This window comes from Schistocerca piceifrons, chromosome 7 (genome assembly GCF_021461385.2).
Source record: "Schistocerca piceifrons isolate TAMUIC-IGC-003096 chromosome 7, iqSchPice1.1, whole genome shotgun sequence".
Taxonomy (NCBI): Eukaryota; Metazoa; Arthropoda; class Insecta; order Orthoptera; family Acrididae; genus Schistocerca; species Schistocerca piceifrons.
In genome coordinates, this window is record NC_060144.1 from 418322531 (window position 1) to 418394619 (window position 72089).

The window sequence follows — 72089 nt, forward strand, 5'->3', positions numbered from 1 at the left end:
ACAATGGGGTGGTTATAAATTGCTGTCAACCTTTATAGCGGAGATGAGAGTGAGAGAATCTCCTTGGTTTGAAGCAGATAAGTTTCCTGAAAATAGGATACAGAATTGCAATAGGCAGAAAAGATTGGTTAGTTTCTATCAAGTCTGTTCTCATATATACTTATATGAGGTGTTGGACCATAAACCACTTAGTAAGATTCAGTCTATTTGTTCAGACTGGCTAATTGCCGGTACATACAAGAAAGAAACAAGTACAAAGCAATCACGTGTTCTTGGTTAGCACTGAAATCTCTCTAAGTAATTGAGACAAAGACTGACAACATCTGTTCAACACTATTCCAATGAAACTCTAAAAATCCTACTTGACCTGCAGTTCCTGAGTGTCCACCAGAGTCTATCACCATCTTCTCATAGTTGAAATCTTTATCAGCTGTATCGGCTGCTATGGGTCTACTCGGCCCCACTGGCGTCTCGCTGCGAAATCTCCAAACTGCCGGCACTGTCTCTGACTCTGCATCTGAATCTCTGCTTCTAGCTATTCCGCTGCCTGGCCTTTTATTTCGTTTCTCATGTACTTGGGTGCACAAGAGTTAATTTGTTTCACACGACCCTTTCATTTCTAAGTGATCGAATTGCGCAAGAATGCCTTCGGTTCCACACGACACTTCGTTTCTAGCTGCACACAACTTAATTTGGTTCCACACGAATCTTTTCTGCGCGTGGCTGACACTCTCTCTTGCTGTATTATCGCCGTGGTGTTTACGTCTTCCATTGCGCAAGTTTGATTCATGCTGCTTCCTCTGGCAGGAGGTAAAATACTAAGTCATTTGATCAACAAACCATACTTGGCCGCCTCCACCACTTGTCTTGTTCTTACTTCCTGGTGGACTATTTTTTAATGTCTGCTGGCAGTTTGCCTATGGAGCCTGGGCTCTTATTATGGTCACAAAAGCAAGAATAAAAATTAAAATTTTCTACGCTCACAACATGTTTCATCTTTTCGTGGTTTACTTTTCCATCTATACTCTACACCGTTTATTCCATTCGACCGATCCTGTAGTTCACTTTCACTGAGTGTGGAAGTGTCATCAACGAGTCTCTTCGGTATCATTTAACCTTAATATTAATCCCACACTTGACTTCTTAATTTATTTCTGTCATTGCTTCTTTGATGTATACCCGTATCGTCTGAACACTACGACAAAAAGACTGTGTCCCTGTCTTACGAACTTTTTAACACAGCACTTTGTTCTTATTACTCTCACGGTTCTTAGACATATTTATATTATCCATCTTTCTCAATAGCTTAATCCTGCTTTCCTCAAAATTTCGTATATCTTTTATCATCTGACACTGAACGCTTTTCCTACATATACAAACGGTATGAAAAGTCTTGATTTTCCTTAAGTCTTTGTTTCATTATTAATGCCAACGTTAGAACTGCTTATATGATACATTTACCTTTCTTACCTGAATTATATGTTGTATGGTCCCGTGCTGAGAGTGTAAGTTTGGTCCTAAACCGTCGGGATAACGTGTTAAACCGCACAGGCAACGGACAAGGAAAATGCGATACATTGATGGAAGACATTAGTGGAAGTAGCCATAAAGTAGAAATTTTGTATGACATGAGTTTGTCGACACCCTTCTTCTTGATTTTTTTCAGTCTCTAGATATCCACTACTGGACAAAGGCGCCTTCAAAATATTTCTATGTAAGTCATTGCTGGGCGGTCTGGATCCAGTTATTTCCCGCATTTCGTTGGATGTTGCTCCTCCATCCTGCCAGGGGACGTACGACACGTCTCATTGACTGCCCTGGACACCTCTCCATCAGTGTTCTGGACCATTTGAACTTGTTGATGGCCACGTGTCCTGCCAAAACGCCATCTCAGTCTCACTATTCACTCGAGAATGGCAAACTCCAGATCTTCTCTTTATGTTTTCGCTCTTCATCGTGCCTCTCAGACTCACTCCAGGCATTGCTCTCTCTGCTCTCTCTAACGTCCATTGAGTGACTCAGAGTCGATTGGCGCTGCTTGATGTGTCACCATTTCGAGCCCGTATGTTGTTACTGGCAGGATACATGTCTCTAAAATTTTCGTCTTTAAATTAATATGGATATTCGCTTTGCAGCGCTTTGTAGAAAATGTAACAAAGTTTTTTGGATACCATCCAGGTGAGACCAATTGATTGGGCTAGGTCTGCTGTCTAGTTATCCTTTTCAAACTAGTTTTATGTCACAGTAAATACATTCATCTACTACTTCCAGAGCCAAGTTTTCGGCAGAAAACGTAAAATCGACAGGTTTCGAGACTTTGGTCATTTGAAAGTCAATTTTGAGACCGAGAGTTTGAGAAGTGTCTTTGAGTAGTCGGAACATTGTTGATACTTCTGATGTGCCGCTGGAAAGATGATCATCAGGTTGAGTCGTTTTCCAACTACACTATGTGATCAAAAGTATCCAGACACCCTCAAAAACATACGTTTTTCAAATTAGGTGCATTGTGCTGCCCTGTACTGCCAGGTACTCCATATCAGGGACTTCAGTTGTCATTAGGCATGGTGAGAGAGCAGAATGGGGCGCTCTGCAGAACTCATGGACTTCCAACGTGGTCAGGTAATTTGGTGACACTTGTGTCGTACGTCTGTACGCGAGATTTTCACAGTCCTAAACATCCCTAGGTCTACTGTTTCCGATATGATACTGAAGTAGAAACGTAAAGGAACTCGTACAGCACAAGAGCGTACAGGCCGACCTCGTCTGTTGACTGACAGGGACCACCGACAGTTGAAGAGGTTCGTAATGTGTAATAGGCAGACATCTATCTAGATCATCACACAGGAATTCCAAACTGCATCAGGATCCATTGCAACTACTATGACAGTTAGGCGGGAGGTGAGATAACTTGGATTTCATGGCCGAGCGGCTGCTCATAAGCCACACATCACGGCGGTAAAGCCAGCCATGGTGGCCAAGCAGTTCTAGGCGCTACTGTCTGGAACAGCGCGACCGCTACGGTCGCAGGTTCGAATCCTGCCTCGGGTATGGATGTGTGTGATGTCCTTAGGTTAGTTAGGTTTAAGTAGTTCTCAGTTCTAGGGGACTGATGACCTGAGAAGTTAAGTCCCACAGTGCTCAGAGCCATTTGAACCAACGACGGTAAATGCCAAACGACGCCTCGCTTGGTGTAAGGAGCGTAATAACTGGACGATTGATCAGTGGAAAAACGTTGTGTGGAGTGATGAATCACGGTACACAATGTGGCGATCCGATGGCAGGGTGTGGCTATGGCGAATGCCCGGTGAACGACATCTGCCAGAGTGTGTAGTGCCAAAATTCAGAGGCGGCGTTGTTATGATATGGACGTGTTTTTCATGGAGGGGGCTTGCACCCCTTGTTGTTATGCGTGCACTATCACAGCACAGGGCTGCATTGATGTTTTAAGCACCTTCTTGTTTCTCACTGTTGAAGAGCAATTCGAGGATGGCGATTGCGTCTTTAGCCGGCCGATGTGACCGAGCGGTTCTAGGCGCTACAGTCCGGAAACGCGCGACCGCTACGGTCGCAGGTTCGAATCCTGCCTCGGGCATGGATGTGTGTGATGTCCTCAGGTTAGTTAGGTTTAAGTAGTTCTCTAAGTTCTAGGGGACTGATGACCTCAGAAGTTAAGTCCCATAGTGCTCAGAGCCATTTGAACCATTTGATGGCGTCTTTCAACACGATCGAGCACCTGTTCAAATATGCATGACTTGTAGCGGAGTGGTTAAATGACAATACGACAATAACATCCCTGTAATTGACTGGCCTGCACAGAGTCCTGACCTGAATCCTATTGAACACCTTTGGGATGTTTTGGAACGCCGACTTCGTGCTAGGCCTCACCGACCGACATCGATACCTCTCCTCAGTGCAGCACTTTGCGAAGAATGGGCTGCCATTCCTCAAGAAACCTTCCAGCAACTGATTGAAAGTATGCCTGCGAGAGTGGAAGCTGTCATTAAGTCTAAGGGTGGGCCAACACCACATTAAATTCTAAAATTATCGATGGAGGGCGCCACGAACGTGTAAGTCATATTCAGCCAGGTGTCCGGGTACTTTTTATCACATAGTGCACTCGCAAAGTAATGGACGGGGTAGTTTAGCGATGATACAGTTATTGAGAAGCATGCTGCGATGTCATTGGTTGACAGCATTACGAAAATGGGACGAAGAGGCGTTTTGTTGCGTGACAAGTCGTCGATAGCAGTGGTTTCGAACCCAAGTAATTTTGTAAAATGTGTTGAAATTTCGGAAAAACCTTGTAAAATTGAAAAATTGCTGGAAAATACGTAAAACTGAGGATAAGTACGACAAAAATGATTGTTTTAGATATCCGAGCTCTCCAGCTGCTCATCCGTAATCGACAGCGGTATTGTAGACCGAGTTTGTAGCGTTACTCAGTCGGATGTAACGAAATAACGAGGAGGGATAGATGGATACTAATTGTAGCTTGCTATCGGGTGTAATAATGTGATTTTTTTTCTGGCATGTGCACAGGTAGCCGGAAATCCGCTGTTCTCTATTGATACTTATGCATTTGAAATGTATGTAATAACCATAGGCATGACAATTTTTACTTCCACAGACACTAATTTTGAGTGCTCGGGCTACGGAAGACGTCTTGCTGCTGGAAGCAAAGGCAGCAACAGCGTGATCACATAGTGTAATTTGATACCCACGTTCGTATATGCCTAATTTATGTGTTAAAACTTTGCATCAGTAGACAAAAATGATCTTAGCTTGGAAGCTGTAATCTGCACATCGCACTTCCGTTAGATTATGTCTCCAGCAACGATTTGCTGACACTGCCTCCTTGTTCCAGTACATGAACAGAAAACCGTTGGGTTAAAAAGTCTAGGAATGTACAGTAATGGGTGCCTCTTCCGCCATCACGTCACGTATGCACCACGAACGCATAAAAGCGATCTTCTGGTGTGCTCTGAAATACAGCCGAAAAAGTACGTGAAAGTTGCGCGCCGCGTGTGAAGTCGCTAGCAAACGCGGCCGCGGTCTTGAAGACGGTCCCGCCGTCTGTCCTCAGCGAAACGGAATTGCCTTCGTTAGAAGCTCGCCGGCTCGCCTTCCTTACTTCCCTTTTGCTCTCCTTTCTATGTGTCGCAATGTCTTACGGGCTCGGCTCTTCTTGGCAGCACGACACTCAAGCGCAGAGCCGAGTGTTAAGCGAAACGAGCCTCGGATGCGGCACACATTTAGGCGCCTGTTTCCTCTTACATTATCTCGCCGCCGGAGTACCACTGCAGATGCACTCAGCTCTCAGCTCGACACATTTTCTTGTGTGAAACGTGCAAAAATTGCGAGTAATATTGAAAATTGTAGGCTGACAAACGGTGAAACGGAAAGTATGCGAACCATAAATCTGAAAGGTTACGTCTACAGGTGGGAGATTTAAAAGAAAAAATGAGTCTTTGATCAACAGAATAATTTATACATAGACCAAATTAACTTGCGCTTTTCGCAAATGAGCTCCACTGGATCTGTGTAGACTACACTAGCTCCAACAGCCTAGCATTCCCGTAAGGCGTATTTTCATCCAGAAAATACCTTCGGTGTTTTCTGTAGCTCTAACATTGTGCGTATTGGTTTGTCTCATGTAGCTACATCTGAACTCGATGAAACTTTTCTTTTCTACTTTTGTTCACTGAAGAGGAATATTACTTGGTGGTGAGTGAAGGATATACATTGAACCTCGAAAGAAACTGTTACAGGCATGCCTATTCAAATAGCCCGGGTTCCCGGGTTCGATTCCCGGCGGGGTCAGGGATTTTCTCTGACTCGTGATGGCTGGGTGTTGTGTGCTGTCCTTAGGTTAGTTAGGTTTAAGTCGTTCTAAGTTCTAGGGGACTTATGACCACAGCAGTTGAGTCCCATAGTGCTCAGAGCCATTTGAACCATTTGAACCTATTCAAATACAGAGATATGTAAAGACCCAGAATACGGCGCTGCAGTCGGTAACGCTTATATTAGACCACAAGTGTCTGGCGCAGTTGTTAGATCGGTTATTGTTGCTACAATCGCAGGTTATCAAGATTTATGTCAGTTTGAACGTGGTGTTATAGTCAGCGCACGAGCGATGGGACATAGTATCTCCGAGGTAACGATGAAGTGACGATTTTCCCGCACGACTATTTCACGAGTGTTCCGTGAATGTCAGGAATCCGGTAAAACATCAAATCTCCGACATCGCTGCTGCCGGGAAAAGATCCTGCAAGAACGGGAACAACGGCGACTGAACAGAATCGTTCAATGCGTCAGAAGTGCAACTCTTCCGCAACTTGCTGGAGATTTCAGTGCTGGCCCATCAACAAGTGTCAATGTGCGAATCATTCAACGAAACATCATGGACATTGGGATTCGGAGCCGAAGGCCCACTCATATACTCTTTATGACTGCACGATACAAAGCTTAACGCCTCGCGTGTGTCCCTCAACACTGACAATGGGGTCATACGCGCCCAAGTCAAAACTATAGAACACGAACACAGAAAGGAGTTAAACGACTATACGTCAGTCCCAACTGACAGTATAGAAGACAGATAAAAACAGGCACGTGGAAAAAGGGCTGAAAAAGACGCCATACAGAAAGAGAAGTCCAAAACTAAAAGTTAAATGGCCTTCGCCACATTGCTTCGACGGATAAAAAGTAAAACGCGGTCGACAGCCCACGCGTCATTCGGTAAAACGGCTAATAAATCAGACAGCAAACCCAAGCTGGAACGTAAATGGTTAAAAAAAGGGCATTCCATCATGAACTGGCGGACAGTTAAAATTTCGCCGGAATTTGTGCAAAGTGGTGGGGTAGTGCCACTTAGCAAATGACGATGTCTAAAAAGGCAGTGCCCAATACGCAGGCGAGTTAAAATAATCTCCTCCCGGCGGGAGGGCTGAGAGGAGTCGTCCAAGGTGTTGGGAGAGGCTTAATAAGCGGAAGTTTTTCCCGTGAAGGGAGTACCATTGGTGATACCAAAGGGACACCACCTCCTGACAGACGGCAGAGATCATCGGACGGGAATATAGGTGCTACCGGGCTGAGGTACGAGGACTGCAACCTTGGCGGCAGCATCAGCAGCCCCTTTTCCTGGCAGACCGAGATGTCCAGGAACCCACAAATCACAATACTGGCTCCACCGTGAGTGAGTAAGTGAATATTCCTGGACCCGGTGCACTAACGGATGGGCAGTGTAAAGCGCACAACGCACGTAGATTTCGAAGGGCCCTCAGTGAGTCTGAGCAGAGGACACAATTGAAACGGCTGTGTCGCTGGATGTACTCCGTGGCCTGATACAAGGTGAAGAACTCGGCTGTAAATACTGAGGAGTGTGCCAGAAGCCAATATCGAAAGCCACGGGTGCCAATGACGAAGGCACACCCGACCCACGGTCAGTCCGAGAGCCACCAGTGTAGACAAAGGTACTATTGCGAAGTTCCATGCGAGGGTCGTGAAACTAAAGGCGATAGTCCGAGGGTGGAGTAGTGTCCTTAGGAAGCGAATGAAGGCCAAGGTTAATGTGGGCCGCTTCACGAAGCCAAGGTGGTGAAGGGTTCACACCCAATGGGAAAGTTGCAGGTAGTTTGAAGTTAAGCCACTGTAGTAAGTGCGGACTCCAGGAGGTATCATTAGAAGAGGGACGAACCCCCTACTGACAATCAAAGGAAACATCAAAGAAGGAGGCATAGGAGGGGTGGCCACGCATGGCAGACAAATGGCATGCATACCTGCTGAGAAGAAAGTCACAGAGGTAGAACAGTGGTAGTTCAGCAGTTTCAGCATACAGACACTCAACTGGGCTAGTGTAACAGGCACCCGTGGCCAAATGGATGCCATGATGGTGGAGAGTGTTGAGATGGCGTAAGAGGGATGGGCGTACAGACGCATAAACAAAGCACCCGGTACAAACGGAGGAGGGCGGTTCAGTCGGCATCCCAGGAAGTACCATTCAGGACACAGGACATTGAGGGACCGCGTACAGCGGGCTGCCAGGTAAGATACATTGGCGGACGAAGAGAGTTTCCTATCGAGCATGAGCCCCAGGAATTTCGTAGTTTCAACAAATGGAAGGGCAACAGGCCCAAGATGTAGAGATGGTGGGAAAAACCATTTGCGCCGCCAGAAATTCATACAGACAGCTTTGTCAGTGGAAAAGCGAAAGTCATTGTCGAACCTCCAGGAGGCAACACAGCGCTGACGATGCCGCTCAGTAAGACAGGTCCTTGGAGAACTGCAATAGACGGCAAAATCATCGACAAAAAGGGAGCTGGAGACACCTTGCGGGAGACAGGCCATTATGGGGTTAGTGGCGATAGCAAAGAGGACGACGCTCAGGACGGATCCCTGAGGCACACCAGTTCCCTGGATAAAAGTGTTCGACAAGGCAGAACCCACACGCACCTTAAAAACTCGGTCTTGTAAAAATGCCTGAAGAGATCAGGGCAGGCGCTCACGGAAGACCCACGTGTAAAGAGTACACAGAATACTAGTTCTCCAGCAGGTGTTGTAGGCCTCCTCCAAATCGAAAGACACTGCCACAGTCGGAGATTTCTGCAGAAAACCATTCATGACATGGGTGGACAAAGTAATGAGATGTTTAATAGCAGAACGCCACACTCAAAATCCAGATTGTGCATTCGTTAGGAAATGACGAGACTCGAGCCACTACACCAGCTGGGCATGAATCATACGTTTCATTACCTTGCAAACGCAGTTGATAAGAGAGATGGGACGGTAGCTAGAAGGAAGGTTTTTGTCCTTACCGGGCTTAGGTTGTACGTGTTAAGCAGAAAGCACTTACGTGCAAGATAATGGTGCTGCAACATCTGAATGTGTATGGCGTCTGTCCCTGGGGCGGACGGTCGGGATGAACTGAGACAGTAAATGCGGCATTGTAGCATTCACGATTCAGAGAAGAGAAGGGTGTCGCCCGAGCCTCCTTCACTCGTTTACGATTAAGGAAGGCAGTGGGAAGAGCTCGAAACTTCCGCACAATGGCGGCCGAAGGTGATGGAGATAGCAATAAGGTTCACGATGACATCCTCACTTACCGCAGGCTTGAAACTGGGGAATGGATCTTGGTTCCAGAGAGCCATCGGAGATGGGCCCACACGACAGAGGAAGGTGTGGAACTGTTAAATGAACTAGTGAATGATATCCAGCTAGCTCTTTTGCTATCCCGAAGAACATGTCGACACTTTGCACGCGTCTTGTTATAATGAATGCAGTTTGCCACTGTAGGGTGGCGGTTGAAAACGCGGAGGGCACGTCTCCATGTGCGAATTGCGTCATGGCATTCCTCAGTCCACCAAGGGACTGGGACACGATGTGGTAAAGAAGAAGTGCGGGAGATGGAACGTTCTGCAGGAGTACAGACAATGTTTGTGAGATATTATACCTGGTCATCACAACTGGGGAAATCTTGTGCTTCGAAGGCGGCCAGGGAGGAGTAAAGCTGCCAGTCAGACTAAGGAAGATGCCATTTAGGCGTGCACACATATGGGGTAGGAGTCAGGAAACGGATACCACACAGGAAATGGTCGCTCGAGTAGGTATTAGAAAGAACGGACCACTCAAGACGAGGGTCAAGCTGGTCAGTGCACAAGAAGTCCGAATAGGAATAGGTGTGCAAGGAGTAGGAAAGGAAAGTGGGTGCTTCAGTGTTAAGGCAGAAGAGGTTAAGTTGGTTAAGATCAGCCAATAAGGTCTTTGGAGAACCCCAAAGGGTATGATGTTCATTGAAGTCACCGAATAGCAAAAATGGGGTAGGTAGCTACCCAATAAGTTGAAGGAAGTCTGCGCTGGTGACAGCGAATTATGGAGGGACATACATGGTACAGAGGAAAAAATCAGGTGGGGAAGGAAAATGCGAACTTCAACAGCTTGAAGATTGGTAGTCAGGGAGATGGGTTAACCATGAATGTCATCCTGTATGAGCAGCTTGACACCCTCACGGGATGGAATGTCAACCTCAGAGGGGAAGGTCAAAACGAGTTGGTAAAAAATGTGAAAGCTCAAAGTTTTCATGAGGGTGCAATTTAGTTTCCTGAAGGCAGAGTACAAGGGAGCGCTGCGACGCTAAAAGCAGCCATAAATCTTCTTTTTGTGACTGAAGGCTACGAACATTTGGGCATTGGAGGAGAGTCATGATGAGGAAGAGATGTACAGGTATGACCTCGGCGACTGCCGAGGGACAGCTGAGGAAGTAGCGCTACTACAGGGCACAGAAGCAGGAGGATCCCGCTCCATGGGGTCCACAGAAACATTAGCTTGCTTGTGCTGTCGGTCTGTGTAAGTATAGGTACTGGGCGGAGGAACGCAGGTTTTGCGACTAGCCGGTAACTTGTGAGCGATTGGGTAAGGCACCTTTTCCTTTACCCAGATCTCCTGAAGAGCTCACTCATCAAGATACACTGGACAATCCCGAAAGTGGGGAGAAGGAGGTGAACAAACCCCCTCGTGTCCATCCCTACCACATCTTACCGATTTGGCTGGGCGTCGACAAGAGTTTCTAGTGTTGTTGAAGCGATGATTCTCGTAGCGTGGAGTACGTGCAACCCTACCTGTCGACCCAGGGCTGGGAACTACAAAAATGGCTCTGAGCACTATGGGACTCAACAGCTGAGGTCATTAGTCCCCTAGAACTTAGAACTAGTTAAACCTAACTAACCTAAGGACATCACAAACATCCATGCCCGAGGCAGGATTCGAACCTGCGACCGTAGCGGTCTTGCGGTTCCAGACTGCAGCGCCTTCAACCGCACGGCCACTTCGGCCGGCTGGGAACTACACTTTACCCAGTCATCTGTTACGCCTTCCGAAGCACACAGGGAGGAAGAAGAAAAAAAGAGCATCCTCAAATGCCGAAGCGGAGGAACGAGGCAAGAAGGAAAACAAAGAAAGGAAAAGGGAGCGGAAAACATAGGTGAGACTGTTAGCACGGCCATCGACAGAATGCTGAACGTTATCAATAATACCACAGAGATGTTCCCAAGGGAGGGGAAAAAGACTAGATATGCAGCACGGAAGAGAAGAAATGCTGCAAAGGCAGAGGCCCCGTGGTAGCCAAGCACGGACCCGCCAAAGAGTTGCAAGCCCCTGGGAGGACATTGGACTGCTAACTAGAAACATGTTGCCTGTCGGACGAGTCTCGTTTCAAATTGTATTGAGTGGATGGACGTGTACGCGTATGGAGACGCCGTCATGAATCCATGGACTCTGCATGTCAGCAGGGGACTGTTGAAGCTGGTGGAGGCTCTGTAATGGTGTGGGGCGTGCGCAGGTGGAGTGATATGGAGTCCCTTATACGTCTAGATACCACTCTGACAGATGACACATACTCCTTTCTGATCGCCTGCACCCATTCATGTCCAATGTGCATTCCGACGAACTTGGGAAATTCCAGCAGGACAATGCAACACCACACACGTCCAGAATTTCTACAGAGTTTCTGAAGGAACACTCTTCTGAGTTTAAACACTTCCAATGGCCACCAAACTCTGCCGACATGTACATCATTGAGAGTATCTGGGATGCGTTGCAACATGCTGTTCAGAAGAGCTCTCCACCCCCTCGTACTCTTACGGATTTACGCCTGTCCTGCAGGATTCACGGTGTCAGTTCCCTCCAGCACTACTTCAGACATTAGTCAGTCCATGCCACGTCGTGTTGCGGCACTTTGGTGTGCTCGCGAGAGCCCTACACGATATCAAAACAGGTGCACCAGTTTCTTTGACTCAGTTTATATTGGCACAATGTAGGATATCAGTTTGTATTTTAGGCAGAAATGAACGGGGCTGTGAAAATAATTTTGCGTTTGTATTCTACGTAGGTACATACAGAATATAAGATGAATACATATGATATCTGTTGACAATCAGTTTCTAGTAAATGGAAGACTTAGCGTTATTATTGAGGAGGTGTGCATTTCTGAAGAGTAACTGAAAGGTGCAATGTTATTAGCTGCGTTTGTGTGGCCAAAATATTTTGGTTCCTTTGACGAAGATTTTTAAATTAATGATAATACGAGGGCCTACTGAAAAGTAATGCCTCCGAATGTTTAGGTGATTATGCTTAAATCTTTATAAATAAAACAAACTTTATTAACATTCTTCACCCTTAAACTTCATGCTGGCATTTTTATCAACAAAGTTACCCTGACGGCGGGCAAACTTTACCCAACAAGGGACCAGTTTGTTGGTGCCGTTACTTTAGAATGTTTGTTGACGGGGCCAAGGCTTCACCTCTCATTGCACCACTTCACCATTATCAAAGTGAAGTCCTCGAAGGTATTCTTTACGTTTTGGAAACAGATGAAAATTGGATGGGGCCAAATCGGGTCTGTATGGATGATAATCGAAGATATTGAACCCAAGGCGTCGGATTGTTGGACAAATCGCTGCGCTCGTGTGTAGTCTGGCAATGTCATGCTGAAGGAGAGGGTGCTCAATGGGTGGACGAACTCTTCGAACTCGAAACTCGCTGTTTCTCACGCACCGACTTACAGTTGTGTTACACACCGACTTTTTACACGCTACAATTCGAAGCCCTTTAACGGCATAATGCTGCAGATTTGTTGACATGAAAAATGCAAAATGTTAATAACATTTGTTTTATTTGAAAAGCTTTAAGATTTTTCACCAAAAAGTTCTGAAGCTTTGCTTTTCAGCACGCCCCTATAATACTTGGGGTAAGAGTTATGTGTCACAACCATAAAACGTCAAATAAGTACGTTATAGAATACTCCCGACGAGATTACAACACGCTCATGAGACGAAGTGTCTACGTCTACATCTAGATCTATACTCCGTAAACAACCTGACGCTGTGTGCGGAGGGTACTTCTCGTAAAGCTACATCTACATCTACATTTATACTCCGCAAGCCACCCAACGGTGTGTGGCGGAGGGCACTTTACGTGCCACTGTCATTACCTCCCTTTCCTGTTCCAGTCGCGTATGGTTCACGGGAAGAACGACTGTCCGAAAGCCTCCGTGCGCGCTCTAATCTCTCTAATTTTACATTCGTGATCTCCTCGGGAGGTATAAGTGGGGGGAAGCAATATATTCGATACCTCATCCAGAAACGCACCCTCTCGAAACCTGGCGAGCAAGCTACACCGCGATGCAGAGCGCCTCTCTTGCAGAGTCTGCCACTTGAGTTTGTTAAACATTTCCGTAACGCTATCACGGTTACCAAATAACCCTGTGACGAAACGCGCCGCTCTTCTTTGGATCTTCCCTATCTCCTCCGTCAGACCGATCTGGTACGGATCCCACACTGATGAGCAATACTCAAGTATAGGTCGAACGAGTGTTTTGTAAGCCACCTCCTTTGTTGATGGACTACATTTTCTAAGCACTCTCCCAATGAATCTCAACCTGGTACCCGCCTTACCAACAATTAATTTTATACGATCATTCCACTTCAAATCGTTCCGCACGCATACTCCCAGATATTTTACAGAAGTAACTGCTACCAGTGTTTGTTCCGCTATCATATAATCATACAATAAAGGATCCTTCTTTCTATGTATAATACATTACATTTGTCTATGTTAAGGGTCAGTTGCCACTCCCTGCACCAAGTGCCTATCCGCTGCAGATCTTCCTGCATTTCGCTACAATTTTCTAATGCTGCAACTTCTCTGTATACTACAGCATCATCCGCGAAAAGCCGCATGGACCCTTCCCTGTTCCTTTCGCAAATGGCACTCGGGAAGAATGTTGTTAGCATGTTCTTGTGTTATCTCTAATTTCTCGAATTTTCTCGTTGGAATCAGTTCGCGGGACGTTTGTGGGGAGAAGTAGTATGTTGTTCGACTGTCTCTGGAAACTGCTAGAATTTCAGCACTAAATCTCTCCGTGATGCACAACACTTCCTTGCAGAATACAACCCCGTGACGAAGCTCGCCACTCTTAGTTCAATCTGTTGTATCTATTGTGTTAGTGCAAGACTGATGAGAAATACTAGCATCGTTCGAATGGGTGTTTTGTAAGCCTCTTTCTTCGTGGATGAGTTATATTTCCTTAAGATTCTTCCTGTGAGCGTCAGCCTGGTATCGGATTTCCCCATTATTTCTTTTATATGGTGGTTCTGCTTAAGATCGCTCCAGGTGTCACTCGTAAGTATTTTACTGTAGTTAATTCCAGAAGATTGTCATCAACAATGTAATTGTAAATCTATGATTCTCTTCTTCTGTGCCTGCTCAATATGTTACACTTATTTACGTTCATGGTGAATACACCATACATCAATACTCCGCAAGTCTTCCTACAGTTCACTACAGTCTTTTGACATCACAATCTTCTTACAGACAACCGCATCATCTACAAACAGGCCCATGGGTCTTCCGACGTTATCCACTACATCATTTCTATATAGGGTGTCAGGGATATAAGTGCAGATATTTCTATATAACTGAACATAGTGTACTGAACAGTATCTAATTCATTTACAGACAAATACACACATCAAAAAAAGATTTGCATCACCTCGGTTCCGAGAGTTCCGGAACCTGTACAGAAAATTAGAACAGAGATCAACATAAACGTCATTTCCGCCCTTTTCATTGCTCATGAAAACCACACATGACATGTTCTACCACAATACAGGGAGATCTTCAGAGGTGGTGGTCCAGATTGCTGTACACACCGGTACCTCTCCTACTCAGTAGCACGTCCTCTTCCATTAATGCATGCCTGTATTGGTCGTGGCATACTGTAGACAAGTTCATCAAGCACTGTTGGGTCCAGATTGTCCTGCTCCTCAATGGCGATTCGGCGTAGATCCCTCAGAGTGGTTGGTGGGTCACATCGTCCATAAACAGCCCTTTTCAATATATTCCAGGCATGTTCGATAGGGTTTATGTCTGGAGAACATGCTGGCCACTCCTGTCGAGCGATGTCATTACCCTGAAGGAAGTCATTCACAAGATGTGCACGATGGCAGCGCGAACTGTCGTCCATGAAGACGAATGCCTCGCCAATATGATGCCGATATGGTTGCACTATCGATCGGAGGATGGCATTCACGTATCACACAGCCTTTACGGCGCTTTCCATGACCATCAGCGGCGTACGACGCCCCACATAATGCCGCCGTAAAACAGCAGGGAACCTCCACCTTGCTGCACTCGCTTGACAGTGTGTCTAAGACGGTCAGCCTGACCGGGTTGCCTCCAAATACGTCTCCGTCGATTGTCTGGTTGAAGGCATATGCGACACTCATGGGTGAAGAGAACGTGATGCCAGTCCTGAGCGGTGCGTTCGGCATACTGTTCGGCCCATCTGTACCGCCCTGCATGGTGTCGTGGTTGCAAATATGGACCTTGCCATGGACGTCGGGAGTGAGGTTGTGCACAGTTTGAGTCGTGACACGAGGTCCTGTGGCTGCACGAAAGTATTATTCAACATTGTGGCTTTGCTGTCAGTGTTCCTCCGAGCCACAATCGGTAGACAACGGTCATCCAGTGCAGTAGTAGCTCTTGAGCGGCCTGAGCGAGGCATTCTATCGACAGTTCCTGTCTCTCTGTGTCTCCTCCATGTCCGAACAACATCGCTTTGTTCACTCCGAGACGCCTGGACACTTCCGTTGATGAGAGCCCTTCCTCTCACAGAGTAACAATGTTAAAATGTGGGTGAAGTCTTATGGGACTTAACTGCTAAGGTCATCAGTCCATAAACTTACACACTACTTAATCTAAATTATCCTAACGACAAACACACCCACCCATGCCCGAGGGAGGACTCGAACTTCCGCCGGGACCAGCCACAAAGTAACAATGCGGACGCGATCGAACACTGGTATTGACCCTCTAGAGATGGTTGAACTACGGACAACATGGGCTGTGTACCTCCTTCCTGGTTGAATGACTGGAACTGAACGCCTGTCGGACGCCCTCAGTATAAGAGGCGCTGCTGAAGCATGGTTGTTTACATCTTTGGGCGGATTTATTGACATCTCTCGACAGTCAAAGGGACTGTGTCTGTGATACGATACCCACAGTCAACGTCTATCCTGAGTTGTGGGAACTGGGGTGATACAAAATTTTTTTGATGTATGTACTAGGAACTACTATGAATAGTATGTTCTTAGGTTGGCTAGTGCGCCCATGCACATGTGGCACAAGCACGTAACTAATTTTTACTTTCCCCTGCGCAGCTGGTCAGGTGCTGTAAATGTGTGGATGTACAACGGTTAGTCTATACTGACAGGCATTGTCCATTTTGTGGCTCAGTTACGGCTGTACAGAAAACATCAACTTTTCTGATGTTATTACGGGAAAACTGTTAGACATAGAGGAAAAACACCTAAAACACCGTAGTGGGTGCGTATTAAGGTACCAGTTGTCAACATATTTGTACCTATACCGCTAACACGACCATATTCGAAAAATTAAGCTATCACACTTCCTTGACGTATAATATTTTACAACTGTCGATTTCGTTTCGTTGAGAATGATGCGTTGAGTTCTACCAACAAGGACTTGAGTCCAGCCTCGTATCTGGTCAGTTTCTCCGCAAGTTCGAAAGTTTTTAATAAACGACAATGCTTTCCTGAATCTAAGGAACATGATATCAAACTGAACGCCAATGGTACGATGCTTCGTGTGGACAGACTCAGGTTACACAAATGAATAGATGACTGAGGATCTGTGATATAACAGTCACTTTGGATTTGAAAATAGCTGAGAATTAATTTTGACGTTACACATCGTGATGGCAGGTAGACTTGAAGAAATTCATGACTCGTTTGCAGTAAAGTTTGACGTAGAAAAAGTATTCGAGAACAAAGAAAGGTAAAAAGTTTGAAATCTTCAGAACAGCGGGTATAGCCTACAGAAAAGCACAGGTAATATACACAGTGGAATGGAACAATGTACACAGCTCAGAAGGGCGAGATGTGGGCATGGTAGGGTATACCATTGTATGAGCACTGAAGAAATCAAAGGAGAGTCAGGATGATCAAATTACACAGTTCATTACGACAAGCTGTTGCATTGTATTGCGTTTTAATCACTTTACTGAAAATTTACCTCTACTCTTCCATGACTATTGAAGAAAGGACGTACGACAACCCAGAAACTTCAGTTTTAGAAAATATGATTCTGTTTGTATTTCATGCGTTAACATACGTTGTTTGAAGGAAGTGCTTACTTCTTTGGTGAATATTAACCCTTTCATGACTGTGAATCTGCGGTTCGTAATGGTCTGTTAGACCCTGTTGTTTCTTCAGAGAACTGTATCATTAGATACGTTAGGCTTCAAACAGCGAATACGTGTGTACAGAGTTATACCCTTTAATAACCTTGACGGATGGTAGAACACATATATGAGTATTTTTAAAGTAATATGTTTTGGTTATCGTCTTCTGCCTGGGATACATCCCTTGTGAGTACAAAATATATTCACCAGCGATTTGTGTTGATCTTGAGACACCGATGATAGTTCGTAAGGAAGTAGACAAAAGGCTATATATTTTATTTCATTCTGTTATTAGATGGAGTACACTAAGAACAAGGCACACTCGTAAGATCATTACATTCTGCATCAGTTAGTTCTGTACTATATCACTTACAATGTAATGTATACTTCTGTGCAGTTTTATACACAAACACAACAAAGTCACTACACAAGAAACGATTCTGTTATTAAGACAGCTTGCTTTGACTTCCTCTGTGCCCATGTGTAAATTATACAAGGTAACATTAGGTGATGGGCCAAATTAAAACTACGTTTCATTATTATCAGTGATAAATCTAACAAATTATTTAATATGACTGAAAACCATTTTCATCTATAATAATGTGACAAAAGTTCTTTCAGCAGCAGATACTGACAAGTAGATAAAAGTCCATTGAACAAGAGACACATGTAAGAAAGAAAAGATCCGGTTTTTGTCAATCAATAGCAGGCAGTGGTTGTTTTTGTCCTCCTTTCCTTTCACCGTATATCAATGACCACACTAACGAAAAATGTAACAAAATAACTCAGTTATAAGAAAACACCCATCATGTTTTGATGTCCAAGCTTTTGCTCTACAAGAACAACGCTATCGGAAAAGGAAAGCGTTATATTATGAATACCTTGTGTGAACACTACCAAAGAAGATGTGATAGTATTTTCATTCCTGTGAGATACGTTCAATAGACATTCACCCTTTGCGCAACTGTTTCCAGTGTTTTAAAGACAGCTGAAACCGTTTCCTACAGCTGAAGGATGGTGTGACTCCACGGTGGTCATAGTGTATGTCCACGTTACAGAAACTTTTCAGCTGAGGATTGCAACACAACACGCCCAGAGGACGTGCACAACTAATCGCCAAATTTCAGGCTTTGAGTAGGCTCCAATTATTGGCACGATAGACATGGGAACATCAAAGTGACAGGTCGCACAGACAGTTGGCTGTTGTGTAATGACTCCAGACAGAGTGCTGACGAAATAAGCTGAGTGCACTAATACGGTGTGGATGTGACAGTCCATTCCAGATGAACCACATCAGGAGAAGACCGTAGAATTGCTGGACTGGCTTTCAAAGACAGAGGAGTGATATCCGCCGAAGGTTACAACCAGAGTGTCACCAGGAACCCACCCTCAGACATTACTGAAAGATGCGTTGAAATATCGACTGTAAACTTTGTTTAGCACAGCCAACAAATGATAGAGACTTACATGTGTGAAGCTATCGTCAAATGGAACACTGACTGACATTCTTTGCTCTTCAGCGACGAGTCTCGATCCTGTTTGTGGCCGTTAGATTGATTCCACTGTGTCCGTTTACAACCTCGTGAAATGTCAAAGGAAGCAGCGATAGTTGGGAACTGTGCTTCCGGGAATGGTAGACTCCTGGATTCATGGTCAGGAAAGAACAGATCTGGCAGTCGATAAAGGGAGGCCTAATGCTGGCCATTACTTGGTGAGAAAGATAAATCCTCGCCTCATACCTTTTGTGGCGAGTGCACAAGGCCTCGCAGTGCAGTTTACACCAGAAATACTTCATACGGGTCCTTGACTGGCCTACCAAGGCCCCTGATTTATTACCCGTAGGGCGTGATTGAGATGCGATGGGAAGATGTATACTTTCATACCAGACTCTGATCTGTAATACTGATGAACTGACGCAGAGTCTAATTCAGGCAAGGCATAAATTCGAGATGAAATTCGGACGCTATTTGCTTCTATGACACAACACGAAAAGAGTGTATTCGTGCAAGTGGTGTCACACATCATGCTGATGTTAAAGACAATCATTTTGGAAAGAAATGAATCTTTAATCTTTTATTAGTCTTGTACGATGACTCTCCGCAAATTTTGACAAATGTTGGGAAGGCTCTTTATGCTGTAACGCTTTCCATCTCCGTCACTGTAGACGCATAAGGCGGTAACTTTGGTCTCTCAGGTAACACGAGATAATAACTAGTATTGATTGTGTCATCTTCGTACGGGGTACTACCCACTAGTAGTATCGGCGCCACACCTTCCGGAACTCTTTCGGGTAACTGCGGCGCGCCATCTTGATGGCCCACATCATGAGGTTCCGCTCGTCACGCGAGCAGCGGCGGCACCGACCATGCAACGCGTTGTGTGTGTTGTCTGCAACACACGAACAAAGGCTTTGACCGCTATGAAACTATACACTTCAGGAAGTGTAGGTGAACAGAAATATTAGCTCCCAGAAGAACGAATTAACAATGAAAAAATTTAAGCAGTGACATTATAGGTATTCGTTTTCTGGAGTGGAAAACTGTGGTATCTGTTAACTGCGAAGCAGCTGAAGACGAGCTACAATTGCGAAAGGGCACAAAAGACAGTCATGACTTTCAACCAGGGCCGAGGTCGCACAGGGTGTAAGTGACGTAAGGAATAATAAGACCATGGTGGAAGATGGAAAAACAGCCGCCATAGTAAAGTGGGGAGGCGACAAGGCGGTGGACAAAATGACCAACGCCAAGTACCAGATTTGGACAACAAAGAAGTTACCTAGACCGCGGACGAATCTGATAAGAAGGGTGTCCAAAGGGATGCAAACAATTCCAGAGGACCATCGCTAGTAGAAGTTGGATTTCAGGGTGCTGTCGAAATTCCAGTGGAGACGAGAAGAACACACGGAAAATGGAGTTGGTATCTATCAGAGCAATTTAGGAAGAGAAGAGGATGTGTGCACAGAAATATACCGTGAAACCACTGATGGAGCATAGGGATTTAGAGATCAAAAAGACAGTAATAATCTTACAGACTTCAAGAGGGCTCCTTCAAAAGAGATTCTTGGAAGGATCGTGTGAAACAGAGGACACGACAGCACTAAATGAGAATTAGTAACAGAAATGCTGACAGACATGAATCCAATGGTAAGTAACATTCAGAGAAGCACTATCGGAAGTGTCTGAGATTAAGACCCGCGCGTACAACAAGAAGACGGATTGACAACAGTTATAAAAACAATACGAATCGCCGTTATATAGGTTTATTTCTAGACAACCAGTTTCGACGTTACACTACGTCATCTTCAGGCCAAATCTGCTCCAATCCAGTAACCTTTGTGTTACAAATATAGCAGTGCCTTTAACTGGTCTCGTAATAGCTACTAAGTGCATACGTGCTCATAGGACAACAGTCAGCAACTATGTTCAATGTTCAATGCGTATGCCCCTAACAGCTATTGCGAGACCAGTTAAAGGCACTGCTATATTTGTAACACGAAGGTAACTGGATTGGAGAAGTTTTGGCTTGAAGATGATATAGTGTAACGTCAAAACTGGTTGCCTAGAAATAAACCTATATAACAGCGATTGGTATCCACCAGAAGATGGAGTTACATTCATTAAATGACACAAGTTACGTTCGTCATAACGATAGATGAAGTGATGAGAGCCAAGAACTATAAATGAAACAAACGCAAATATCACAGAGGTACTTGAGGGACAAAAGGGCAATTAGATCCAAGTGGAATGCCTTCCTCTCGCGGACGACTTTTCGATGGTAAGTTAGACGGAAGAAGACACGTGACAAAATTTGACAGCTCTCCATGCTACTGTACCCTGTGCAAGCCACTTCATCTCCGAATAACTATTGCAACCTACATCATTCTGAATCTGATTGCTGTATTCATCTCTTGGTCTCCCTCTACGATTTTTGCCCTCCATGCTTTCCTCCAGTACTAAATTGGTGATCCCTTGATACCTCAGGACGTGTCCTACCAACCGACCCCTTCTCCTAGTCGTGTCACAAATTCCTCTTATCTCCGATTCTATGCAGTACCTCCTCATTAGTTACGTGTTCTACCCATTTAATCTTCTGTAGTACCACATTTCGAAAGCTTGTATTCTCTTCTTGTCTAAACTGTTTTTCGTCCATGTCTTTCTTCCATACATGGCTACGCTGCATACAAACACTTTCAGAAAAAAACTTCCTGACACTTAAATCTATACTCGATGATAACAAATTTCTCTTCTTCAAAAACACTCTCCTTGCCGTAGTTAGTCTACATTTTACATGCTCTCTACTTCGACCATCAGCAGTTATTTTACTCCCCAAATAGCGAAACTCATTTACTACTTTAAGTATATTATTTCCTAATTTCATACCCTCGGCATCACCTGATTTTAATTCGATTATATTCCATTATCCTCGTTTTCCTCTCGTTGATGTTCATCTTATATTCTCATTGCAAGACACTGTCCATTCCGTTCAACTGTTCTTCCACGTCCTTTGTTATCTCTCACTCACAATTTCCTTTGCTGGTAGCTCAGTAAACAGACTGAATAGCATCGGGGATATGATATAACCCTGTCTCTATCCCTTCTCAACCACTGATTCCCTTTCATGCCCCTCGACTCTCGTAACCGTTTCCTGTAGAAATTGTAAATAGTCTTTCCTCCCTGTATTTTACCTCTGTCACCTTCAGAATTTGAAAGAGTCATCATCGTCAAAAGCTTTCTCTAAGTCTACAAATGCTAGAAACGTGGGTTTGCCTTTCCTTAACTGTGTTCTAAGATAGGTCGTAGGGTCAGTATTGTCTCGCTTGTTCCAACATTTCTACGGAATCCAAACTGATCTTCCCAGAGGTCAGATTCTAGCAATTTTTCCAATCGTCTGTGAAGAATTCGTGTTAGTATTTTGCAACCGTGACCTACTAAACTGATAGTTCGGTAATTTTCACATTTGTCAACACTTGCTTTCTTTGGGATTGGAACTATTATATTCTTCTTGAAGTCTGAGGGTATTTCGTCTGTCTCATACGTCTTGCTAACCAGATGGAAGAGTTTTGTTATGACTGGCTCTTCCAAGGCTTTCAGTAGTTCGAATGGAATGTTGTCTATTCCCGGAGCCTTGTTTCGACTTACGTCTTTCAATGTTCTGCCAAATTTTTCACGCGGTATCATATCTCCCATTTCATCTTCATCTACGTGCTCTTCCATTCCCATAATATTGCCCTCAAGTACATTGTTCTTGTATAGAATCTCTATATACACCTCCCACTTTTCTACTTTCCCTTCTTTGCTTAGGACGGGTTTTCCATCTGATGTCTTGATATTCATACATGTGGTTCTCTTTCCTTCAAAGGTCGCTTTGATTTTCCTGTAGGCGGTATCTACCTTATCCATAGTGATACATTCTCCTGTATCCTTACATTTGTCCTCTTGCCATCCCTGCTTAGCTTTGTTGCACTTCCTGTCGATCTCATTTTTGAGACGTTTGTATTCCTTTTCGCTGTTTCATTTACTGCAGTTTTATGTTTTCTCTTTTCATCAATTAAATTCACTGCCTCTTCAGTTACCCAAGGATTTCTACTAGCCTTCGTCTTTTTACCTACTTGATCCTCTGCTGCCTTCACTATTTCATCTCTCAAAGCGACCCATTCTTATACTGAATTTTTTTCCCTGTTCTTGTCAATCGTTTCCTAATACTTTTTTTGAAACTCTCCACAACCTCTGGTTCTTTCAGTCTATCCATGTCACATCTCCTTAAATTCCTACCTTTTCGTAGTTTCCTCAGTTTTATTCTACAGTTTATAAGCAATAAATTGTTGTCAGAGTCCGCATCTGCCCCTGAAAATGTCTTACAATGTAAAGCCTGTTCCTAAATCCCTGTCTTACCATTATATAATCTATTTAAAACCTTCCAGTTTCTCCAGACCTCTTCCACGTATGCAGCCGTGTTTCATGATTCTTAAACTAAGTGTTAGCTATGATTAGGTTATGCTCTGTGTAAAATTCTACGAGGCGGCTTCCTCTTTCATTCCTTACCCCAAGTCCATATTCACTTATCACTTTTCCTTCTCTTCCTTTCCCTACAATCGCCTTCCAGTCCACCATGACTACTAAATTTTCGGCTCCCTTAATTATATGAAATTTCTTTTGTCGCATAACACAGTTCCTCAGTCTCTTCATCATCTGCGGAGCTAGTTGGAATATAAACTTGTGCTACTGCGGTAGGTGTTGCCTTCGTGTCTATCTTGGCTACAACAATGCGTCACTATGCTGTTCGTAGTAGCTTATCCGCGTTGCTACTTTTTTATTCATTATTAAACTCACACCTGCATTACCGATATTTGCTTTTGTATTTATAATCCTGAAAGCCCGCGACCAGAAGTCTTTTTCCTCCTGCCATCCAACGTCACTACTTCCCACTATATCTAAATATAACCTATCTATTTCCGTTTTGAAATTTTCTAACTGACATGCCCGATTAAGGGATCTGACATTCCATGCCCCGATCCGTAGAACACCAGTTTTGTTTCTCCTGGTAGCGACAGGAAAAAGACGGTAGGAAAGAGTGAATAACAGAAATGATGAAGAAAAAGAAGAAGTCAGCCTTCTGTTTGAGGTATACAGTGAGAAGAATATATCTACAACCGCAAAATCGGACACTAAAAGACAATTGTGAGGAGTGTGGTACTAGATACAGTTGCGACGATAAGAATAAATAAATCAGAACGATTAGAGAAAGAAGAGAAAAAAACTCAGGAAAATATGAAACACAAAAGTGATGGTGAGGGGTAGCTACGAAGATCTAGGGATATATGATCAGGATGAATATGGATATGACGACGAAAATGTAGGGGCAACAACAGGAAGGGTAAGAGGAAATGCAGGATCCAACTGTGTTGTGGAATCTAGTAAGCGTTGGACGAATTTGGGATTAATGTGAAAAAGAACAAAAATTGGAGAAGCAAGTACTTACCGACCAATATGCCAGATATCGGTGTCAGAGAAGGATACAGGAAAAGGATAGCCACTAGCATAACAAACAAGAGAAGAAGATACTGCAAATCTTGGAAGAAGAGTGGAAGAGGAAAAGGATTATGGAAAGGTTCTGGGAGGCTGCCCGTGGTTCTTTAAAGGCCGTTACGCAAAAGAAATTATGACGTATACAGGATTCCTCTCCTAAGAGTCACTAGCCGAATTTTCTCTGGTGTTTCAGCAGATATTTGCAGTTTTGTTTTAGCATTGTGTATTTGGCGGCAGATCAAACAATTAGTGCCCTTCGCGTCATTCGTGTGACGTCTAGCGTCGTCAGAAAGCGTCGAATTGCTCGCCATGACAAGCAAAATTATTTTTGAATTGGAATTCGAATTTTACGTTAGAGTGGTCCGAAATTAGTCTAGTGCGACATTTGTATGTATTAACAGGGACAGTAAAGCTCGAAGATCAACCAGTACTTCAGCAGGGATAGCACCGCACTGGACCGCTCTGAGTGCCACTGTAACGCAGAAGCGCTGCTCAGTCGCAGTCCTGACTACTGTTTGCGTTTTACTGCATCTGTTAATACATGTCGATAAAACGAATATCGCACTCGATTAATCTGGGACCATTCTATCGAATGGACCCGCAAAATTCCGATTCACAAATTGTTTGGAATGGGAAATACCGACGGTTTATGTTGACATCACGCGTCGCATGAAAGACCTGACGAGCAGTAAGTGCCTGGCCTTATTCCAGCTACACAGAGCAAAAACTAAATATAGATATCTGCCGAAACATCAGCGAAAATGCTCCTGACGACTCTTAGGGGAGACACACGATGTATGGGACAAATCGGCAGAAATTTTATCACTAAATATGAAGAACACACTAACATAAGAAGGAATAAGAACATACGTACATAAAAAGTAATATGATAGCAAATGATGAACTATCATCAGCACTGGTCATACTAAAAGTTTCCTTCCCGATGTGTACGGAAAATGAAATGACGCACATGTGATGCTGGAAGGAACTGAGGAAGCTGTCCGCTACAAGGTACTGTAACAGATTATCATCTTGTGGTGTTGCAGTTCTTCTTGTAATTTCCGTGCTAGCTACGAAACAGGAAGAGAACTTCCGTCTTATGCAAGACACCTTTTTTCTGTTTCTTTCACCCAGACATGTTTCAGCACTTTTTGTGCTATCTTCAGTGCCTAATTTAATTAATTTATTTATTTTTTGTATTTTTTATTATATTTATTTTTATTAATTTATTTTTTTAAATAAAAAGATAGCCCACTGAAGATACCACAAAAAGTGCTGAAACATATCTGGGTGAAGGAAAACAGAAAAAACGTGTATTGCATGAGGCAGAATTTATCTTCCCATACTGTAACAGACTTTTTCTCGTCTGTAAGATCGATTTGAATAGTACTCTATTCATCTATTGTCCATGATTGTAATTCTGATTTCTTATGACAGATGTTTTACCGATATTTTACTATACGGATTGTACATTATCTGTAAATGTATGTTTGTTGTTACGTTTTATGTAATGTCACTTTTTGTGCTTCATGTAAAAGTAGTGCTAAGGGCCAGTACAATAAAAATTATCATCTATGTAATTAAACTGCAGACGACCTTCAACAAAGGACTATATACAGATGGAGCGGTTTATTAATACTCTAGGTATGTTATTAAAACTCAGAGGAAGACAGTTGAGGGAGTCTAGTGAGAGAAATGTTAATGGAAACGCGTTCAGGAAAGTATGTTTCCCGTAATGGTAGGGAGAAGAGGTTCTTTGAGTAGTGTTATGGACTGTGACGTGTGAAGCAGAAGCAGAGAGAGGTAGGATTATATGTAGGTGTTACATTTTAGCAATTATGGAAAACTGTCAGAAAGGGTGTAATGGCATTGCTGTAATGAGGTAATAATATTTTTGGCAGAACATCAGGTTTCTAAAGCATTCGATGCAGAGCAGTACGTTACGAGAAAGAAGAGGAGGCCAGAAGATAGCAGAAGAAACTGAAGTCGTCGCAGATGGAATATAGAAGACAGAAGAGAAGAATACATTGCAAGAAAGTTTAATTGCAGACACCAGTTACTCTATCTTGAAAAATATTAGGATTTTGTGAGGATTGATTTGATTCACAACGAAACTGGAGTTACATTTCTGATTGTATGGGCATACCAACTACTGTACAGTAAAAAGATTGAGTTAACTGATGCCCCACCACCTAAAATAATAAATGTGTGGGTGTACACTGTCGTTAATAACAGTTGCGTGTGTGGCCTATGAAGTACCTCACTGCATCCCATCCGTTTAACCTGTCAGAGGTGACTTATAGCCTTTGTTGCTGCCGGAAGTGTTACGAAGTTTTACTTTGAGCTCAATAAATTTTCAGCGGATTTAATTACTTTTCAGGACGGTACATCGTCATATTAGCTAGCAGTCATTGCTAATCAACGACGGAGTTGGGGCCCAGAGGTCATCATCAAAATTTTTAGAATTTCCACAGAGGAAGATGTAGAACCACAGAGATATACGAGGGTGGCCCAGAAAGTAATGCACCACATTTTTTTCATCAATAATTCTTTATTGGTCTTAATGAGAATTACACACTCGAAAGGATGGTGTTTTATCTACTCACCCTGTTTTTCCACTTAATCCCCATCCCGTTCTATGGCCTTTAAAAAATGGTCAAATGTGTGTCAAATCTTAGGTCATCAATCCCTAAGCTTTTTTTTTTTTTTTTTGGTCATCTGTCTACTGACTGGTTTGATGTGGCCCGCCACGAATTCCTTTCCTGTGCTAACCTCTTCATCTCAGAGTAGCACTTGCAACCTACGTCCTCAATTATTTGATTGACGTATTCACCTACAGTTCTTGCCCTCTACAGCTCCCTCTAGTACCATGGAAGTCATTCCCTCATGTCTTAGCAGATGTCCTATCATCCTGTCCCTTCTCCTTATCAGTGTTTTCCACATATTCTTTTCCTCTCCGATTCTGCATAGAACCTCCTCATTCCTTACCTTATCAGTCCACCTAATTTTCAACATTCGTCTATAGCACCACATCTCAAATGCTTCGATTCTGTTCTGTTCCGGTTTTCCGACAGTCCATGTTTCACTACCATACAATGCTGTACTCCAGACGTACATCCTCAGAAATTTCTTCCTCAAATTAGGGCCGGTATTTGATATTAGTAGACTTCTCTTGGCCAGAAATGCCTTTTTTGCCATAGCGAGTCTGCTTTTGATGTCCTCCTTGCTCCGTCCGTCATTGGTTATTTTACTGCCTAGGTAGCAGAATTCCTTAACTTCATTGACTTTTTGACCGTCAATCCTGATGTTAAGTTTCTCGCTGTTCTCATTTCTACTACTTCTCATTACCTTCGTCTTTCTCCGATTTACTCTCAAACCATACTGTGTACTCATTAGATTGTCCATTCCGTTCAGCAGATCATTTAATTCTTCTTCACTTTCACTCAGGATAGCAATGTCATCAGCGAATCGTATCACTGATATCCTTTCACCTTGTATTTTAATTCCACTCCTGAACCTTTCTTTTATTTCCATCAATGCTTCCTCGATGTACAGATTGAATAGTAGGGGCGAAAGGCTACAGCCTTGTCTTACACCCTTCTTAATACGAGCACTTCGTTCTTGATCGTCCACCCTTATTATTCCCTCTTGGTTGTTGTACATATTGTATATGACCCGTCTCTCCCTATAGCGTACCCCTACTTTTTTCAGAATCTCGAACAGCTTGCACCATTTTATATTGTCGAACGCTTTTTCCAGGTCGACAAATCCTATGAAAGTGTCTTGATTTTTCTTTAGCCTTGCTTCCTAAATCGCTCCAGGCAAATGCCGGGATGATTCCTTTCAAAGGGCACGGCGACTTCCTTCCCCGTCCTTCCCTAATCCGATGAGACCGATGACCTCGCTGTCTCGTCTCCTTCCCCAAACCAACCAAGCTTAGCCTTGCTTCCATTATTAGCCGTAACGTCAGAATTGCCTCTCTCGTCCCTTTACTTTTCCTAAAGCCAAACTGATCGTCACCTAGCGCATTCTCAATTTTCTTTTCCATTCTTCTGTATATTATTCTTGTAAGCAGCATCGATGCATGAGCTGTTAAGCTGATTGTGCGATAATTCTCGCACTTGTCAGCTCTTGCCGTCTTCGGAATTGTGTGGATGATGCTTTTCCGAAAGTCAGATGGTATGTCGCCACACTCATATATTCTACACACCAACGTGAATAGTCGTTTTGTTGCCACTTCCCCCAATGATTTTAGAAATTCTGATGGAATGTTATCTATCCCTTCTGCCTTATTTGACCGTAAGTCCTCCAAAGCTCTTTTAAATTCCGATTCTAATACTGGATCCCCTATCTCTTCTAAATCGACTCCTGTTTCTTCTTCTATCACATCAGACAAATCTTCACCCTCATAGAGGCTTTCAATGTATTCTTTCCACCTATCCGCTCTCTCCTCTACAATTAACAGTGGAATTCCCGTTGCACTCTTAATGTTACCACCGTTGCTTTTGTCACCAGAGGTTGTTTTGACTTTCCTGAATGCTGAGTCTGTCCTTCCGACAATCATATCTTTTAGAATGTCTTCACATTTTTCCTGCAGCCATTTCGTCTTAGCTTCCCTGCACTTCCTATTTATTTCATTCCTCAGCGACTTGTTTTTCTGTATTCCTGATTTTCCCGGAACATGTTTGTACTTCCTCCTTTCATCAATCAACTGAAGTATTTCTTCTGTTACCCATGGTTTCTTCGCAGCTACCTTCTTTGTACCTATGTTTTCCTTCCCAACTTCTGTGATGGCCCTTCTTAGAGATGTCCCTTCCTCTTCAACTGTACTGCCTACTGCGCTATTCCTTATTGTTGTATCTATAGCGTTAGAGAACTTCAAACGTATCTCGTCGTTCCTTAGTACTTCCGTATCCCACTTCTTTGCGTATTGATTCTTCCTGACTAATGTCTTGAACTTCAGCCTACTCTTCATCACCACTATATTGTGATCTGAGTCTATATCTGCTCCTGGGTACGCCTTACAATCCAGTATCTGATTTCGGAATCTTTGTCTGACCATGATGTAATATAATTGAAATCTTCCCGTATCTCCAAGCCTTTTCCAAGTATACCTCCTCCTCTTGTGATTCTTGAACAGGGTATTCGCTATTACTAGCTGAAACTTGCTACAGAACTCAATTAGTCTTTCTCCTCTTTCATTCCTTGTCCCAAGCCCATATTCTCCTGTAACCTTTTCTTCTACTCCTTCCCCTACAACTGCATTCCAGTCGCCCATGACTATCAGATTTTCGTCCCCCTTTACATACTGCATTACCCTTTCAATATCCTCATACACTTTCTCTATCTGTTCATCTTCAGCTTGCGACGTCGGCATGTATACCTGAACTATTGATGTCGGTGTTGGTCTGCTGTCGATACTGATTAGAACAACCCGGTCACTGAACTGTTCACAGTAACACACCCTCTGCCCTACCTTCCTATTCATAACGAATCCTACACCTGTTATACCATTTTCTGCTGCTGTTGATATTACCTGATACTCATCTGACCAGAAATCCTTGTCTTCTTTCCACTTCACTTCACTGACCCCTACTATATTTAGATTGAGCCTTTGCATTTCCCTTTTCAGATTTTCTAGTTTCCCTACCACGTTCAAGCTTCTGACATTCTACGCCCCGACTCGTAGAACGTTATCCTTTCGTTGATTATTCAATCTTTATCTCATGGTAACCTCCCCCTTGGCAGTTCCCTCCCGGAGATGCGAATGGGGGACTACTCCGGAATCTTTTGCCAATGGAGAGATCATCATGACACTTCTTCAATTACAGGCCACATGTCCTGTGGATACACGTTACGTGTCTTTAATGCAGTGGTTTCCATTGCCTTCTGCAACCTCATGCCGTTGATCATTGCCGATTCTTCCGCCTTTAGGGGCAATTTCCCACCCCTAGGACAAGAGAGTGCCCTGAACCTCTATCCGCTCCTCCGCCCTCTTTGACAAGGCCGTTGGCAGAATGAGGCTGACTTCTTATGCCGGAAGTCTTCGGCCGCCAATGCTGATTATTTATCAAAATTTAGGCAGTGGCAGGGATAGAACCCGTGACCGAAGACGTTTAGATTATGAATCAAAGACGCTAGCCCTAGACCACGGGTACGTCCTTAAGCTTACACACTATTAAACCTAAATTATCCTAAGGACAAACACTGACACCCATGCCCGAGGGAGGACTCGAATCTCGCCGGGACCAGCCGCACAGTCCATGACTGCAGCGCCCCAAACCGCTCGGCTAATCCCGCGCGGGTCTATCGCCTTCCTTCAGCGCAAAGAAATGGCGTGTATGCCCTGTCGGTACCAGTCCTTGGCTGGTGGCGAAGCCAACGCTTCACTGTGTGAATCACCCCCTGATCGTCCTCAAAATGTCTTCCACGAACAGCATCTTTCAATGGCGAATGACAACATCAGCTTCCTGCAACATGACAGTTGTCACAGCCGTGGATGGTCTCCCTGATCGCTGCAAATCGTGGAGCACCGCCGAGCAGTCTTCTGATGACCTCACCCTTCGTGCCCAATGACTAACTATGCTTCTGTCTACAGTACATGCTCCATAGAGTTTTCAAAAGTGTTTTTGAATATTCCCCATAATTTCTTTCTCTGCAAAGAGAAATTCAATGACGGCACGTTGCTTGTAATGTACATCACCTACAGACGCCATTTTGAAACTGTCCTGCAGCTACGTTATCTGTCGTAAGTAACGGAAATTTGGCGCGCTTATTCAGATGACTTCAAATAATACATACGTAACGTTTCGCATTCGTAGCATGGTTTTTAGCTGCGAAAAGATATGCGGTGATTTGATTCCTGGGAAACCCTCGTAATAAGGGGCGATGGCGCTAAAGAATTAGACTAAGTCGCTTTAAAGTCGGCGCCGCCATGTTAGATGCCACAGATCATTTGCAGACAACTGTCTAAGATTGCTTCTTTTTCTCAATTTCTTCGTGTGCAAGCAACAGTCGCTCTAAACAAAAATGTCCCAGTCCTCTCGTTAATAACACAGCATCAGGAAATCAAAATGGTTGAAATTGCTCTCAGCAGTATGGGGCTTAACATCTGAGGTCGTCAGTCAACCGGACGTAGAACTACTTAAACCTAACTAATCTAAGGACATCACACACATCCATGCCCGAGGCAGAATTCGAACGTGCGACCGTAGCAGCCGCGTGGTTTCGGACTGAAACGCCAATAACCGCTCGGCCGGCATCAGGAAATTATTTTCAGACGTTTTTCTGGTGTTAAATGCATAACTGATCCAGTAATACGACGCATTTCGCCTCGTTGATGTAACTTCCTTTTGTTATAATTTCGAATAACGGGGGAGAAGAGTATGTGTTATGAAAAAAGTTTTCATATAATTCAGCATTTCGCTTATGTCGAAAATGATGTTCGGTCTAGGTCCTTTTACCAAAATTGCTGATAACTTACATTGACAGAAAAAAGCACAACATCAAGAAGAAGCTGTGCGACGTAAACGAATGTTTGTAGGCGTGTCTCTACATCTGAAAGATCACGACTAATCAGATTTGGAGCCAGTCGAGTAAGAGTGAAGCTAGTAGCGCCACTGTGAGGGTGAAAATGACGACTGATTTAAATACGCGCTGTAACGGTCATGACCGTTGATTACCTTTGAGACTGGACGTGGTGAGTTGATGTTAGTCAAGAATGCCTTGAAGGTGACAAAGACACCGTTACCAACACGTCACTGAGTTTGAACGAGGTCGTGAAATAGGGGTACCAGAAGTTAGATGTTTGTTCTGCGATACTGCAGTAAGATTTGGCTTGAATGTAGCCACTGTAGACGATATCTGGAAGCGGTGGTCACGAAAATGAACGGTTGCAGGAAGACCAGGCTCAGGACGGCCTCGTGGCGTTATTGGAAGCGAGACCATCATTTTGGCGCATGGTTCTGGCGCACCGTATTGCAGTGCAGCAACAATTTGGTCAGCAGTTGACACCACAGTGACACAACGAACTGTTACAAGTCGGTTACTTCAAGAACAGCTCCGATCCAAACGCTCTGTAACGTGCATTGCTTTGACCTCAAATCACCACCACTTGCGAGTTCAGTGGTGTCGAGTGACAACCCAATGGATGGAAAGGTGGAGGTCTGTTGTGTTTGTTGATGAAAGCTGATTTTGCCTCTGTGCCAATGGCAGCCGTATGTTGATCAAAAGAATGACAGTCGACAGCCTGCTCCTAACCTGTCTGCATTCCTAACACACTGGGCGTAAGCCTCGAGATATGACCTGGGGTATGATTTCGCATGCCAACGGGAACATTCTCGTGGCTATGCCGTGCCTTGTGAATGTAAATTCGTACGTCAGTGCGGTGATTCTATCTCTTACGTCGCCATTCATGAGCAGCATTCCAGGGGATGTTTTGCAAAAGGATAACGTTGACCCACATACCGCTGTTTTAACCCAGCCCGCTCTGCAGTGTGTCGAGAAGTTGCCTTGGGCTGCTTGGTCACCCGTCAGCCTCCAGTTGGGCACATATGGGCATCATCGGACCACAGCTCCAGCGTAATCCACTACCAGTTATAACTGTCCTTGCAGTAGTCGACCAAGAGCAACAGGCAGGGAACTCCAAACCCAGAAACTAACATCCGGCATCTGTACAACACAATGGATGCACGTCTACATACTTGCATTCAACATTCTGACTATTACACTGGTTATTCATGTACCAGCATTTCGAATCTACAGCGGCTTATCGTGCAGTTGCATTAACCTATGATCTTACAATGTCAACCACTGAAATTTCTTACCGAGCAAACGAAATTCCGAAATTTCATTACTATACGTTAATTACATTTCGATATTGCGATTTTTTGTCAGTGAATTTTGCTATGATTGGTAGGTTTTTAATCGTTCCAACTCACAGTGTTAGTTCAGACACGTTTTAGAGTTGGACTGATAGGAAATTTAACGTGACAAGGCAGAAATAAAACCGATACAACAAAAGTGAAGAGCGCACCCAAAATTTGTATTTTCAGTCGCCAAAAATGTACTTCGCTGGTTTCCTAAAACAGAACAAGAGAGCGATACAAAAATTGGACCTTGGATGGTGACAGAAACAAATCTTAACACAAAGAAGGAGTTGTGCAACATTAACAGAAGTTGGTAGGTCTGTGTCTGAAAACGACAGATGACGAATAAGAGTGGCGCTAGTAGCGAATCAGGTTCGTTTTAAACACACACTGTAACGGTCGTGAGAGTTAGTTACCTTTGGGATTCGACGTGGGAGTTAATACCAGTCAAGAATGCCTTAAAGGCGACCAATACACAGTTATCAACAACTCACAGGGTATGACCTGGGTCACGTAGTAGGGCTAAGAGAAACTAGAATTTCCATTTGTGGTATTGCAGAAAGACTTGACAGGAGTTGTCACTGCACATGACGGCCACCAGCACTGATCACGGTAACGTACAGTCGCAAGAAAACCGGGCTCCAGACGGCCACGTAGCACTACCGAGAGGGAAGCTCGTCGTATTCGGCATGTGGGTCTGACGCATCACACACTGAATCTGCAGCAGCAATCTGAGCAGCAGTTGGCACCACAGTGACACAATGAACCGTTACAAGTCGGATACTTCAAGGACAGGCGCCCTGTAGTGTGCGTTCCACTGACATCGGACAACCCCGTTTGCGACTTTTTTGGTGTCAGGCTAGAGCTCATTGGAGAGCAGGGTGGAGGTCTGTTGTGTTTTCTGATGAAATCTGGTTCTGCCTCTGTGCCAGTGGCGGCCACGTGTTGATCAGAAGAAGGCCAGTTGAGAGCCTGCTCCTAACATGTCTGCGTGCCAGACACACTGGGCATACCCCTGGAATTATGACCTGGGGTACGATTTCGTATGACAGCGGGAACATTCTCGCGGCTATGCCACGCATCCTGAATGTAAATTCGTATGTCAGTGTGGTGATTCGGTCTGATATGTTGCCATTCGTGGAGCAGCATTCCAAGTGATGTTTTCCGAAAGGATAATGTTCCCACACATACCGCTGTTGTAATCCGGCATGCTCTACAGTGTGTCGACAAGTTGCCTTGGCCTGCTCGATCACCAGATCTGTCTCCAGTCAAACACTAATGGAAAGTTATCGGAAGACTACTCCAGCGTAATCCACAAACAACATTAACCGTCCATGTAATGACTGACGCCGGCCAGTGTGGCCGAGTGGTTCTAGGCGCTTCAGTTTGGAACCGCGCGACTGCTACGGTCGCAGGTTCGAATCCTGCCCCGGGCGTGGATGTGTGTGCTGTCCTTAGGTTAGTTAGGTTTAAGTAGTTCTAAGTTCAAGGGAATTGATGACCTCAGATGTTAAGTCCCATAGCGCTCAGAGCCATTTGAACCATTTTTTGAATGACTGACCAAGTTCAATAGGCATGGAACTCCATCCCACAAAGTGACATCTGGCACCCGTACAACACATGAACGTTTGCGTGGTTGGACTCAAAATTCTGGAGGCTATACCGGTTATTAGTGTACCAGTATTTCACATGTGCAATGGCTTATCTCGCTCTTACATTAACCTGTGCTCTTGTAATGTCAATCACTTAAATGTGTTACCCAAACAAATGTGTTCCGAAATTTCATCACCCAACATTAATTACTTTTTGGTGTTGCGATTTTCATCCGACATTGTATATGCAGTAGTTAATCACTCGCATTTCAGGTACAGTTTTTAACTAATGTAACTGTAAACTGACAACAAAGAAAAATCGGTAATTAAAGTTTGTTCTCATAAGTAACCCTGCGTAATATAAGCTAATTTACAGCAAGATTGTAAAACTAGCTGTGATCGGAAAGTTTTGTGTATACTGTAGCACACGAATACTGATAAGCTGTTCACTGCCTTTCAAATTTGGCTATCAGAATGTTTTCATTAACCTGGTTGAAATTACCTTTGCAAATTTAAAGTGTTCGTATAACTCAGGAGGATAGAATATTCTAACCGCTTTGATATCACTGTGCACTAGATGTCTGTTTATTTTGATTTGAGTACCAGCGATGTGATATTAGGAAGGTCTGTATATGGAGATATAAAAGTCTATGGGAAGTTTAATGTTTTCACCAACTTTAAGCCGACGTTAGCCATGTCAGTTTCCCCAAACATTAGATAGTCGTGGAAGTGTTGAGATAAAATATGCCAGCTCGCGTCATTTATGGATGTAGTAACCATTCTGCTCATACTCAGAAGTGCAAAGGAATCACAGTTCATTCGTAAGAGGAGTTGTTCAAATGATATTTTTTTTATACAGGATTGAAGCGGATCGCCCGATTCTATTAGTGTCAATTGTTCTCAAAGCGTAGGTGATATTGCAAGAGAATGCTCAGCCTTTGCTATAGGCTGGCTTAATATGTACAGGCGCAGACTGCCATTTATCTATTGTTGTGATTATTATCGTTACCACTGGAATCCTTTACTGTTTATTTTATGTTCCCCTGGCTTTGTAAATGTATTGTCTGGTATCGCGAGAGGCTCAAGAAGTATGGACCACTGCAAGAGATACTGCACAGCAAAGCGGTATCACGAGGCGCCAATGAAATGCCAGGACGAAGCCGTCCCTCCCGTAGTTCCGAGGCGCTTCCTCCGCGCCTCTGCCCCGAAATAGTATCACCAGGGGCCAGGAAGGCAGTTCTGTTCGAGGTCGCATCCTGCCCACTTCCAGGAACTTCGTGTCGCAATAACGTCGTTCTGCTAGCTACTAGCTGTGACGCAGCCTGCGTCCACCGCCGGGGAGTGAAGAGACTTCGTCTCCTGTGAAGTGTACCTAGGCGCTAGCGCTATCAGAATTGTATCAACAAGTGTCTACGAACTTCGTTTTCTAGTGACTGTACTGAAGCAGCAGCACGTCCATTCTGAACTTGTATCAGTTCCCCCCTCAGTAATCGAAGAGCATTCAGTGTGTTCTGATCCCTACTTCCGCGTATGTAGTTTCATAGCTACAGCCCAGCCTGGCGAGAACAGATAAGTTTTGCCGTAATTAATAATGTGTTACTTATTCAGAGCGATCTACTTTACTGTTTTATTGCTGACCACCTCAGTGTCCAAGAAGTCGGACGCAACTGTAATTGTGCGTGGGATTGACTGAGTGCGCGTGTTTCTCTGCAAAACAGTATAATTTGCTATTTAAAGAAAGATTGTTTATGAATGTTCGCCTACATCTACGTGATTACTCTGGCAGAGGGTTCAATGAACGGCCTGTAATTTGTCTCTCTGATGTTGCACTTTCCAACGGCGCACGGGAAAACCGGGCACTTAAATTTTTCTGTGCGAGTCCCGATTTCTCTTATTTTATGGTGACGATCATTTCTCTCTATGCAGGTGGGTGCCAACAGAATGTTTTCGGAATCGGAGGAGAAAACTGGTGACTGAAATTTCATGGAAAGATCTCGTCGCAACGAAAAACGCTTTTGTTTTGATGATTGCCACTCCAATCTACGTATCATGTCTCTGGCACTATCTCCCCTATTTCGCGATAATACAAAACGAGCTGAACTTCTTTGTACTTTTTCGATGTGATTCGGCAGCCCCACTTGATGCAGATCCCACACCGCACAGCAATACTCCAGAATAGGGTGGACAAGCGTGGTGTAAGCAGTTTCTTTAGTAGACCAGTTGCTCCTTCTACCAATGAATCGCAGTCTTTGGTTTGGTCTACCCACAACATTATCTATGTGATCATGCCAATTTAGGTTATTTGTAATTGTATTCCTGAAGCATTTAGTTGAATTTACAGCCTTAAAATTCGTGTGACTTCTCGCGTAATGGAAATTTAGAGGATTTCTTTTAGTACTCATGTGAATACCTTCACACTTTTCTCTATTTAGGGTCAATTGCCACTTTTCGCACCATACAGATATCTTACCTAAATCATTTTGCAATTAGTTTTGGTCATCTGATGACTTTACGAGACGGTAAATGACAGCATCATATGCAAACAATCTAAGACGGCTGCTCAGATTGTCTCCTGTGTCGTTAATATAGATCAGAAACAACAGAGGGCCTATAACACTTCCTTGGCGAACGCGGGATATTACTTCTGTTTTACTCGATGACTTTCCGTCTATTATTACGAACTGTGACATTTATGACAGAAATCACGAATCCAGTCGCACAACTGAGGCGATATTCCATAGGCACGCAGTTTGGTTAGAAGACGCTTGTGAGGAACGATGTCTAAAGCCTTCTGGAAATCTAAAAATATGCAATCAGTTTGACATCCCCTGTCGATAGCACTCATTACTTTGTGAGTATAAAGAGCTAGTTGTGTTTCGCAAGAATATTTTCTGAATCCGTGCTGACTGTGTCAATAAATCGTTTTCTTCGAGGTACTTCATAATGTTCGAATACACTATATCTTCCAAAACCCTACCGCAAATCGCCGTTAGTGATATGGGCGTGTAATTCAGCGCTAATGTAGGGTATTGATGTAACTTGAGCAATTTTCCAGTCTTTAGGTAGTGATCTTTCTGTGAGCGAGCGGTTGTATATAATTGCTAAATAGGGAGCTATTGTATCAGCATACTCTGTGAGGAACATATATTGTACGTCGATTACTTTCACGAAAACAGAGTAGTAACGGTATTTATTGACAGCTGTTCTGGTACGCAATATTCACTGAGGTAGCATTTGCTTAGAAGCAAATAGTTGACCGTAAAACTACTTGATTCCAGCAGTCTGCTTCAGGGAAGCCAAACAGGAACAGTACTTGAGCTAGAGTGAGGTCCTAACAACACAGTACAATAGTCATGTTGGAACTGTTTTTTTGAAACGGTAATTATACAGGTAGCAGGGCAATTGCGCTATACAGGGCGTACATATTTACAATTAGTAATATTTTAGTACCTGTGGAGCTATCTCTTGCCCACAAACGGTAAGCAGGAAGTACAGTAAACTAAGTAATACAAGAATGATGACGCTATGAAGATATGCAGCGACGTCATCAGAACGGAGCGCATTGGCCTTTTAACAGTATTGAAAGCATCACTGGTAAACCAAGCGAGAGAATGTCGTAACAGTGAAAACGTCCTACGTTCTGCAGAATTGGCTGGCAGGACGTGGCGAATGTCTTGCAGTGAATTTGGCGTACCATTTTTTGTAGGAATCTACCGCTTAAAATTCCATATTCTTAAATATTTGTGGTAATCCATTGTGGTAGAATCTTCACAGTATAATGTACACTGGCGTCCAAAATTAGAGCAACAAACTTCTATTTCCCCGTCCGGTATGTAATTCACGATATAGCCACACAAATTGTGAACAGATGTCCGTACGATTGTGTTCTGCACGGAAGGTAGCATTCATGTCAACGGACAACCACGCCAACGGTTGCTTCAGGGCATCTCTCAAACGCGGTAGTGATTGCCGGGTAGTCCCACATCCACAATCGCCGTGTATACAGCCACAGACGGTGCAGTATTGCACAGAGAACACGCCTACCAGACTTCCTGCGGTGGAGGGCCATAGGAAGAATGGAAGCCCGATGGCTTAATGTGAATCGTAATGTTGTTTCTCGGACGTGGCGGCATTTCATAAAGACCGAAACTGTACCCCAAAGACCAGGGCAGGGCCGACACGTGTGACATAAAAAGAGAGGACCGGTTTTTTCTGTATGGGCCCGACGGTACCGCCTTAGTACTACACAGCAACGGGCATCTGACCTTGCAGCCTCCACTGGACGTGTTGCATCGAGGCAAACTGTGTACAGAAGGCGTCGTCAGAGTAGTGTTTATTGTTGGAGACGTGCTGTATGTGTGCTTCTGACGCGTCGTCACTGAAGAGAACGTCTCGAGCGGAGTCGTCAACACGCCATCTGGACGGTCGAACAGTGGGCCAATATTCTTGACACAGATGAATCCAGATTTTGTCTGGAATGAACATGGAACACAATTTCCGGGCCCAAACATTGTGGAAAGAGTGATATCGAGGAGGATCCGTAATGGTGTGGGCAGGAATTAAGTTGACCAGTCGAACATCTCTTTATGAAATTGTATGGGTGAATCAGCAAGGTTTAACTGCTGTCAGGCATAGTGACGAGATCTTGGAACGTAACGTGTGGTTGTTGCGAGGAGCTGTGAGCCCAGACTTCGCACTGATGAAAGATAATGCTCGACCACATAAAGCACGGGTGTTTGATGTTTCCTTGGAAACTGGACATATTTGACGTACGGCGTGGCCTGCTCGCTCTCCCGATTTGAATCGGGATGCGCTTGGGAGACGGGTTGCATCACATCACCATCCACCAACCACTCTCCACGAGCTGCGAGCTGCTCTGCAGTGAGAACGGGCGTTATTGCCTCAACACGAGACTGAAGACATCGTTTCCAGTACACCCCGTCGTTATTAGATGGTCACACCCCATACTGAACAACACATTAACCAGATGTCAGAACGTGTGTGCAAATCTGACAAGTTGGAAAAAACGAGGAACATGATTGTGTACCTCTATGCATGTTGCAGTTGTTTACGTTCTGTATTCTCTACATTATTTCCACTTTACTATCACCTCTTTATGCTGGTTTGTAGCAAAATAAACGTGACCTTACAAAATATCCGTTTGTTGCTTTAATTTGGACAACAGTGTATAATGAAAAAACTGTCTATATGCCGTGAGCTACTCTCCGGCAACTGATACAAAAACTAGAGGTCGATGTTTCTTGGTACAGGTGAAGCTGATGGACTGCTTGTGATACTTATACACTCCTGGAAATTGAAATAAGAACACCGTGAATTCATTGTCCCAGGAAGGGGAAACTTTATTGACACATTCCTGGGGTCAGATGCATCACATGATCACACTGACAGAACCACAGGCACATAGACACAGGCAACAGAGCATGCACAATGTCGGCACTAGTACAGTGTATATCCACCTTTCGCAGCAATGCAGGCTGCTATTCTCCCATGGAGACGATCGTAGAGATGCTGGATGTAGTCCTGTGGAACGGCTTGCCATGCCATTTCCACCTGGCGCCTCAGTTGGACCAGCGTTCGTGCTGGACGTGCAGACCGCGTGAGACGACGCTTCATCCAGTCCCAAACATGCTCAATGGGGGACAGATCCGGAGATCTTGCTGGCCAGGGTAGTTGACTTACACCTCCTAGAGCACGTTGGGTGGCACGGGATACATGCGGACGTGCATTGTCCTGTTGGAACAGCAAGTTCCCTTGCCGGTCTAGGAATGGTAGAACGATGGGTTCGATGACGGTTTGGATGTACCGTGCACTATTCAGTGTCCCCTCGACGATCACCAGTGGTGTACGGCCAGTGTAGGAGATCGCTCCCCACACCATGATGCCGGGTGTTGGCCCTGTGTGCCTCGGTCGTATGCAGTCCTGATTGTGGCGCTCACCTGCACGGCGCCAAACACGCATACGATCATCATTGGCACCAAGGCAGAAGCGACTCTCATCGCTGAAGACGACACGTCTCCATTCGTCCCTCCATTCACGCCTGTCGCGACACCACTGGAGGCGGGCTGCACGATGTTGGGGCGTGAGCGGAAGACGGCCTAACGGTGTGCGGGACCGTAGCCCAGCTTCATGGAGACGGTTGCGAATGGTCCTCGCCGATACCCCAGGAGCAACAGTGTCCCTAATTTGCTGGGAAGTGGCGGTGCGGTCCCCTACGGCACTGCGTAGGATCCTACGGTCTTGGCGTGCATCCGTGCGTCGCTGCGGTCCGGTCCCAGGTCGACGGGCACGTGCACCTTCCGCCGACCACTGGCGACAACATCGATGTACTGTGGAGACCTCACGCCCCACGTGTTGAGCAATTCGGCGGTACGTCCACCCGGCCTCCCGCATGCCCACTATACGCCCTCGCTCAAAGTCCGTCAACTGCACATACGGTTCACGTCCACGCTGTCGCGGCATGCTACCAGTGTTAAAGACTGCGATGGAGCTCCGTATGCCACGGCAAACTGGCTGACACTGACGGCGGCGGTGCACAAATGCTGCGCAGCTAGCGCCATTCGACGGCCAACACCGCGGTTCCTGGTGTGTCCGCTGTGCCGTGCGTGTGATCATTGCTTGTACAGCCCTCTCACAGTGTCCGGAGCAAGTATGGTGGGTCTGACACACCGGTGTCAATGTGTTCTTTTTTCCATTTCCAGGAGTGTATTTTCATGCTAGTGCGCGTGTGCGTGCGATGTATTGCGAATCAGTCTACAAATCTACCGGCTGGGTATACCTTTACCTTTTATTACCTGTGTGATGTAGCTGCATCGCCCGTAATTCATGAGACAGGAAAATAAACTACTCATAAAAGCGCGGTTACCCAAGAAGTCACGCACGTCCTGGCGGGTGACTGCCTGAACGTCCTCCGCCACCAGAGCTGTCACCAGCAACAGCACCACACATTCAGCACTGGAACCCATGTCCTGTGCAATAAGGTACAGAAATAAGTTCCTGTTCTGTAACAGACGAACATGTTCGCTTACATTACGTTTCGATCTCATCCATTATATGTATCCATGCTGTGTGGCTCATGAATTGTATTCAGACTAATAGAGGTGTTTCACCTGATTAACAAAAATGAAAATCACCGAATAAACTTCATGTGAAGAGTCAGAAATGCGTGAGTTGGCAGTAGTGCGCCCGCAAGCTCGTTGGGCACTCCAGTGTCATAAATAATTACGTAAATGATAGATTATAAACTACTAATACACATTTCTAGTTGTTGTATATATATTGAAGCGTAATTACATTGGCGTAAGTGTTATTGTCGTGAAAAGCAAAGTAAAACGGTGAAAAAAAGTATTTTTATTTCTGCATCTACAGTCTTAATTTTAGGTCTATACTCATGCACGAGAATCGTACGAAAAGAGTAACAAAAATTCGTTTATCAGTTGTGTCATAGTATCCAGCGATGAAATCAACAACCCTTCTGTGATAAGTGTAGATGATGTCTTAGATTAGTTAAACAGGTAATTTGCAGCGGACATTGCATGGTAGGATTTCACTGGAGCAGTTGTAGTGGGGAAGAATATGAGGTGATCGATGTGGCCCATCCATGGAATTTTAGATTATTCCAGAAACGGAGGAAAGGCACGTGAACATTTGTGTCCTTCAGCTAGAGTTAGAAACCACGAAAATTTAACTATCACACCTGAAGGACGAAAAAGAGACATGATGCTGGGGAAAGGCAGCAAACAGAGGGTGAACGGGGGAAAATTTTATTAGCATATTCGAAACTCATTAAGCAATGCTAAGAATCTAATAGACAAGTCGGATGAAAACAAAACAGGGAAAAAGAGTTCTGCTGCTAGGTAGCAACCATTGGAGGGGTGTAGACCAGCAGCTATAGGAAAACTTAGTAGCAGAGTTCGAGGTCACAAACTTCTGAAACGAAGTGCTAGCCTTAGCTACATAATAGAAAACCTAACACAAATTTGTAGGGATTTTAAAAAAGAAGGTGAGGTACTGATAGTTGGAGGAGCTGGAGACAGCCTGGCAAGAATCGAAAAATACAATACTAGGGTTGACATGGACGAAATAGGAGCAGCTATGCAGCTCATAATGTTGGTTTTATGGAATTTCTGTGGTACTATGGCCAATCCTAGCTTAACTCTGCTGTAGAGCGAGTAAACACAGAGCTGTGTCGGCTCCTTTAGATGGATGCAAAGTCTCACAATGGTGCTGTTCCAGTGATTGCTGTAGAAGGTAGTCATATATTTCTCGCGGCCTATACCTGAATGCAGAAAAAACAGAAAGGAGGCTACAGCCACATAAAGGAAAATCCTTGTGGTTAAAATGGCCATGGGAGACTCTGACATAAGGACAAATACAGATTTCAGAGAATCACGAAACGAGTGAGAGAGACCCTAATTCATTTTATAATAACTGAGGGAAAATGAAATCAGTTGCTTCATCAGAATATTATGGAGGTTAAAAGTAGAGTAAATGAGTAATTAATTTGTTTGAAAGAGCTTAGCAGCTGGAAATAAACTGATGTCATTTGTCTTTCTGAACGCCAGATAAACACAGGGATAGAAAATCTTAATGTATGTGGTTATAAGTTAGCTGCTTATTCTTGTAGAGACAATCTGAATGACTGTGGTGTTAGATTTATAGAAAAGGCATATAAATACAAAAATGTAGGGATACATACATTCTGTATAGTTCAGGACATACAAGCATGTGCTTATAAGATGCTTTAGGAAAATGTAGTATTTGTGATTGATACAGTATACAGCTTTCCACAGGGTAGTTGGGAAATTTGCATGAGAAGCTTTGATGAATTTTTGTGCTACATTTCAGACAGGAGGAAGGAATTATTAATCGGTGGCCATTTTAGTGTACATTTTTCGAATTAAGCTGATTTAGAGGTGCTTTTATCCACTTATGATTTGGTGTGTCATAAATTTTCCTACCCGAGTTACTCAAGATAGTAATATCACTACAGTTACCGTATTTGTTCAACAAGCAGAAGTTAAGAGACATGGTCCTATCCAGTGGTAAACACTTTGTCAGGTCATGGGGCATAGTTAGTCACATTATACAACTTAGTTACATACACAGTTTGGAGACACACTAAGAAAACAATGACGCTAACTATTGAAGACTTAAAGAAAGCTTAAAAATTGTTAATTTGGGTGAATTTTACAATGAACCTAATGCTAATTAAATTCATCATATTTCTTAATGAGTTTGTATCCACTTTCATAGAATTTTCCTAAAAAATAATAAAATGTAGTAATGGCACATCAGTTAAAGAATCCTTGGGGTACTACAGGCATCAGTGTCTCTTCACAACGGAACAAGGCACGAAATAACCAGAATAAGTTGTAAGGTGGCAGCTTGAATAAATATCAGTTTCGCACCTCACACGAGAGATTTATACAAATCGTAACAAGTAGCTGAATATGTCACCTGGCATATTTTGGTGATAATGAGCAGATACGCCTATCAAAATGTACAGTATGTACTGCAAGGGGATGACACTCAATTTGACGGTATTGACAAACTGGACCTGAATCCTGCATGTCAATGAGAAAAAAGGTGGAAAAGCTGCTGGAGGAAATGTTTTAGATTGGGGCAGGCGTGAGCTGTGCCGTCACGGCCCGAGTACAACGGAATGCTTCTAAAAAGAGATTCGTGAACCACAGCGAGAGGGCAACGAAGGCACCAGGCAATACGTCGAGGAGAGTAGGTAGCAGGCCAGCGCTGCTTGCGATGGAGAAATTCTTTAGAAAACAGCATTGGGGGATTTCCAGATGGATACAAAAAGACCAGCGATGCAGTTGATCAGGTGAAATGCTCGTGGTACGCTCATGATGTTCGCGTGTAGCTTTCAGGCGTCAGGAGCGGGCACAAAATGTCCTATTGGCTGAAATAAACTCCTGCACGTATCTGCCGGTCTGTGGACGTACCGTCGTCGGCCCTCACGTGGAAGGTTCGTTCAGACAGATACGACCGCAGCAGCGTCATGTGGGACGTCGGTATCCCTTGTTCAGAAAGTTTGAACTCGAGACCGTCGTAGCACACCGTGTCAAACGCTCGGGAGACGTCGAAGAACGCTGCCCCAAGGTATTCCCTTGTTTCCAGTGCCCTAATCGCCGGTTCTACCACCCGCAGGAGCTGGTGGGAAGTGGCATGTTCTTCTCGAAACTCGAACTGCTCGTCCTGGATGATGCCCTCCTGGGCGACGTGCCCATCAGTCTTCTTGCGTACAGCCTCTCGAAAATCTTCGAGAGGGTCGGGAACAGGCTGATGGGTCGGTATCTGGTTGCCTGGCGTGGGTCCTTGCCGGATTTCAGAATGGCCACAAACTCCGCGTGTTTCCACGCAGAGGGGTAGACACCTGAGCGGAGGATCTCGTTGAAAACATCGGCAAGTTGCCGGTGTAATCCCGGTGGAAGGTTGATCAGCAGGATGTTTGTGACGCCATCGCTGCTCCCAGCCTTCCTGGGGTTCAGCGAGTGAAGCTGCACAGCAAGTTCTTCCTCCGTTATCTGCTCGATAACGTCGCCTTCCTCCCTTGCGGCGCGGAAGGTTGGTAGTTGTTCGTGGACCTACCGTATGTGCTCCACGTCGATGACGTCGGCAACCAATGTGAAGTTTGCTGCGAATACGTCAGACAGAACGCTGGTTTCGCGTCCGGATCGCTGGCGAAGTCGATCCCGACCTGTAAGGGCCGTATTCGCTGTGTCCGGCGTAGGAAGGTTCTTACCACCCTCCATGCACTACCATCCTCAGGATTGAGGGTAGACACAAGGTCTGCCCATTCCTGGTTCCGTTGTTGATCGACTGCTGCCTTAATTTCCGTCTCATGCGGATTAAGCGGCCCTTCATGTTGGTTGGCGAGTGAGATGCCATTCACGAAACAGTCGGTTCTTCTCGGTGATCGCGTCCAGAATAGGGCACGGTAGCTGTCGCGAAAAGTCTCGTGGCCCTTGGTGATGTTTCGGTCTGGCTTCATCTGCTGCTCGGAGTATTCTTCGGGTGAAGAATGCTAGGGCGGCGTTTGCTCCTACCTCTACGGGGTTTGGCGCGTCCTCGAGCAGTTCGAAGGCTTTCGTCCGAAAGCGCTTGGCGTCCAGCCTGCGGCAGCTCGGATGGCTCTCTGGAAGAGAAGCACCGACCACTTCGAGGACAAAAATGACCGGTACATGTTGAGAGGACAAGTTTCGCGTCGCGGCGATCGTGATTTGCCCGATGCCCTTGAGAAGAGCAATATCGAGCACGTCCGGTTGTCCCCGTACAAGGAAGATCGTGGGGTCACACGGCCCCACGGTGAACAGCGCGAGAGAGGCGACGCCCGCTGCGGTTGACATTTCGCGAGTTCCATTCGGCGTGTTTCGCACTCAAATCCCGGGCAATGAAAGCTCGACCCTCCAACGACAGCAGGGCGTCGCAGTCAGCTTCGTCTAGGCTCGCGGTACATCGACACGAAAAGAATCTTTCCGGCGGTGGTGTTGACGGCCAATCCTGTTGCTTCCAGTGCATTAAGCGCCGGCAGTTGAACCCGGTGGTGGTGCAGTGACTTCACGTAGATGGCAGTGCCGGCCCCGTGGGTGGCTCTGTCATATCGGTAGCATCAAAAATTTGCTGCCCGCACGTCTACCCCTGGTTTGAGGAAGGTCTCTTGCGAAACGCAGATGTCGACCGCCTCGTCCTGTAGGAATTGGCGAAATTCGCCCTGCCGGATGTGGAGTTCCCTGGCGTTGAACGTGCAAATGGTTAACCCGTAAATATGGTCGTTATCCATTGTAAGGCTGGCTTCTCTCGGCGGTGGCGTGGAGGGCCGCCGTCACTGCTTCCACGAGCACCGGTAGCTGAGTCATCAGCTGGCTGAGTGACTGCAGAAGCGCGACCAGCTCGGTGGTGTCTTCCTTCGCTGTTTCGGGAAGGTTTGACCCCATCGCGACGTTTCCCGTAGTCGGCAGCAGAGCGGCGTGCTGGGAACGCCCTACGCGGGAGGCAACCCTCCTTGCAGCCGCGGGCGCCGGCAAGCCGGATCCCTCAACTGCAGGCGACGCCGCCGGCGGTGGCAGCTGCGATGGCTGCGGTGCCGGTGCTGCCTCCCATTAGCGACGTCCGCGAAGCTGCGACTGGGGTTTACGCGGCTGGCGCGCTTCCCGTGCTTGAATGCGGCGCATCCTCGATAACAGGCGACGTGGTCCCCGCTGCAGTTCTTCTTGGGGCAGTCCCGCGACTGGTGCTCCTCGGCGCACTTGCAGCAGCGCTCAGGCATCCTGCAATATTTTGCCACGTGATCCATGCGCTGACGAAGCACTGGGCTCGTTTGCCTTTCTCACGGAGTTGTTCGACTTTTACGTTGAAATCGGCAATGTTGTCAACCTGAAAAATTTTCCGGTAGTCAACCAATACCACTATGAACAAGGGCATGTCCCTGCGGGTCCTGGACGACGTCATCACGCCGACGTGCCGAGTCTGGAAGCCGATTTCCTCCAGCTGCCGCTGTAGGAACGCCGGTTCCATCTTCAGTGGCAGGTGGTGAAAGACGACCTTCAGCTGCTTCAGCTGTTCAGTGCTCTGCGTGGCGGCTGGTCATGGCGGAGGTTCGAGTCCTCCCTCGGGCATGGGTGTGTGTGTTTGTTCTTAGGATAATTTAGGTTAAGTAGTGTGTAAGCTTAGAAATTGATGACCTCAGCAGTTATGTCCCATAAGATTTCACACACATTTGAACATTTTGTTCTGCGTGAAGTGGTTCCACTTCTCAGAGCTGCACTATGCTCTATGCATTCTGCTCTAACCTTGTACGTGTCGGTCCCCGCCATCATCTTTCGCAGTTTTACGACTGAGTAGAGCTTCTCCCTCAGCTCACCAGGGCCCTCGCGCCACTGGATGGTGATCAGAGGCGGGCGGCGGAGCGGTTTCGCCGCCGTGGTCGATGTGGTCCTCCCCGTCAGTCTCGGCTACTCCCGGCAGATCTGCATACCGGTTTGCAGCCTTGACCTGTTCCGGCGTCACCAGTTCGAACGCCCTGGCTCTCGCTGTGTGGCGCCGGGAGGGCGCGATGAAGCCTTCTTTATCGGGTTTCCTGCGAAGCACCCTCCTCTTCTTCCGCCTGGCGCTACCGGAACTTGCCTGGGGGGAGAGAGTGTCCTCTACGGCCGCGGCTGGGCGCTTCCGTGAGGTTTGCTCGACCTCTGCAGGCTTGTCCAGTGTAGTCAGATTGGACGTTGGTGAGGGCGTGGCTGTTTCTGTAGTCGGCTGGTGCGATTGAGGGCACGGCAGCTGTCGTGACGGCTGCGACATGCGCTTGGATGTCGTGACCCACGGGCACCAAGGACCGGAGCCTCGAGAGTACCCCCTCCCTGCCCTAATCTTTACCCATGGCCAAACGTTGCATGTAGATGCGACTCTCCTCGGGGGTCAGCCTGGCGATGGCGGGGGCAATTTCCTCCTTTGTGAGGGGGGATCGGCGGTTCGATGCGTCGTCTCCAAAAAATGGTTCACATGGCTCTGAGCACTATGGGACTTCACTGCTGAGGTCATCAGTCCCCTAGAACTTAGAACTACTTAAACCTAACTAACCCAAGGACACCACGCACATCTATGCCCGAGGCAGGATTAGAACCTGCGACCGTAGCGGACGCGCGGGGCCAGACTGTAGCGCCTAGAACCACTCGGCCACCCCGGCTGACAAAGCGACGAAAATCTTTCCTTTCTTTGATAGGGGGGTCACGCCACGAGCATTTTGCCATCCGAGTCCCTAAAGGCCCTTGCAGGCTGATGTCAATTCTGGAAGGACGCTGGTGAGCGCGAACACGCTAGGCGAGTAGCCGACTGCGTGAACCCGCGCGACCGGTCGCTACAAAATCACGAGCGAAGGGTTAGCCACGGTAGCGTCAGCACAGAGCGTCCTCACGCATCGGTAGCCACAGCGCAGGTGCTTCTGAGGGTGGGTGGCTGTCTTAAATCCCCTCCCCAAGCGAGGCTTTCTCCCTGCGGTCCTAGCTCGCGCGCCAGCGGTCGGTCAGACGCTGGCGTCGGCGTCTGTCGTGGCGTCGGTGTAATTGCCTCGTCCGTCTTAGTCGTTCGTTCGTTTCCTTTGCTGAGCGTCTTTTTAATGCTGGTCCCCATGCTCTGCTAAGGTTGCAGCCGCAATCTCGGTTGATGTGTGAGTCCCTGGTACGAATTTCGATAGCCTCTCTAACGTCGCTGTCCCAGTATTTAGATGTCTGTGCCAGGACCCTGGTATGTTGGTAGTCCATTTGATACTGGTACTTCATGAATTATATACTGTCGTGTTATTTAGGTAAAGAGGTACTTAAAATGACCATTTGTGCCAAAACAGTCCCGCCTTTTTGATGTGTGTTACAACTGCTGCAATATTGGAAGGAGCTATTTCCTTTTATCTAGCAGACAATGACAAGACAGACGCAATGAAATCGAGAAACCCCACCATTCTTGAGCGCTACTCGTGTTAGACAACGTTAGTAGACAACATTTTGATTTTTCGTCTAGCAAAACGTTTGACGAACGTTCATAATGCTATAGATTCATTCGCAGATAGGAAATCACACCTTGTAAATCCGTAGCAAGATTAAAGAGAAAAAAGTGCTGGAACCTAAGGATTGAAGAAATGTGTACTGCCTTGCTTCTCTCTTATCTTCACTGGTTTTCTGTTCTCTATATTTAATTTTATATCACAGAGAAGGGCAACTTATTAGCTAATAGGCAATATATATATATATATATATATATATATATATATATATATATATGAACTGAAGCGTCAAAGAAATTGGCACATGCATGCGATTCAAATACGGAGATACGTAAACAGGCAGAATACGGCGGTACGGTCGACAACATCCGTATAAGATAGCAGGTATCTGAGGCAGTTGTTACATCGGTTACTGCTGCCACAATAGCAGGTTATCAAGATTTAAGTGAGTTTGCACGTGGTGTTATAGTCAGCGCTCGAGCGATGGAACACACCATCTCCGAGGTAGCGATGAAGTGGCTATTTTCCCGTACGACCATTTCACAAGTGTACCGTGAATATCAGAAATCAGCTAAAACTTCAGATCTCCCACATCGCTGACACCGGAAAAGGATCCCGCAAGAAAGGGACCAACAACTACTGAAGAGAATCGTTCGGCGTGGCAAAAGTGGAACCCTTCCGTAAACTGCTGCGGATAACATCAACAATTGTCAGCGTGTGAACCATTCAACGAAACATCATGGATATGGGCTTTCGGAGCCGAAGGCCCACTCTTCTACCATTGATGACTGCACGACACAAAGCTTTACGACTTGCCTGAGCCCGTCAACACCAATATTAGACTGGTGATGACTGGAAACATGCTGCCTGGTCGCGTTTCAAATTCTGTCGTGAATCCATGGCCCCAGCATATTAGTAGGAATCTGGTCAAGCTGGTGGAGGCTCTGTAATGGTGTGGGGCGTAAGCAGTTGGAGTGATATGGGTCCCCTGATTCGTCTAGATACTACTCTGACAGGTGACCCATACCTTAGCATCCTGTCTGATTACCTGCTTCCATTCATGCCCATTGTGCATTCCGACGGACTTGGGCAATTCCAGCAGGACAATGCGACATCCCACACGTCCAGAATTGCTACAAAGTGGTTCAAGAACACTCTTCTGATGTTAAACACTTCCACTGGCTATCGAACTCCCCAGATATGAGCATTATTGAGTATATCTGGAATACTTTGTAACGTGCTGTTCTCCACCCCCTCGTACTCTTGCGGATTTATGGACAGCCCTGCAGGATTCGTGGTGTAATTTCCCTCCAGCACTACTTCAGCCATTACTGGAGTCCATGTCACATCGTGTTGAGGCACTTTGTCTGCTCGCGGGGCCCTACACAATATTAGGCAGATGTACCAATTTCATTGGGTCTTCAATGTATACACTCATGTATACTTGCACATACACGTGCATCCGTCTATAAATATATATAAAAGTTTACATATTAATAAATTAACCTAAAGACACATAAATGTACTACAAAGCCTATGCGCTGCGTAGAGAAAAGAGAAAGACAACGCACATGAAGGCTTTGTGAGAGTGGCACGCAAATCGGTAGGTGATGTACAGGTACAAACATACAAAAGATTGTAATTTCAGAAACTCTGGATGATTTTTGAAGAGGAAGAGCATCTCAAATTGAGCAAGTGAATAATACGTTGGGCCACCTCTAAGTCTTTATGAAAAGAGTTTCACATTTGTCCTGACAGATATTGTGCCATTGGAGGGCCCTGTCTCTAATGCTCAAAAGTTATCACGTTCTTTCTGCTCTCTTTATGTCGGCCGCTTCCTTCTTGAGACTGTGTTCGACCGTGGTTCACCCATTCCTGCCAACATCGTCGAACAGTGGCATCACTCCTATTGAAATGTCGAGCAATTCGCCGATTACTGAGATTGGCTTCTTTGAACCCAATTACACGCCATCTCTTAAATGACATGTGCGTATATTGTTCAGACACCTGTCTGCAAGGTATAATTACTGTCCAACTAAATACGTGCAATAAATTCACTGCCACTTTCTTCCCTCGTATCATCATATCCTCTCTTTACTATCTTGATCCAAGGTAAAGGTCTGGTGGTGCAACAGTGGTATGTGTAGCTATGATATGGAATTTTAGTCATTGATAGTTTGCATTGTAATATTAACTACTTATCAAGCTATAGCGGACTCATCATCAGATGGAGATGTTGCAGGAATATTATTTTCTGAGCTATGTGCAGCTAGACATAGGGTTGTAGTGCTTACTCAAAATTAACGAAACACGAGCATGTATCAAATGAAAATACCCCAATGTTTTATGATGCTTGCATCGCATGGCACATACACTAGAAATTCATTTCGTAAATGTATATTTTAGCAAACGCATGTGCGCATGCACACACATGCACACACGCACACACATACACACACACACACACACACATACACACACACACTCATGCACATCCACACAAACACACACCCACACACGCACACACACCCATGCACAACACACACAAACCCACGTATGCACACACATACACACACACACACACACACACACACACACACACACACACACACACACACACACACCTACTCACACACACCCACGCCTACACACACACACACACACACACACACACACACAGTATTTAAGTGTATTTGTTTCTACTGTGAGCAAACACTGAACATAAGTACTAAGAGCACGAGGGGGGGTAGTTATTACACTGTGTCAAATCACGACCTTATACAACAGATACATTAAATTCCGGAATAAAATTCTCTCATGCCTTGACAGTGGACATAAGTGAACACTGGAGCTTTATGAGTCCATTAATTGGTAATATACACACAGTGTGAATAAAAAAATACAGGCAAACAGAGTGAAGTAGTTACCAAGATATGTGACACACATTCACTTTTTTATGTAATAAATATTTCACTCTAATTGTTGGTCAGTAACTTTTCTGACCCCCACATGGTATGTATATGTCCAATGTATAGGAACATCGACTTGAAGTATTGAGTTTTTATGAATGCAAGCATTTATTCTGCCCTTTAATACATCTTACACCAAAGATCACGATGCACGATGTTGTAACTATCATTTTCATATATGTTCAGTTTACATTCAGTGTTTGTTTATAGTTAACTGAATGCACTTAGGCATTAATGGCGCACGCGCGCGCGCGTGTGTGTGTGTGTGTGTGTGTGTGTGTGTTTGTGTGTGAGTGAGTGAGTGAAAGAGAGAGTGAGAGAGTGAGAGAGAATGTGTTCATATGCGTGTGTTTAAGCTAGGTCTAGTATACCGTATAAAAATGATTTTATCATTGATGCCATGCTTGGGAGGTGCTTTAAAGTGAAACGACCTTTTCGTTTTATGCACATTCGTTACTTGTAGCTAATGGTCCTAATCTTGACACGTGAGGTAAATGCGTAAATAAGTACATTAATTTAATTTCCGTTATTTTCGCCACCACCACCACCACCACCACCACCGCCATAATGCACATGGTCCAGAACATAACAGCTCTGTAACATCATCTAATGAGAGTGCAGTGGCTCAAAAACTACTTAACAGTGCAATCAATGGTATTAAATTGATAAACAGACTGGTTTGGTATCTCATCTATTTAAAGCGCCATTCATAGAAGCAGTCCTCAAATTCAGTAGAATGATATAATTAATGGATTCGTATTGACACGTGTGCTGCTGTGAAGGAAACGAAATGTAATAGAAATCATATTTAAATGTCTCGGTTCTCAGAATCTCTAGTCAGTAATAACACTCCTGCAACTCGAGTTTGGAGATCAACGCTCTGCTTGGCAGCTATAAAAGTGTGTGCTTCAGAGGGCGGTTAATCTTCATACGGCTTTCCACTCCTCCTACTGTGCGTGCAGTGAATTTATAACGCCGGCCGACGAGCTGCTGCATCTGCTCGCTTCCCAGCGCTTATTTCAGGAGGAGGACTAAGCCGCACCAAAAGTCTTTGTCATTTGTTGGCATTTATAGCCAGGTGCTGAACGAGTTATTACAATTCAGATGACAGCACTTTGGCAAGTAATGCCTCGCAAAATGGTGCACATTGCCTATAAGTCACGCAAGTATGTACGTTACCGTCCCCATACTTTCGTTTCTTCAACAATTTTCATCTCATGTACACAAGCTAATGGAATATAACGGATTGTTTTACACGATGGCCCACTCAACGACCTACACACATCAAAAAAAGTTTTTCATCACACCGGTTACCAGAACTCCTGAGGATAGATGTTGACTGGATATTGTATCACGGACTCAGTCCCTTTGACTGTTCGGAGATGTCATAAACCCGCCAAAAGATGTAAATAACCATGCTTGAGCAGTGCCTACTACACTGAGGGCGTTCGAAAGCCCATCAGTTCCAGTCATTCCACCCGGAATGAGGTACACAGTTTGTGTTGTCTGTAGCTCAATCGTCCCTAAAAGGTCAATACCGCTGTTCGATCACGTCCGCATTGTTACTATGTGCCAGGAAGTGCTCTAAACAAGTAAAGTGTCCAGGTGTATCGGAGTGAACCAAAGCGATGTTGTTCGGACATGGAGGAGATACAGAGAGACTGGAACTGTCGATGACGTGCCTCGCTCAGGCCGCCCAAGGGCTCCTACTGCAGTGGATGACCGCTACCCTGACGGCAACGCCACCATGTTGAATAATGCTTTTGGTGCAGCCACAGGACGTGGTGTTACGACTAAAACTGTGCGCAATAGGCTGCATGATGCGCAACTTCACTCCCGACGTCCATGGCGACGTTCATCTTTGAAAACACGACACCATGCAGTGCGGTGAGATGTAATTATAATGGCCAGTATTGTAAAAACAAATTAAGATGAATGAGGTAAAACAATCCTGGGAATCGCTAAACGTCTTAAAATGACAGCAGACTTAGTCTCCTGTATGAAGTCTTCAGATACTCAGTAGCACGGTGATTGTGATTTGGATTTTCCGTGGTTTCACTGAAGTGTCTCATTCGCATTCCACAATGTTTCCTTCATCAAAACACACTCGATTTGCTTTCAGATTAACATCCTGCTTGGCTAGTGCTCCGTATGATGACATCGATGTCTGCGCCATTTTCAAACGTAACATATGAAAAGAATAAATCTATTATACTTAATGGCACTATAACTTAATATGATGATGATGGTGATGAGTCCCATACTCCTTTTGAGAGCGTAGGGGAGCGACGCGGGAGACCCGCGCCGCTCTTACTAGGCAAGGTCCTAGTGGACCCTAATGGGGGATGAATGATGATGATGAAGACGACACAACAACACCCAGTCATCTCGAGGCAGGAAAAATCCCTGACCCCGCCGGGAATCGAACCCGGGACCCCGTGCTCGGGAAGCGAGGACGCTACCGCGAGACCACGAGCTGCGGACCAACTTAATATATAGTTAACAATTATTTCTACAGAAAGTCCCATTTTGCTCACAAAATTTTGTGGTCCAGTAGCATTTTATCTACAGCAAGCAGCTTACCTGCTTCAGCGCAGCGCTACTTGTGGCAAGTGGCATGGAGGTCACCTTGCGTTTTTACTGAGATGTCAGCTGCCTGGCGCTGGAGGTGGCGAGAACTGCCGCTCGGCGGAAGCTCGGCCACCACAAGGAACTGCCGCTACAGCGATAAGAGCCAGAAATCTGAGGCCTGTGAAGAAATGCTGACCATTGGGAGCCTCAGTCATACGGTAAATGACACTGATGCGCTACATAAAATTACCAGAAGAAATACGTTCTAAGGACAAGATATGAAAAAAGGACGCATCACGAAGGAATTATCCGGATCGGACGGAAATCGTAGATGTGATCTAAATGCGCAGATAAAAAGATGACTACAATTTCAGAAAAATTGGATGTTTATTCATGAGATAGAGCACCACAAGCTGAGCAAGTCCGCGTTGGTTCACTTCTGGCCCTTATGCAAGCAGCCATTCAGCTTGGCATTGAAAGAGTTTTTGGATGTACTCCTAAGGGATATCGTGCCCAGTTCTGTGCAATTGACGCGTCATACCGCTACTTTCCCGAACTCGTTGGCGGGCCTAGCCCATAGTGCTGTAAACGTTCTCAGTTGGTGAAAGGTCCAGCGACTTTACTGGCCCGTGTAGGATTTGGCAAGCACGAAGGCAAGCAGTAGGGACTTCCGCCATGTGCGGGCGAGCGTTATCTTGCTGAACTGTAAGCCTGTGTTGACTTGACAAGAAGGGCAAGAAATCGTGACATAGAGTATCATCAACGTACCACTGTTCTGAAACGGTACCGCAGATGACAGCAGACGGGGTCCTGATAAGAAAGAAAAGGCAGATCACACTATCACTCATGGATGTCGGGATGGCGCGCGACAGTCAGGCTGGTATCCCTTGGTTATCTGAACTGTCTCCAGAGACTGGCATCGGGGCTCAATTCGAAGCGGGAGCCACCACTGAGAACAATTCTACTGCAGTCAATAAAATTCCAAGCCGAAGACGCGTCTGGACATGTCCCGAATAGCACTGGGATACCAACTTGACTGTCACCTCCAACCATCTAGAGATGCTTACGATATAACGCGCGAATAGGATAGATGTTGGCACAACATCGAGCAGGAGGACATCCCACAACTCTGTCAATCAATGCGTAGCCGAATAACTGCTTGCGTAAGCGATAGAGGTGGACCAAGGCATTATTGATTTTCTCAGTTTGTGAAGCTCTTTCCCTTGGACGAGTCATCCACTTTTTCTGAAATTGTAATCATTTATTTGTCTGTACGTGTACATCACAGCTGACAATTTCCGTCCAATTCAGACAAATCCTTCACGGTTCTGTGTCAACCACGCACATCGAAGATCACACTACTAATTTGGAGCTTTTTAGCTTTTGAATAACTGACACTATCAATGGGAGGCCACGAGGTTGCGATCACGGATATACCTCAAACTTTGTACATCTTTAATAGGCCGTTACAACAACAACGTCTGAGTAGTAAGGTGCGCTACTCTGACAATTTCGAGAAAATCGCAAGAGGAGATTTATGGGTGGATGATGTAACTGATGTACTCTATCTCTGCGAAGATGTCGGAAGTAAAAAGTAATGACGGCCTGGTGCACTAGGCGACTGTTCGAATTCTGTCAACACTTATTTTTTAATCTATATTTTTTTCGTCACTGGGCACATTATTTCATTTATATGACGTTTCAGAAGTAGCATAATGAAAATAGCACTTCCTTTTTCATGAAGTTTAGTAAATTTCATATGTTATTTGACTATTTACTATTTGTAAAGCCCAAGTCATCCCTCGATAAATAATGATGCGATTGACGTTCACAATCAGTAATGTAGTAAGTCATAGTGTGCCAGACCACAAGAGTAATGTGCTGTCGACATCACACTTTGCAGGATGGTATTTGTCATGCAGTTATGGAAAACATAAATTGAAACTTCATGGAAATACTTCATGCCAACACATGTGGTTTATTTTTTCATTATATTACCTCCCAAATGTCATAATTTAAATAATATGACGAGTGTCGAATAAAATAAAGTAGTAAGTTGGAGTGTAAGGCGAACTGTCGTCTTATACACGGTCGTTTTACGAAATTCGAACGCTAACCACTTGATCACCAAGAACCCTAACGTCCAATTCCTACGCACAGACACAGACGGCACATAATAGACGCTTATAGCTTCTCCTGCAGATTTCTCGGAATTGCTAGAGTAGTGCACCTTACTACTTGCAGATTATGTTGTTTTAATGACCTACAAAAGGTGTACAAAGTTTGAAGTAAATCTGTGATCCCAACGTCGTAGCGTCCTCTCTTAAGTGATAGTGACCCTCATCACTTAACGCCAAATCCGTCCTACGTAGTCAGTCCGATAAGATGGCTCGACGTGGATATCTGATTGAATGAGAGAATGGAATTCTAGTGTTTAGGCATTCCCGTGATCACACAGTGAGTGAACTTGATTTATCAACTCAGAGAGTCCAGTGTGTCTACAAGGAATGGTTTACCACTCGGCAGTCATGTAACACGGCATAAGAACAAGGACTAGTGACAAATGTCTCACCTTGTCAGTGACAATTGGCATCGAAAGGCTGTGGGCTGACACGTTTCATGTATCTCTTTCATTGTGCCGATTTGTAGATATCTATATGATACTACAATGAAGCACCAAAGAAACTAGCATAGGCATGCGTATTCGGATATAGAGATACGTTAACAGGCAGAATACGGCGTTGCGGTCAGCAACTTCTGTATAAGACAATAAGTATCTGGTGCAGTTGTTTTATCGGTTACTGCTGCTACAGTGACAGGTTATCAAGATGTGAGTGAGTTTCAACGTGGTGTTACAGTCGTGGCAAGAGCGATGGGACACGGCATCTCCGAGGTGACGAAGTGGCGATTTTCCAGTACGACCGTTTCACGAATGTACCGTCAGTATCAGGAATCCGGTAAAACATCAAATCTCCGACATCGCTGCAGCCGGAAAAAGAATTTGCAAGAACTGCTCCAACGACAACAGAAGAGAATCATTGAAAGTTACAGAAATGCAACCCTTCAGGAAATTGCTGCAGAATTCAACGCTAGCCCATCAATAAGTGTCAGCGTGCGAACCATTCAACGAACCAACATCGATATGGGCGTCCGGAGCCGAAGGCCCACTCGTGTACCCTTGATGACTGGACGACACACAGCTTTACGCATCGTCTGGGCCAGTCAACACCGGCTCCAACACCGACTCTATACTATTAATGAATGGAAACATGTTGCCTGGTCGGATGAGTCTCGTTCCAAATTGTAATGAGCAGATGAACGTGTACAGGTATGGAGACAACGTCATGAACCCGTGAACCTTGCATGTCAGCAGGGGGCTGTTCGAGTCGTGGAGCTATGTAATGTAATATTGTGGAGCGTGTGCAATTAGAGTAATATGGGACCCCTGATGCGTCTAGATACGACTCTGACAGGTGATACGTACGTACGCATCCTGTCTGACCAACTGCATCCATTCATGTCCATCGTACATTGTACATTCCGACATGGGAAATTCTAGCAGGACAATGTGACACCTCACACGACCAGAATTGCTACAGAGTGGTTCCTGGAACACTTACGAGTTTAAACACCTCCGCTGGCCACCTAACTCCCCAGACATGAACGTTATTGAGCATATCTGGGATGCCTTGCAACGTGCTGTGCAGAAGAGAGCTCCACCGCCTCGTACTCTTACATATTTATGGACAGCCCTGCAGGACTCATGGTGTCAAATCCCTCCAGAACTAATTCAGACGTTAATCGAGTCCATGCCACATCGTGTTTCGGCACTTCTCAGTGCTCTCGGAGGCCCTAAACGATATTAGGCAGGTGTACCACTTGGTACGCTCTTCACTGTATTATAGGTGATTGTAACAATTGCGAAGATCGAACCGCTGAGACTCGTCTCATTTTTCAAGTAATTATTCAGTTGCATATTCTTGATTTAATGAGTTGCGTGTCTCCATAGAGAAAGTGAATGAACCCTGTACCAGAGACGTTGGAAGCCATCTGTGGACGCCAAATGTGTTCGGAGGCTGGGCCTACATCTTAAGGGAGGCCATATGGGATATACGAGGTGTGGCTAGAAAAAAACCGGACTAGTACTGGTGAAACAATAAAACGAATGCAATAAGGCTGAAAGTCGCGTGGCCTGTCACGTGACTCTCGCTCCGCCTACTGCTCGAGTTTCATCTGCCTCCTGCACTCAGTCTGCCCGTGGCGTCTGTTTTAAGTAGTTGACGTTTTGTCTGTGCATCGGAAAATGTTGAGTGTACAGAAAGAACAGCATGTTAACATCAAATTTTGTTTCAAACTAGGACAATCTGCAAGTGAAACGTTTGTAATGTTACAACAAGTGTACGGCGATGATTGTTTATCGCTAACACAAGTGTCTGAGTGGTTTAAACGATTTAAAGATGGCCGCGAAGACACCAGTGATGACACTCGCACTGGCAGACCATTGTTAGCAAAAACTGATGCAAACCTTGAAAAAATCAGTAAACTTGTTCGACAAGATCGCCGTTTAGCAATCAGAGCAGTGTCTGAGTTAACAGGAGTTGACAAGGAAAGTGTTAGGCAGATGCTTCATGAAAGTTTCAACATAAACAAAGTGTGTTCAAAAATGGTTCCAAAGTGTCTCACAATTGAACAGAAGGAACGCCGAAGAATGATTTGTTCTGACATCCTGGAAAACATTGAAAGTGATCCCACCTTCTTACAAAATGTTATTACTTGCGATGAATCGTGGTTTTTTACTTACGATCCCGAAACTAAACGCCAATCGATGCATTGGAAAACTCCTGGTTCTCCACGACAAAAAAAAAGCACGAATGTCCAAATCGAAATTCAAGGCAATGATGATTGTTTTTTTTTTTTGACATCAAAGGGATTGTGCACATTGATTGGGTACCAGAGGGACAAACAGTGAATCAGCATTACTACATTAGCGTCCTGGCTACCCTACGTGAGCGAGTACGGAGAAAACGGAACGATTTGTGGAGAAAAAAGTCATGGATCCTTCACCAAGACAATGCCCCAGCTCACAGTGCGTTGTCAGTGAAGACCTTTTTGGCAAAACACAACATTCCCATCTTAGATCATCCACCCTACTCACCTGATTTGGCCCCCTGTGACTTTTTTCTTTTCCCTAAAGTCAAGTCAGCTTTGAAAGGAACTAGATTTGAGACTGTTGAAGCAGTAAAAGAAAAAGCGACGGAAGTAATGTATGGACTTACCGAAAATGATCTGCAGCATTGCTATGAACAGTGGAAAATTCGTATGGAGCCGTGTAGAGACCGAGGAGGAGAGTACATTGAAGGAGATAACATGAAATTGTAAATAATTGTAAATAAATGTTTTTTCCAGCATCAGTCCGGCTTTTTTCTAGCCGCACCTCGTAGATCCGGGTGCTCGCCACCGTCCGCAGCTCGTGGTCGTGCGGTAGCGTTCTCGCTTCCCGCGCCCGGGTTCCCGGGTTCGATTCCCGGCGGGGTCAGGGATTTTCTCTGCCTCGTGATGACTGAGTGTTGTGTGGTGTTCTTAGGTTAGTTAGGTTTAAGTAGTTCTAAGTTCTAGGGGACTGATGACCATGGCTGTTAAGTCCCATAGTGCTCAGAGCCATTTGAACCATTTGTGCTCGCGACCATATAGAATCTGTGGCACCATTGTTTTGTGTTCGTCGGCCCCAGCTTCTGTAAGTCTCTAGAATTGTGGACTGGACCCGTACAGATTGGGGTCACTTTCTAAAGAGCTTGGTTTCAGAATAATGCAGCGCATTGGGCCAGCTAAAATAAACTTATTAACTTCTCATGATAGGAGCTCACGTTAATGCAGAATTTTATGACTGATACAATGTTCGCTGCTGACTGTAGAAGATTAATTTTTTCTGTTCCCTGTAGTAATGTAGTACTGCAAAATATTTTGCGTCAGCACATGCGGCACTTTCAAAATCTTGAGACATGTTTACATGTCATCGTCAACAAGTCTCAGGATTATAAATTTCTCTCGCAAAATTCTTTGCAGTACAACTTCTTAATGGCCCAAAGACCAAAATTTCAGTAGGCAACGACTAACATGATGCCTTCCGTAAAATAAACATTTTTATGATATTTCTCAGTTAAAAGATTATCTAAATGAGGGAATTTTTCGCGAAAAGGTCTTCCAAGAAAAGTGGCGGGGGTTGTTCCGGAACAAAGAAAGATGGGAAAGTTATGTGGTAGTTACTGTTAATGATTTTCTCGTTTCTGAGGGAAAGTAACAGCAAAGTCCGGACGCAAAACCACGAGTACAACGAAGTTACTTACTACAAAATTTGAAGGTAGAGGAAGGAGAAATACATATTACATCTGCGGATTCAGCGTGGTGTCTGTTCTCCGCATTCATATAAAAATTCTTTATCTCTCAGCATGAGAAAACATCTCATTGGATAGCTTAAAAATTATAGACTAGTTGGGATGTTTGGGTTCCGTTCCTTAAAATTTGACAGTGTATTCATTGGCTGGGCTTTCCCATTGGTGGAGGTAAGGGACCAAGACGTTCTCGGGAAACTCAGATTGGAGGGCAACACAAGAGCATTCTTCTGGGCTGGACATCGAGATTGATACGGATGTAGGTACTTGGATTCGAGAGTCAGCTGTCCACTTTATGATTGATGAGCAAGCCGCAGAGGAAGCAGGTCTGACAGGAGTGAATAGTTTCACGGCGATATGTACTAGTAAAAGATTCTCGGGGTTCTAGCCGCGTCAAGTGGTTTAAAATCCACGAGCTTTCGGCTGAGTACTCCTCGGCCATTGTCAAGTGGTGACTGTCTTCTGGTTGTTGCTGCCGTCCTTTTCTTCCAAGGATTTCCATTTCAGTACACGGACCATTTCCGTAACACTAGCGTGTTGATCCAACCTGTAAGTATCAAATCTAGCAGTACTCTCGTTTAATACGACTTGCTGCTGTGCCAAACGCTCTAGCAGCACTTTAATATGGGCTGCATTAGTGTTCTGTTGATGGTCTCCTTTCTAGATGAGCAACGCTCTCTTAGTATTCACCGGTGGTCTGAAGTCGACTATTCGCCTTCCCTACAAGCGACTTTACGTGCTCGGTCCACTTAATGACACTTTGTAACCTAACATCTTCTGATTTAATCGTAGACAATGTTAACTGGGATACTCTCTTTCAAATTCTGAAGGTGGCAGGGGTAAAATACAGGGAGCGGAAGGCTATTTACAGTTTGTACAGAAACCAGATGGCAATTATAAGAGTCGAGGGGCATGAAAGGGAAGCAGTGGTTGGGAAGGTACTGAGACAGGGTTGTAGCCCATCCCCGATGTTATTCAATATGTATATTGAGCAAGCAAAAATTAGGAATAGGAATTAAAATCCATGTTGAAGAAATAAAGACTTTGAGGTTCGCCGATGATATTGTAATTCTGTCAGAGATGACAAAGGACCTGGAAGACCAGCTGAACGGAATGGACTGTGACTTGAAAGGAAGATATAAGATGAACATCAACAAAAGCAAACGGAGGGTAACGGAAAGTAGTCGAATTAGATCGGGTGATGCTGAGGGTATTAGATTAGGAAATGAGACGCTGAAAGTATGACTTTTGCTATTTGGGGAGCAAAATAACTGATGATGTTCGAAGTGGAGAGGATAAAAATGTAGACTGGTAATGGTAAGGAAAGCGTTTCTGAAGAAGAGAAATTTGTTAACATCGAGTATAGATTTAAGTGTGAGGAAGTCGTTTCTGAAAGTATGTGTATGGAGTGTGGCCATGTATGGAAGTGACACGTGGACGATAAATAGTTTGGACAAGAAGACAATAGAAGCTTTCGAAATGTGGTGATACAGAAGAATGCTGAAGATTAGATGGGTGGAACACATAACTAATAAGGAGGTATTTCATAGAATTAGGGAGAAGAGAAGTTTGTGGCACACCTTGACTGGAAGAAGGTATCAGTTGGTAGGACATGTTCTGAGGCGTCAAGAGATCACCAATTTAGTATTGGACGGCAGCGTTGAGGGTAAAAATCGTGGGGGAAGACTAAGAAATGAATACACTAAACAGATTCAGAAGGATATGGGTTGCAGTAGGTACTGGTAGATGAAGAAACTTGCACAGGATGGAGTAGCGTGGAGAGCTGCATCAAACTAGTCTCTGGATTGAAGACAACTGTTATGTCATCATCAGGTGGTGCTGACGCAATAGTCTGTCCGGTGTCAGCCGCTAGTATTTATCCCTCGTGGGTCCAGGTGCGATTCTGTGCGCCGCAGTGCGCGGCGTGCCCGGTGGTGGGAGAAGTAGTGGCTGTGGTAGGTAGTGTTGGGCTGGTGATGGGGGGGGGGGGTGGGGGGGGCGCAGTATCTCTTCGGCGGTCGTACCGGAATGATCTGGTGTCCGCTTGCACCGCTGCTCCTTGATAGAGCTTGGTATTGGCTTCCAGGCCCTACAGAGTTCGTAACCAGTGTCCCTGTTGACGAGGTTGTCTGTTACGTGAATTTCTATGACCTCTTTGAAGATGCAGTTTGTCTCGTCATAATTCACTGTCCGTCCAGTGTTTATGCATTCTGCTAGGGAAGATTGGCTTGGTTTAACTAGGCGGGTGTAGCGTTGGTGTTCTTTGCATTGATGTTCCACTATACGAACCGTTTGGCCGATACAGGATTTGCCACAACCGCACGGAATTTTGTATGCCCCTATTTCTTGAGGCCGATTCCGTCTTTCACTGTTCCTAGTAAGGCGCGCGTCCTGGCCGCCACAAATAACAGCTGGGACTGCATGTTCAAATACGCCATAGGAATTCGAGTATCTCGGCAACATGGAGACTGGCTACAAACTCAGTAAGGTCTGGTAACCAGTACTAAGCTCTATCTAGGAGCAACGTTGCCGGCGGACACGAGATCATTCCTTCGCGACCACCGAAGAGAACTAGCGGCAGAAAGCTGACAGACCTTTGCATCAGCACTATCTGATTATAGCAGAACGGTTATTCGCCGAAATATCGTGGGCATTCGACGATCGTATCCAGTTGGACACCCGATAACCCTTCAAAAAGCATATACGCTGGTAAAGTCTCAGGTCACAATTTTTTTTGCTTAAAAAACGAATATTTTGTAGTGAATTCAGCATCAGACAAAATTTTGAATACTGATATTATATGTATCCTGAAGATGACCGAGACATGACGATAACATAACGAAAAATGTAATGTAGGCTTACAGACGTATTTTCCCCCGATTTCTATGAATAGTTAAAAACATTTATAGCTTACGAATAGCCAATAATTTTGCTATTAACGTTAAAATAAGGCTGTACTCGCAACGTGAATTTGCCACTAAAAAGGTCCTCAAGGCTGGGTGACCTAACATCTCAGAGTAATTCCTTGAGGACTTGTGGTTCATCAATAATAATAATAACAATAATGCCACTCTGGAGACTCGCCTGTTTTTCTCTGGTCTGGAGTTTTCGGATAGGACTTTGAGGAAACAGTCAGCCTACATTTACCTGGGCTTTAAAGGAACAATATCTAAGTTATTTGACGGTATAGGCATGCGTGTTCAATTTCAGAGATATGTAAACAGTCGGAATACGGCGCTGGTCGGCAACGCCTATATAAGACAACAAGTGTCGGGCGCGGTTGTTGTACATCCGTTACTGCAGCTACACTGGTAGATTATCAAGATTTAAGTGAGTTTGAACGTCTTGTTACAGTCGGCACATGAGCGATGGGACACAGCATCTCCGAGGTAGCGATGAAGTGGGGATTTTCCAATTACGATCGATTCACGATTGTACTGTGCTTATCAGGAATCCGCTAAAACATCAAATCTCCGATACTGCTGCGGCAGAAAAAAGATCCTGCGAGAACGGGACCAACGACGAGGCTATTGCGCAAAGCGAAGACATTTTACAATTACAAAAATTTTCCGAACAAAGTGGTTTTGATTCCTCTGTTAAATGAGACTAATTTCGGAAGATCAGCCCTTTTGCAAATAAGAAAGTTGACAACGTTTGCGACTGTTTCCAGCAGATTCCAGCTGTTGTGGGATTCCATAGTTAAGCCCTAATGTTTTATAAGAGTAAGTTAGGCTGTCTGGGGTTGGAAAGCTGATTTGAACACCACGGTGCTTTAGTAGGTTTAGTCATATTTAAATGTTATACTCCTGCCTTTCTCCGACCTTGCAATGATTTGCCTAGCCAATAAGAGGGGGACCTGCAGCTTTCCACTGACCGCAGCAGTCTACAAAATTGTATTTTTTTTAACATATTAGGCAAAATGGTGCCAGAGATGAAACAAGCGAGAATTAACAAAGAAATCTTGAGGCTGACACGGGATTGATCCCAAGATTCAGCTGTTTGTAGCCTGACACTCACCGAGACCAACTTTTTTGTTTTGTTTACGTGGGCTTCGATTTCTCTTTTCTCCTTGCGTTGTCAATTGAACCTTATAAGGCGTCAGACTTTAAATTCGTTTTAATCTTCTGTCCGAAGTATGTTTCTTCCCTTAGGTGGACAAAAATAATCAATGTAACAAAAAATTTCTCTTGTATGAGCATGTGACGATAAAGATGGGAAACTGAAGCGTACTAATTATGTTGAAAATTGCTTATAGAAATCTTTCGTCAACTTCATGTCTTCTTGAAAGGATTCAGTGCAACGATACAGTCCTTCTGAAGTATATTAAAACTATTATGAATAGGTACAAATATTTTATTCTGCTTCATTCAGTATATTAAATAAGGATTGTAACATATCTCTGAAATACTCATATATTGTGAGCATATGACAACAATAATGTGAAAGGGCTTAACAAATATGTGTGACTGGCTTTAAAGTTTACTGTGCTCGAACTGCAGGCAGGGTATGTCTAACAAGGTACAATTGCCCTCGACATTCTGTGTCTACATTTCCCCGTAAATAAACAATTCGTTTCACAAGTTTCCGTAAGTTGTGACTGCAACCACAGATTAATGCAAATGCATTCTAGCCACAGTTCATCCTTAGAGACATAAGTGAAATCGTTACAAAATAAAGGTCCATGAAAAAATATGCCGGCCGAAGTGGCCGTGCGGTTCTAGGCGCTGCAGTCTGGAACCGCGAGACCGCTACGGTCGCAGGTTCGAATCCTGCCTCGGGCATGGATGTGTGTGATGTCCTTAGGTTAGTTAGGTTTAACTAGTTCTAAGTTCTAGGGGACTAATGACCTCAGAAGTTGAGTCCCATAGTGCTCAGAACCATTTGAACCATTTTTGAAAAAATATCAACTTCCTTGAACTCACTTTGAAAAATATGACAAGTCCGTGAACTCATGCAAGAATTTATTTAGCCTTTAAAATAACGCTGAATGTTAGACATAGTCCGCAGAATCTACCGCAGAAAATATTTTTAAGTCCACTCGAGCACAAAGGAATTTTACTAGTCCGTAGATCAGTTGCACGAAAAATTTGGACACTCTTAGAAACACAAGATTCCGGGTTACCAAGGATTCTACTTCCTTAATCGCATACCACCGGCTGCCCATGACCAGTGCGGTTAAGTTCATTTTATAGCCATCAGTATGCACGTGAACAAAAATTATTGTAATACTACTACTAAAAACATGTTCCTAAACCTATCACCTGATTCTCATGCGCTAATTCCTCTTACAAGTACAAAGGGTTGTGCTGGGGACTTGATTGTCATACAGTAAAGGGAAAACTGCTCCGAAGGCACATACAAACGTTTAGTTACATCAATGAATATCTTTTCGTATCCTGCAAGTAATTTCTTTTAGTAGAATATATGTTTCAGAAGATAACGTACGAATGCTATCTTTTTTCGACCAACTTCTAAATTTTCTTTTTCTTTGTGCAGTTGAGATGGGTGAGCTATAGTCTCCCGTAGCTAGCAAATGGTTCGAAAATTATTCGGAGCCAGGGTTTTCTATAAAATATATCGAGGGGAAACGACATTTCCAAAAATCTCGTAAAGTTCTTGAGAGATATACTTCTAATACTCTCATTAACGGCACTCCAATAAACATGCGGAAGACCATAGGCTATAAACATATTTTAAACAATATATCGGCTTTCTGTTAAAGCAAACTGAGAAAAAGAAAATGGTGTGCTGTGCTGTGAAAAATATGATTTGTTTTCATTCACGCAGTCTGTTTTTGCTACGATTCTGGGACATGTAAACCATTAGTGAATTTTTTTCCCCATGCATATTGTTTCTGCTTATACATAATTTTAAACAATAATTGTACATGCAACAATGTGTTGCTTAGTTTTTTCCTCACAAACGTTTTAACAGAAAACCTGTGTATTAGGAAATCATTAGAATCCTACTACTAGTACTATTACTATTACTTCAACTAATAGACCGAGCGAGGTGGCGCAGTGGTTGGACACTGGACTCGCATTCGGGAGGACGACAGTTCAATCCCGCGTACGGCCATCCTGATTTAGGTTTTCTGTGATTTCCCTAAATCACTCCAGGCAAATGCCGGGATGGTTCCTCTGAAAGGGCACGGCCGACATCCTTCCCTAATCCGATGAGACCGATGACCACGCTGTCTGGTCTCCTTCCCCAAACAACCAACCAACCAACTTCAACTAATCAGCTACTCAGTCTGAATCGTAATAATTTTGTAATTCTACCCGTTCGCAGATTAAAAATCTACTCACAGATCCAGCAACTGGAGGTCATTCTCAAATAGCATATACCAATGATTCTAACCGATTTACCCACTCAGTTTAAGAGAATCAAGGTTTCGTTAGGAATAACAACAAAGAAGGCTCAAAGTCTGACATTCACATATTTTGAAACTGATCTACAGTCGCAGACTTTCCTAATTGAATGTGTTCCTTTTCTGGTAGTTTAGAACGTCAGTCCACAGCCTTCACACACAATATAAAAATATATCCATATTTTTAAATTTTGTAACTGCATAGTGCACAGACAATTTGAGAAAGGCACCTTAAAAGCAATGAAAAGCACAAAAATGTTTTTTCATTCATATTCTATATTATTTATTAATACTTAGGGTTAAATACCTTCGAAATTGGCGGAATCGTGAAGACGAGCAGAAATTCGCGACACACAGGTCACACGGGTACCCAGATAGGACGTATGTGAAATTTCGGTATATGTTTACCAACTGCGAAGCATTGTTGGGTTAGCTAGTAACATAGTTTTTCCTCGTCACCACAGTGTTAGACGCCACATTATACCAAGAGTCTCATTAGCGACGGATCTAAGGGTGTATGAATATTAGCCGACATTCACTTTCAAGGATAATACTAAGGTCTCTACCCTGGCGGATTGACTAGGGGTTTGTGGTGATAGTAGAACATGCTGCGGCCGGTAGATCTGAAATAAGATCTTTGTTAAAGTGCAGCGTAATTTGACGACATTCTTCCATGATTTCTTTAGCTAAAGTGTGTTACATTATGCATCATGTCTGCACAGTTCATGTGTACACAATCCCAAATCACCTTAGGCACACAGTATGGGCTCATTACTATATTAAAACATTGCTAAATAAAAGCGATATATTTGTGAAATATTGACACTACTGGCCATTAAAATTGCTACACCATGAAGAAATGCAGATGATAAAACGGGTATTCATTTGACAAATATATTATACTACAACTGACATGTGATTACATTTTCACGCAGTTTGGGTGCATAGATCCTGAGAAATCAGTACCCATAACAACCACCTCTGGCCGTAATAACGGCCTTGATACGCCTGGCTGTTGAGTCAATCAGAACTTGGATGGCGTGTACAGGCAGAGCTGCCCATGCAGCCTCAACACGATGCCACAGTTCATCAAGAGTAGCGACTGGCGTATTGTGACGAGCCAGTTGTTCGGCCACCATTGACCAGACGTTTCCAATTGGTGAGAGATATGGAGAATGTGCTGGCCAGGGCAGTAGTTGAACATATTCTGTATCCAGAAAGACCCGTACAGGACCTGCAACATACGATCGTGCATTATCCTTCTGAAATGTAGGGTTTTGCAGGGATCGAATGAAGAGTAGAGCCACGGGTCGTAACACATCTAAAATGTAACGTCCACTGTTTAAAGTGCCATCAATGCGAACAAGAGGTGACCGAGACGTGGAACCAATGGCACCTCATACCATCACGCCGGGTGATACGCCAGTATGGCGATGACGAATACACGCTTCCAATGTGCGTTCGCCGCGATGTCGCCAAACACGGATGCGACCATGATGATGCTGTAAACAGAACCTGGATTCATCCGAAAAAATGACGTTTTGCCATTCGTTTACACAGGTTCGTCGTTGAGTACACCATCGCAGGCGCTCTTGTCTGTGATGCAGCGTCAAGGGTAACCGCAGCCATGGTCTCCGAGCTGATAGTCCATGCTGCTGCAAACTCTGTCGAACTGTTCGTGCAGATTGTTGTTGTCTTGCAAACGTCCCCACCTGTTGACTCAGGGATCGAGACGTGGCTGCACGATTCGTTATAGCCATGCGGATAAGATGCCTGTCATCTGGACTGTTAGTGATACGAGGCCGTTGGGATCCAGCACGGTGTTCCATATTACCCTCCTGAACAAACCGTTTCCATATTCTGCTAACGGTCATTAGATTTCAACCAACGCGAGCAGCAATGTCGCGATACGTTAAAATGCAATCGCGGTAGGGTACAGTCCGACTTTTATCAAACTCGTAAACGTGATGGTACGCATTTCTCCTCCTTACTCGGGCATCACAATAACGTTTCGCCGGCCGAGGTGGCCGTGCGGTTCTAGGCGCTACAGTCTTTAACCGCGCGACCGCTACGGTCGCAGGTTCGAATCCTGCCTCGGACATGGATGTGTGTGATGTCCTTAGGTTAGTTAGCTTTAAGTAGTTCTAAGTTCTAGGGGACTGATGACCTTAGAAGTTAAGTCCCATAGTGCTCGGAGCCATTTGACCCATTTGAACAACGTTTCACCAGGCAACGGCGGTCAACTGCTGTTTGTGTATGAGAAATCGGTAGGAAACTTTCCTCATGTCAGCACTTTTGCATATCACAGCATTTTCTTCCTGTCGGTTAAATTTCGCGTCTGTAGCACGTCATCTTCGTGGTGTAGCAATTTTTATGGCCAGTAGTGTACATCGTCCTTAACCTAGGGCATAAAACTTATTTGGTTTTACGTTTATTTTTAATTTCACCTTAATCTATATAAAACTAGATATTCATATTTATTTAGTCCATAGAAATTTATTGTTCCGATGCTCTTTAACCAAATGAAGTGCAAAAGCTTGTACCATGTTTACTGCGTTCGCACACGAAACAGTAAGTGCTTATTTTTTCCACACACTTAGTGTTAGAACTTTGAGTGCTACTTTTTTTCTGTGCATCTCTTGGATATCAGAAGCACTTGTGACATAGATACTGATATGTTATTATGGTAACGTTCTTTTCTGACTACTCCATCACTCTCCACCACTCACCGTACTCTTGTTCAATATCAGGAAATTCATGCGTGGAAAACAGACTGCAAAATTGAATGCCCTCTATGTTGGTCACACTGAGCACCGACGTAGAGAGCACATGAGCTTACACTGAAGACCAGCTGTCTGACCAACAACCAGCGGATACAAGCGAAAGCTAGCGAATTCGACCCGAACATGAGCTAATGGTTGTTCGCTCGCACTCGGCTACCGCTCACTCCAGTGAATGGCCACTCGCTAATCCACGATCTCTTGTTTTCGCTTAGATGTAAACCAGCCTTTGGAGACAACCAGCAACAAGCCCCAGATGTCGACGAAATGTACTATCAGTTGCCTAACAAACTAAGTTTGTCATTTGTGCCCGGAATGATGAGTTTCTGGACAACTGCTGGAGTAAGTTCCACTTGATGTTAATCATTTGGTAGTGAAGCTGCTTGTGACACTGACGAAGAGTCGTTTTCCAGGAACAGTTAGTGTATTTACAGGCTCGGAAGGAAGGTCTGCTACGAACCGAATAATCCTATCAAACGCGACTCTAAGAGGAATGTCTGGTATTTAGTAACATAAATGTTTTACGCTGAGTAGGCAGAGGAGAGAGGTTGTGACGGCAAACTGTATCTCTACTACACTTGTAAATATTCCAAGAGGTTAAGAAGGTCTTTCGAAGTCGATGTTGCTACAAATTTAAGGGAAAACAGTGCAGAAATCTATATAGAAGGAGCGTGAAAAACTAGAATTCTTATTAATTAAAACCCGGGAAAGACCGAAACATAGGGAAGTCTCTGACGTTGCCCTTAGCCACCGACTTAACGAATTCCAAGATTCAATAAGAGACCAAATTAATATGCAAATTGGTGGCTATCTTCTGGCGATGAAAGAAATCTTGAAGACTGAACTCAAAGGTAATTTCACTATGAAAGTTCTCAGCTTACATATTGGGCTTAACGATGTAAATGAAATTAATAGACTGGTGTGACGGGAACAGAGTTTCATAGAGATATCAATGACATAAAAAGAAAATAGCATATATAGCTGAACTGTTGCAACCAGTTGATTCATACTCTGGGCAGGCTATTTCACATTTAAGTATTGATAGCGCGAGCATAGAGAATTTTGATATTTATGAACATTTCACAACTTAAAAACAGCATTCCACATGCTATACCGAGAAGCCGCCATCTGATAGTCACACTAGTGAGTGCAAAAGTTAATTGACTGTTATTTCAACATAAATAGGGCCAAAGGTAATGCTGAACAGGTGGAGAGATTTAGAGGATATGATGGTATCAAACATTATGGTTCCAGCGGCCTTTCCAAGTCTCAAACGTCTGTGAGGTATATGCGCAGACTGAAACGACGAATGAAAATTTGTACCACGGCCAGGTTTCAAATCTGGGTGTCCTGCTCTTTATACTGATGTGCTAACTGCTACGACACCTTGGTAGAATAGCTTTGCACAACTGCACAGAGTACCCTAGCGGATCTCCCTTCTCAATCCAAATTCCTATAGGCGCCTCAGTGCACATGATATGCCCCCTAAACTCGAACAGCCTGGTAGAGGCTCTCCAACTATACTGGAAAAGCATCTCAGCGTCGAACTAAACGGGGGATCCTGCCTCAAAGCAGGGCAGAAAGACGTTAATCAGACAACATGATTCCAGTGACTTTTACAAGTCCCAAACACCTGCGATCTATATTTGCAGATTGTAGCAACGAATGAAAATTTGTAGCAAGGCCGGGATTCGAACGTGGGTCTGCTGCTCACTAGGCAGATCGCTGTCCACTATACCACCCGGAGGAGT

General features: G+C 44.6%; 1 protein-coding gene across 2 annotated transcripts; it reads right to left on the reverse strand.

Annotated features, from left to right (window-relative positions):
* Positions 1-17580: 17580 nt before the first annotated feature.
* LOC124805179 lies at positions 17581-54902 on the reverse strand. 2 transcript variants are annotated; one of them, XM_047265669.1, is made up of 3 exons: positions 54812-54902; positions 41619-41721; positions 17581-19639 (listed from the first exon to the last, which is right to left on the reverse strand). In XM_047265669.1, the coding sequence occupies exons 1-3, from the start codon at positions 54845-54847 to the stop codon at positions 19503-19505; spliced, it is 276 nt and encodes a 91-aa protein (XP_047121625.1). In that variant the 5' UTR covers positions 54848-54902; the 3' UTR covers positions 17581-19502. The 2 variants fall into 2 exon arrangements, with proteins under 2 accessions (XP_047121625.1, XP_047121624.1); XM_047265668.1 differs by having other exon boundaries at positions 41538-41721.
* Between the last annotated feature and the right edge of the window lie 17187 nt (positions 54903-72089).

Excerpts from the sequence above, each read along its gene's own strand:
- LOC124805179 (XM_047265668.1), bottom strand. The coding sequence starts at position 54,847 with ATGCCACTTGCCACAAGTAGCGCTGCGCTGAAGCAG. Across the intron at positions 41,722-54,811 it reads GTAGCGCTGCGCTGAAGCAG|GACATGGGTTCCAGTGCTGA; the intron begins GTAAGCTGCTTG and ends CTTATTGCACAG. Across the intron at positions 19,640-41,537 it reads CATCACACAGGTAATAAAAG|ACAACACACACAACGCGTTG; the intron begins GTAAAGGTATAC and ends CGTGTGTTGCAG.